The sequence below is a fragment of the Nicotiana sylvestris genome, chromosome 11 (assembly GCF_000393655.2).
Source record: "Nicotiana sylvestris chromosome 11, ASM39365v2, whole genome shotgun sequence".
NCBI lineage: Eukaryota > Viridiplantae > Streptophyta > Magnoliopsida > Solanales > Solanaceae > Nicotiana > Nicotiana sylvestris.
The window spans coordinates 12,482,275-12,544,878 of record NC_091067.1 but is presented as its reverse complement, the minus strand read 5'-3'; the positions used below and the strand labels follow the sequence as shown (position 1 = coordinate 12,544,878).

The window sequence follows — 62,604 nt, the reverse complement described above, 5'->3', positions numbered from 1 at the left end:
TTCCTTCATCGCATTAACATCCAATTCTTCCACCTCTTTTGACGGATCAACAATACTTGCCTCCAATTCTTGGTTGGCCATATTCTGCCTATCTTTTGATCAAGTATTGTATGAGTGAGTTGCCAGAATGTCAGTCAACTAACCATCTGCCTGAACTCAATATATCAACAACAACCTTGTTAGTGATTAGGGCTTTAACAAATTGGTAACTACACATTTTGGGGAATGAATACACCTAAGAAGTTAACCGTTTCTATTATGCATTTGATCGGCTGCTTGCGGCATACCGAATTTTCTTCTCTTTTTTTCTTTTCATGTTTTCACTCTTGCCCTTGCTCTCTCTTTGTTTTTATTTTCTCATTTCCCTCTTGTTTTGCTATTGCTTCTTTCTCTTGATTTTTTTATTCTTCTTCTTTTTCCTTGTTTTTCCTCTCTCTTTTCGTTTTTTTTTTTTTTTGGTTATGGTCGAATCCTATAGAGATTACCTATGTATCATGACCCCGCATGAATTAGACCGAGCGTAGTTTTGGAAGATAAGTGTGAAAGTAAATATTTCCTGGGATTTTCAATTTTCATAAAAGTAAATGCTTTGATTACAAAGACTCCAAACTAACAGACTCCAAGAGAAACAAACAGACGCGTATGAAGAGACGAAATACAGACTCCAAAAATAAACTATCATACTTCAACAAAAGAAAATACAGACTCAAACATAGTTGACAGACTTCCGCAAAAGGAAAATACAAACTCAACACAACTGACAGACTCAAATGAGAAATCATGAATACATTAATGCTCCTGGTGCCCGCATGACATCATTCGGTCTCGCCACGGGCCTATAAGCAAGATCCTTTTGAAGTCGATCCATGTCACTCGTTATCTGTTTAACAAATGTCATCACTACCGCGAAGAAGGTGGTGCGAGTCATATCCTCACAGGCTTGGCACTTCACAATAATGTAATCGGCGATGGTTCTAATTCTTTCTCTTATGACACCTTTTTCTTGCAACAAACGCCCGATCTGCTGGGTCCTGGCTTCCAAAGTTTGCTCAGTCGCATGATTTTGCTCCTGAAGTTGTTGCAAATCTATTTCTAATTGTGCCAATGCTGTATAACAATGTTCCCTTTCAACCTTGAAGTCTTTCGCCTATTTGATCATTTTGTTTTCCGTGGCGATGACCCTTTTCTTTAATCCCGCGACCTCATTGTCGTACTTCTCTTTCAACTGCTTAACCAAGCGTGCTCATTCATCTGCGTTTTTAACCAATTGCTTTCGAACCCTGGCTAGTTCACTTTCTGCCTTGTTCAAATCAAAACTATAGTCACTTACTTTCTACCTCAGGTTATTTATAAGTTTTTCATCTTTGGCACATCGGGCGAGGTTCTCTACCGCTATTTTCATTTTCTGAATTTGGGTTCGAAGGGCCTCATTTTCTTTGGCTAGCCTTTTCTTTTCACATTCGTCCGCCGCTGCATGCAAGCTATTCTCGAATTGAAGTTCTTTGACTTGTTTTTCCAACCTTCCTATTATGGCCCTGTACTCATTCTCCTTAGTCAACCAAGCCCATTGTTCATGTGACGCCTCGACAAATTCCTGAAGATGGGGTCTTTTAGCCGGCCTCCCAAACTCAATTTCTCTCATATACCAAGCAAGGTACCCTGGTGAAACCTCACCTTTGGATGAATCACGTACACAAGTATTGGCTGTTAAGTATTGGCATTCGCTCCAAATTTGGCGGACTGCTGCTTCATGAAACTGACCGTTAGGCCCGATCTCGACTACTTGGGCACTAAGATCTTCATCTCTCGGAACTATCTGGCATCTCCCCAGCTACCTCAAAACCCGATATGGAGCATAAGGCTTGATACTCTTGAGTCGCATCAAGAGGAAATGAGGCCCGGTGGCTGGCATGTATATGACCTCATCCACAGACAGCCATCCAAATGTCCACTCTATTTGGTTTGCAGTGATGGAGCGGAGGTGCGCTACCCACTCTGTCACCCCCTTCGGCAGGCTAATCCCATTAACCCTTGTGTAAAATTCTTCTACACATGTTTTCTCTGTCGACCCATAGCTCATAAATTGAGGACGGTGGCATAAGTGTTCTATCATCCACATCTGCAACAACACGTTGCACCCCTCGAAAAAGTCTCCTCCGGCTTTACAGGATGTGAGAACGCGAAAGATTTCAGCTACTATCATGGGTGCGAGGGTGCTATTGGCCTGAGTAAGCAAAGTGCTGACAACTCCGGCTACTTGTATGTCAATATTCCCATTTTTTCTAGGAAACACCAAAAGTCCCAAAAAGACCAACATAAATGCGAAAGACATGTGTTCTTCCCACTTAAGGCGGTTTCCTTTGCTGTAGATTTTATTTTCTGGCTTGTTGAACCCTCCTACATGACCATATCTGTTGTATATAAACTGCAGAGTACAAAAACCAGCTGCCAAGTCTGGGTTGTGGACCCCCTTGCTTATTTTCAAAAGGTCTAAGAACTTGTGTACGGCTACGGCCCTTGGACCAATCAGGTACTGGTGTCTCAGGGGAACTTTGGGATTCCCAATATATCTGGCTATTTCTTCCAATGTTGGGGTAAGTTCGAAATCTAAGAAATAAAATACGTTGTGGGCCGGGTCCCAAAATGTAACCAACGCCTTTATGATGTCTCCCCTAGGATTAATCTTCAGCAACCCAGTGAGGCCTCCCAAGTATAGATTGACCGTATCTTGTCCCGATTTACCCAGATCATCCCACCACATATGCAACTCCAAAGGGATCTTGTTCACGATTGTTATTGGCAAATTTTGGCTTGTGCTCATTCTGCACATTTTTTAGGGCGGTTAAGCAAATATTACGATTCAATTGACTCAAAAACAAATTGACACTTTTTTTTCAAATTAAATAAAATCCGATTTTGCAAATACGGCCTTTCAGCACCTCGGAGACGAGGATTTTAAGGCTGTGTTGGCTAACCAGTGAAAACCTTGAAAAATGGCCATATGCGGTTGTTCTTACAAAAGCAGCCTTCCGACGTCTTTTTAGGGACATTCGGCTATTTTTGACAAGAATGACATCACCCTAATTATTTTCAAATAAAAGTACAATTTTGTTTCTTTTGGGCTATTTTTGCAAAAAGAAGTTGGACTCAATGAGGATTGCCTACGTATCTCACACCCTATGAGAATCAAACTGGCGTAGTTCGGACAAATTTGTCAAAATAAAACCAACAATTTTTCCTTTTTAAAACACAAAAATTTTCCCTCTTTTTTTTTTCTTTTCTTTGAAAACTACAAAATTATTTTTTTTCTTCAAAATTTTGGTAGAGTTTCGGTTTGTTTGGGACATTGATTTTTTAAAACAGGCGCTTATCCCTCTCAACCATCTAAGTTTTCCTTGTAAGCCGGTCAACATGCAAATCTGAAGCAAATAAATACGCAAGTAGCAAGTAAGATGTATCATAATGGTCTTTACATTTCGGGTACACCTGTCCGAGACAGACCCAACCCCTGTGTTGAGTCTCCAAAATCAAATGCACATGATGCAAACAAACGTGCCTACTAGGGATCCAGCATGAGGCTTTGTTATACTAGGTTTAAAACCTGGGTTTATTGTTCTAGACCTGGCTTACCCGAGCGGACAACTCGAGCCTAGGAGGGGGCTACGTACCGGGAACCAAAAGGCCATCTGACTTAGTAACTTGTCTGAGCCTCTTTCTTATTTCAAGGTATGACACTAACAGAATAGGGAGTCACGGCCAGCGTGCACATCCCCGAAGATGAGAAGAGAAGGGTTTCGTAGTAGTTTATATACAGTTCAGATAATATCAAAGCGGTAAAAGCAACATTTAGCACATTAGGCCCAAATATGTAATAAAATCATATAACAGATAAAACCAAATATAATAATTCATCTAAGCTCAAATTCTTGAACCCTGAACCAGAGATTCTGGGTTCGGTCCCCAGCAGAGTCGCCAGAGCTGTCACACCTCCTTTTTTACCTACACCCTCGAGAAGGGTGTATAAAGGAGTTTTTTTCAACTTAAAGTGACAATCGAAACTGGATTATTTTTATTAAAAATTCAGAGTCGCAACTTGGGATAGTCTAAGGTGTCCCAAGTCACCGGTTTAAAATCCCGAGTTGAGAAAAGGTTGACTCTGTTTAACAGTTCGCGAACCAGAAATCCGGGTAAGGAATTCTGGTAACTCGGGAGAAGGTGTTAGGCATTTACGAGTTCCGTGGTTCTAGCACGGTCGCTCAACTGCCATATTCAGCTTAATTATCTGATTTTAAATAATTATGAACCTATGTGAAAATTTTAACTTTATGCCGCTTTGAATTACTTTTAAGGAAGATTGCAGTGTCATTTAAAATACGTCTTGAACCACGTCACATAAATGCACCCGCGGCTCTCGACATATTTTATCTAATGTTGTTGAGATTTGGATTTGGGTCACATAAATGTGCACCCGAGTTTAGGAAGGTAATTTATTAAAATAACGCGCCTAAAGCAATTATGAATGTGCAACTTTGCGAGAGCCATAGAAATTTGCTAAATGGCGCACCTCGAATTCTAAGGATCAAAACGAAGTTAGTTAAAATAAGGGCCATGCAATTGTCACTTTTGTCAAGCATGGCGCACCTCAATCTATTCTAATTAAAGCGTCTATAAACTCGTACATGTGGGCCATAAGTTATTCTTGTTTAAGATGGCGCACTCTCACTAACCAAACCAACTAAATGAAATTTGAAGAAAACTATTGGCTACTTTTAAGTCAATGCTCAAACCCAACTTATTAAATATAAGGCTATCTGTACTTCATCTTTCAAAGCTTGGGCCTAAATTGAGGCCCAAGTATCAACTGCAAAGAAGAAGTCAAGAATGCAAGAGCATATAACCCCAATGGCCCATGTCTTCTGGTTTAGGCCATGCAGTCAAAACAAATGTTAGTTCCCTTACTGGACTTACTTAAGCCCCGATTTCAGACAAAAGCAATTGCTGGCATAAACATTATCAAAATGCAAATCTAATCGAGACACGCTATTGTATTAACGATTCCATCTCTAAATTCCAATATGCAAGTACAAGTCAACTGGCATGAACTTGCAATTTTATCCCAGCCTGCATTTTTGGGTCAAATTTACTAAGTGAAAGGCCTTACGATAACAATGCTGATACCGTAATTGACGAAATGATCATGGTTGCATTTTAAATTTTCTTAAACTAACTTCCTACAAACAAACATATGGGATTGGAACTGACATAGACCAAAAAACTACTTTAACTAAATACAATACCATGACGCCTTTCAGAGTGCAAAGCAGAGTCATGGACATCACTCAATACAACAAACCTTGATTTCAAACCAAGACAACTATCAGACACCTTCAAACAGTTTCCCCTTACAAAAATGTTTAACAGTTCGTTCATACAAATAGGATTCAAACACTATCACAGTGCCCCCATACTCTGAAATTACACATTTAATTTAAACAACTAAACCATTCTAAGCTACTATCATGAGTAAACAAACCAACATGAACCGGAAACTGGATTGCCACAAAACTGAAGCATTTAATTGCACATAATGGTAGTAACCAACAGTAATTACATCAAAAATTCAATATTTCCATTTAAGCTTTAACTTGAATTTTCAAATCTTCATACATGCTAGTCAATATTCAGTTCCATGGCAAGTTTTTGAGGGCATACCTGAATATTGCCAAAAGGAAAAGGGGTGAAAGCACGAAACAACAACAGCAGCAGAACTCAGCAACAAGAAATGAACCAGAAAACCAATTTTGAAACCCAGCAATAAGGTACAATAGCCCAGAAACTAACTTCAGTCGAATAATAAACCAGAAATCTTTCAACCAATCTCGATCTCAAACCATTTCACACCCAAATAAAGCATATGTTGCTTCAGCAAATTGAGGATCCCGAAATTTAAGCAGGAAAAGCTCTATGAAACAGTGTTCTCCTCCAGTTGTTTTTAGCCGTTTTTGTTTTTCTGGGGATTTCTTATCTCTTCAGCTCTTGGGTCTGCCTTGAATGGCAAGTTTTGGATGCCTTTATAGGCAAGCTACTAGGGCAGACTCCAAGAGTCAATTCTTACACTTCAACTCTTTTTACATTTTCATTTTTGCTCAGGAAACCTTAGTTTAAAAATCAGATTTACCAATTAGCCCCCACCCCAGCTTCCTAGAAGTTTCCCCAGTCAGTTACAAAGAGATTCCCAAACCTAGACTACCCAAATTACCCCTTAATGACCCTGTTATTACCTGAAGGAACCGGATAGAGCATGGGTCGATTCGACCCAATTGAATTAATTCAGGTTTGGCCCAAACCAGTAAATCAAAGATCAGAGGCATAAACCCAAACCCAAAAAAGTTGACTTGATTGAAACAAATGCTCATAACAGAGACGAGTCTGAACAACTTCAAAAACAGAAATCAAGTACTGGGCTAAAATTAAAGAAATTACCAGATAAAAACCAACCTCATTAATCAAGCTAAGTGACCTAATATTTTAAAATAACATGCATAATAAACAACCCATAAACGAGCACAAAAGACCTAACAGGACAAAAAATAATAGAAGAAACGAAGGATTAGAGAAGGAAAAGAACCGAGGAGAAGAAAAAAGACATACCCAAGAGGACTCGGACAAAAGGGCCTAAGGAACAACCTTCAACTCATCAATTCCAGCCTGATTCGAAGTTAATCGTAGGTTCTTAATATCAAGAACACACGAGTAACATCGATTTAGGCCTAAAATTTTTTAACCCTCGCCGATTCTGACCTTTGGACTTTTAGGGTTGTCCCTTCAAATCAAATTCGAGGAGCTTCACTAATATTCCAAGGAAACTGAGTGGATTTCTGGAATGAGAGTGAGACGGGGGTTCAGGGGTGTTATATTGGCGCCGCTGGGCTAAGGCGGTGGGAATTAGGGCGGCGTCGCTAGGGTTTATCACGGATAAGGGGGCTCTGAGAGGTGAGAGAGGTACGATGAGTGAGGGGTAGGGGGGCTGTTCAGACATTTAAATACTCAAACGACCCCACTTCCCAATCGTTGGATGAGCTGGGGATGGATGGCCAGGATTAATTCGACACTGGTGAACTCAAAACACGTAGTAACACCCCCATACTACGTCGTTTGGTCAGGCTGGCTTAGACTGGGTGCAGTAACAGGTTTGGGCCGGGTATTAACGGAATACTTTTGCGCCGGGGGGGGGGGGGAATTCAATTGATAAGCCCAAAATTCAAATTCTTTTGTTTCAAAACCTTTTTTTTTTTTTTTTTCAATTTCAAGTTTTATTTTTCTTTCAAAAATTAAAAATAAAACATAAATTAAATCACAAACCAAATTATCCTATCAAATTAAATTAACTAACTCTAAATAATTACCACAACTAATTAAAAACCAAATTCAGGGAAAGATTACCAAAATTCGAGATTAAAATTTAAAAGTGCAAAATAAACTATTTTTTTGTGATTTTTCCCATTTTTATAAAACAACTAATTTATTAATTAATCCTAAAATGTAGAATTAAATCCTAAATGCAAATGCAACATATTTTTTTGTATTTTTCACTAATTAAAATGCACAAACAAAAGACAAACAATTAACAGAAAATGCCACGAAAATCCACAAAATTGCAAACACTGAAAGAAATTTTTTGTTTTGAATTTATGAGAGTAATTCATATAGGGCAAAAATCACGTGCTCACAACAATCATATCGAACATAAATAGATATTTAAAATAATTTATAACATAAGTGAGCCATAAAAAGATAGGTTTGATCCAAAGAACTTAATATTTTCATCCGTATGGGATGAGAAAAATAAACATCAGACATGAGTTATACTTTTGCAAATAACAGAAACAACTATTCCACATATAAAATGAAAGGAACAAACCCAGCTATAAAATAAAAGAAGATAAAAGCGGTATAAGAAGAAAAAGAGAAAAAGAGAAGAAAGAAAACGTGGAAATTTTTTGCGGCAGTCTCTCTCACCCCACCAAGTCAAAGTTGGCGGGCTGCAAATGTGAAAGAAGATTTTGGCGCGCAATTTGCGGTGCTGTCTTCTTCGTATTCACATTCGTAGAAAATTTTCTTTCAGCAGACACGCCTATAAATAGGCATCCCTTCCTCAATTGTAAATTATCCCTCAACTTCTTCAATCTCTTCAATTAATAAATAGCTATTCTTTGTGTGGCCGTACAGTAGACAAAAATTGCCAAACCACGTAAATCTTGTCTTGTGCAATTTATTGTTTTTTTCTTTTAAATATTTTTTCACTTCTATTAATGTGACACGCTTCCCAACAACTGTTATAAGAGCATAGATAGTGTAATTTTGGTAGAAAAGTATGGTACTTGTGCAGGTACTATTCACAAGAATAGTGCGACACTACTAATCATCATTACTAACACTATTCACAATAGTGAAGTACTATTCATTAATAGTGATAGTATTGTTCACCAATAGTGATTGTTGTCTACCTATCCGGTTAGGATATGTTTTCTTAAATGGAATAGTATTCGTTGTTACTATTCACAGACACTATTTACATAATTTTTTTTTTGTGAAAAATGGCAACGGAAGAAGGGAAGGTTAAGATTGACATGTTCAATGACAAAGATTTTGAATTTTGGAAAATGCAAATAGAGGATTATTTGTACCAGAAAAAATTACACTTATATCTGACTGAGATAAAACCAGATAATATGGCCAAACGGATTGAGATCTATTAGATCGCCAAGCTCTTGATGTGATTCGTTTGACGCCAACACGAAATGTGGCGTTTAACATCATTAACGAGAAGACCACTGCAGGTCTGATGAAGCCATTATCAAATATGTACGAGAAGCCATCTACTTCAAATAAAGTCTATTTGATGCGTCGATTGTTCAACTTAAAGATGACAGAAGGTGGATCTGTCACGAAACATATCAATGAGTTTAATATAATATTAACTCAGTTGAGTTCTGTTAATATAACATTTGATGACGAAGTCAGTGCATTGATTCTACTATCATCTCTACTAGAGAGTTGGTCTGCAATGGTAACTGCAGTTAGCAGTTCACTGGGAAATGCCAAACTCAAATTGAATGATATTAGAGACTTGGTTCTAAGCGAAGATATTCGCCGAAGAGAATCAATTGATTCCCCAGGATCTACTTTTCATACCGAAAGCAGGGGGAGAAGCAACCAAAGAGGACAAAGTCATGGTCGTGGCAAATCAAAGTCAAGGAGAAGAGGGCAATCAAAAATCGCAAGGACATTACTTGTTGGAATTGCGATAAAAAGGGTCACTACAATAGTCAATGTAGAGAACCAAAGAAGAAGGAAGAAAATTCAGCAAATGTAATTGCTGAACAAGTCTGTTGATGCACTAATTTGTTGTGCAGACAGTCCAGTCGAATCTTGGATTCTAGACTCAGGTGCATCCTTTCACTCTATATCATGCAAAGAATTATTGCTTAATTATATTGCTAGAAAATTCTGGAAGGTTTATCTAGCAGACGACGAACCTTTGGACATTGTCGGGAAAGATGAAGTTCATAAAAATACTTCACAAGGCACGCTATGGAAATTACAAAGTCCGACATGTTCCTAGCCTAAACAAAATCTAATATCTATAGGTCAGATTGACAGTGAAGGATATACAACAACATTCGGTAACGGATCGTGGAAGATAACCAAAGGAAATTTGGTTGTGGCATGAGGCTTCAAGAAGGGAACACTGTATGCAACTGCAATACAGAGAAATACTATAGCAATAGTTGATCAAGGTCGTGATACAACATTCTGGCACCGGAGGCTCGGGCATATGAGTGAGAAGGGAATGAAGTTGTTGGCATCCAAAGAAAAGTTGTCAAACCTAAAGCATGTTGAATTAGGTTTGTGCGAAGATTGCATTTACGGGAAACAAAAGAGAGTTAGTTTTTCAAAGGAGGGAAGGACACCAAAGAAAGAGAAGCTGGAACAAGTGCATACAGATGTGTGGGGACCGACTCTTATAACTTCTCTGGGAGACTCACGCTATTATGTCACCTTCATTGATGATTCCACAAGAAAGGTATGAGTTTGTTTTCTAAAAAATAAATCTGAAATAGTTGAGTTAGAAGAAATCTCAGAAAATGAAGTGGCTAGAGAGATTGCAACTGATTATGAAATTGAAGATGAAGAACCAAAAGCCGAATTTGGATCAGAACCAGAACCGGAACCAGAGATAGAATCATATGCAAAACAAAATCTGGAGTCAGGACTTGAATCAAATTCGGGATTAGTTACTCTTGAACATACATTAAGGAAATTTAAAAGAGTCATGAATGCTCCAGATAGCTTAACTTTCTCTCTCTCTCCACTATTTACTTCTGACTGATGCTGGAGAACCAGAACATTTTGTTGAAGTAATGCAGGTGATAAACACTGATAAATGGAAGCTAGCCATGAAAGAAGAGATGAATTCTCTTCAAGAGAATAAAATATGGATACTTACAGAGTTACCAAAGGAAAGTAGGCATTGCAGAATAAGTGGGTGTACAGAGTCAAGGAAGAGCAGGATGGTAAGAAAAGATACAAAGCATGATTAGTAGTAAAAGGCTTTCAGCAGAAGGAAGGAATTGACTACACCGAGATCTTCTCTCTTGTAGTTAAATTAACTACTATCAGGTTGGTGCTAAGTATCGTAGCTGTAGAAAATTTGCATTCGGAGAAGCTAAATGTTAAAACTGCTTTCTTGCATGGTGACCTTGAAGAAGACATCTACGTGAAGAAACCTGAAGGTTTTCAAGTTTTTGGTAAAGAAAACATTGTGTGTAAGTTGAAGAAGAGTTTGTATGGTTTGAAACAAGCTCCCTGACAATGGTACAAGAAATTTGATGGATTCATGCATAACAATGGTTTCGCGCGATGTGAGATGGACCATTGCTGTTATATCAAAAATCTTGATGAATCCTATATCATTTTACTGTTGTACGTTGATGTTATGCTAATTACAGGATCTAGCATAAAAGAGATCACCATGGTTAAGCAACAACTGGCGGAGGAGTTAGAAATGAAAGACTTAGGACCAGCTAAGCAAATGTATGGGATGGGGATTAACAGAAACATGTCTGAAGGAACCTTAAAATTGTCTCAAGAAAAATACACACAAAAGGTACTAAGCAGGTTCAACTTTTATGATGCAAAGACCAGAAGCACTCCACTCGGAAGCCATCTTAATCTGTCGAAGGACCAATCATCTAAGACAGATGAAGAAAGGAAGTACATGTCCAAAGTTCCATATGCTTCAGTAGTATGAAGTTTGATGTATGCTATGGTTTGCACCACACCTGACATAGCCCATGCAGTTGGAGTTGTCAGTAGATACATGCCAGATTCAGGAAATGAGCATTGGAAAGGTGTAAAATGGATATTGCGATATCTCAAAGGCACCTCAGGTATGACACTTTGTTTTAAAAGGAGCAATATTATCTTACAAGGTTTTGTTGATGCAAATTTAGGCGGCGATATGGATAGTCGCAAAAGTACCACCTGCTACGCATTCACCTTAGGTGGTAGTGCTGTTAGTTGGATGTCCAGACGTCAGAAAAGTGTTGCTCTATCTACCATAGAAGCAGAGTACATGACAATCTCAGAAGTTGAAAAAGAGATGATCTGGCTCAAGAACTTTCTTAAAGAGCTAGGTAAAGAGCAGGACAATTGTGAGCTTTTCAGCGATAGCCAGAGTGCAATTCATCTTGCCAAGAATCCAATATTTCATGCAAGATCAAATCACATCCAGTTGAGGTATCATCATATCCGAGAGTTGATAAGTGAAGGAACTCTTTCCCTGCAGAAGATACCAGAATCGAAGAACCCGTCAGACATGTTGATCAAAGTTATCAGTGTTGACAAACTGAGGCTATGCATCACCTCAGTTAGCCTTCAAGATTGATAATGTGAAGGCGCCACCAGAGAATAGTAAATCGTTTTTTTTAATTTTCTTTCTTGATGTATATGGGTTTGAGTGGGAGATTGAAAGGAACAAATCCAGCTGTAAAATAAAAGAAAGAAGAGAAAAGCTGTAAAAGAAGACAAAGAGAAAAGGAGAAGAAAGAAAGCGTGAAATTTTTTTGCGGCAGCCTCTCTCACCCCACCAAGTCAAAGTTGGCGGGCTGCAAATGTAAAAGAAGAATTTGGCGTGCAATTTGCGGTGCCGTCTTCTTCATATTCACATTTGTTGAAAATTTTCTTTCAGCAGACGCTCTGCTTATAAATTGGCATCCCCTTCCTTAATTGTAAATTATCCCTCAACTTCTTCTTTCTCTTCAATTAATAAAGAGTTATTCTTTGTGTGGCCGTAAATTAGATAAAAATTGCCGAATTACGTAAATCTTGTCTTGTGCAATTTATTACTTTTCTATTTTAAATATTTTCACCTTCTATTAGCCTGACACGTTTTCCAACATGAAGAACCAAAACCAAACAACACAAAAAAAAAAAAGAAGAAGAAATATAGAAGAGAGAACATTCACATACTGAAAGTGCACCACTTCGTTAGTGCTCCATGTGAAAGACAGAGAATCATTTTTAGTCTTAAGTCCAAAGATAGTGTACTATATGCTTTTTTTATTTATTTATAACCGTGGTATCCTAGCCAGCTTGCGTGCACCTGATTAATTCTACGGGATACCTGCCACCGACTACCAGCAACAGACACCAAGTAATTCTATCCACTAAGGCTTGGATTGATTGAAGAAATCACCTAGTGTTTTTTGCCTCCGCTAGGATTTAACCCTTCTCACCCACTTCATTTACCACTAGACCACATCCGTAGGTGCTATTTTTGCCTTTTTCTCTTATATGTTCCACTTGTAATGTAAAGTCTTTTTCTTCTTTTTTCTTTGTGGAGAACTGGGATTTCCAGAACTTTTACCATTATAATATATGATTCTACCAAAGAAGGCATGCAGTAGTATCAGTATATACGAAGATGCAGATTACCACCATGTGGTCATTTTTTATTCTTCTTATTGGCCTGCTTCTTAAAGAAACAGCACAAGTTTCAGGCTTTCAGCTATAAGAATAAGATCACTACCAGCACTAATATCTTCATCAAAGCCTGGCTGCCCAGAAAGATGCGGCAACTTAACCATTCCTTATCCATTTGGGATAGGAAAAGGGCGTTACTTCGATGAACAATTCGAAGTGAGGTGCAATAACAACACTGCTTTTAGTCGTGGTCTTAATGATAGATCTGTGAAACACATATCCATGGACACCATCACGATTGTTATTCCTTTCAGTCCTTACCCCTACAACAAATCATCTGGAAAGAACATTTACGGTGATGAATACAGCACGGGAAAATACATCAATGAGTATTTCAGTGTTTCCATCAAGAATAATTTAGTAGCCATTGGGTGTGATATTTATGCTTATATCAAAGATTTAGACAACAGTAGTAGACGCCAAGACAATATTGTAAGTGGATGTGCTTCTTTCTGCGACAGTGGTGGAGCTAAAGGTAAGTAAACGGTTTATATGAATTTCTTTCATCAGAAAATTATATTGTGCAAGTAGGGTAAAATTACACTTTTTTGGGTATATATATTATAAATTGTTGAATTCCCTTAACATAAGGGAATTATCTAAGGTGGTAGCAAAAGTGGTTCAAAAAGTGTTTTTACGTTATAGGTTCACTGCTCTATGACTCCAGTAATGCTTCATATTCAGCTTCATCAACTTATTGCACTGGGAATCACGGTTGTTGTCTGTCTGCTTTTTCAAGAATGCCAAGAATTCTCTTTGCCTCCATACAAACAATGAACACGGAGAAAACATCATGGACATCTAGCAATTGCACCTATTTATTAGTTGTGGAAAAAGGCATTGCTGAATCTGAATTCACTCAATTACTTGGTAAGTGCAAAAAAGATGATTATTATAACGTCGGGCAGGCGGTGAACTGGGTAATTGGCAATGTTAGTTGCGACAAAGCCACCAGAACGCCAAAATATGCATGCGGAAAGAACAGTAGGTGCGTTGATGACACTACTAGACCTACTGAGGGATATCGATGCAATTGCTCTCCTGGTTATCAAGGCAACCCTTACCTCCCTAATGGATGCCAAGGTACTAATTCCCGTGTCCATCTTTATCTGGATCTAACTTATATATTACCCCCGCCATTTTAATTTATGTGTCTTTATTTTTAATCTATTTCAAAGAGAACGTCGCATTTCTATTTGAGATAGATCCATGATATGAACTTTATGGGTTCGAATTTAAGATTCTACGGCATGTCATCTAGTTTACTGGGTCTAAGATTTATTTTTTGTATTCATTTAGTGCGCTTTTCACACATACAGGTTCTAAGCCAAAGCTACTAGGTTTAGACAAACTCGTAGCTAAGTAACTAGATCCTGGTTTTAGTAAAGTTTTTAATTCCAGTATATATATTTATACCCCTTAATAACACTCCTTCATAGGAATGTAATAGAATGTGTAAGACCACATGATTCAAGGGATACTTTTGGCATGATATATACACCTTTTGTTTAAAACAACGACATTCAAAAGTATTCCTTATACTTTTAAACTTCTTGGTCAATCAAACTAAGACACATAAATGATATCAAGTATTGTTTTAGCACGTAACATGTCGTATTTTTCAGGTAACTAATCTCGCTCTTTATGGATAATTACTTACAGTTATCTTTTAGGTGACCTAAAAGTGTAAAAAGTTCTACACTGTAAGTGTACAGAAGTTAAACTCTTTTTTATTTCACTAATTGAAAGAAACATAAAACTACTACCAAGGCTTGTACTCCAATGGTACCAGTGAGAATTTATCATATAATATCTGAGGGTTCAATTCTCACTATCGTCTTACCTCCTTTCCCTTCCCTTATCCCCTTGAGTAAAAACAAGCATAAAATTAGACCATTGATCAAGCTTGTTGATAACGAGATCAAAGAACTTTGAGCCATTCATTGTGTTGTATCTCTTTCTTATTTTTCTTTGACTTGATGTTAATTTCCACAGACATCAAAGAGTGTGCAAGTCAACAAGGGAAGCATTCATATCCCAATGATGCTCGCTGCATAAATACTCCTGGCAGTTTCCTTTGTGACCCAAATGATGTGAAACTTATGCTGACTATACAACTCTTCTTAGGTATTGTATAACTCTCTTCTTTGTCCTTTTTTTTGTTCTTATTTTTCTTTTTGTTAAGTAATTTATGCTTTCCGTAACTTTTTGTTTGAGACATATTACTCCTTGAACTGTTATACCTGACTAAGAACTTTATACTTACATTTGTTCTAGCTAACTGCTCTTTAAGAATATTAGAAGCTCATTTATCTTAATCTAAGTTTTAAAATTACAAAAGGGCCTGGAAAATTATGGAAGAAAATAGGAGGAGCACTAGTTCAGGGTGTTCTAAAAATGGATTTATGTTTCTTTTGTATGAAATTGGTTTTCTCACAAGCAGATGTTGTAGCAGCAGTTACTTTTGTAATCTTGATAGCAGTTTGTCTTTGGCTATGCAAAAGGCTTCAGAAGAGGGAAGAAAAGAAAGCTAAACAAAAGTTTTTCAAGAGGAACGGTGGATTGCTTTTGCGACAACGTATTCCCTTTAGTGAAGAAAGTAGTGGTGGCTCTTTGTTAAAGCTCTTTTTCAAAGAGGAGTTGGAGAAAGCAACAGACAATTTCAATGAAAGTCGAATACTTGGAAAAGGAGGGGCTAGTACTGTCTACAAAGGAATGTTATCAGATGGAAGCATTTTAGCTGTGAAGAAGTCCAATAAAATGGATGAAGATCAAATTGAACAGTTTATAAATGAGATACTTATTCTCTCCCAGATAAATCACAGATACATTGTCAAGGTACTGCTTTAGAATTTAAATTAGGCTCTTGCTACAAATTATGGAAGAAGAGAATAACATTATGCAAAGGATAAAAAATTTATAAGGCACAAGGAGGCTGTAAAATGGAGAGATAAACGTAAAACACACTAATAACATTGGAAATACTCCACTCTAACAAGACAACACACTAGACTTGACATATATATAGCCTACTACAACAACTTTTAAACACCAATTTACATAAACTATAATTAATGAACAATCTAAAATTACTCAATAGACACACTTTAAACACATAGGATAACTCAAACGACAAATGAACCCAGCATTTAATCACACTTTTACTCCCTCTGTTCCATTTTTTGTGGCACTATTTCCTTATTAGTTTGTTCAAAAAGGAATGGCATCTTTCTATATTTGAAAATCTAAGTTAAAGTTCTCATTTTACCTTAATAGCATGCCTTTATAATCTCATGGCATGTTTAAGACAGTAGATTCCAAAAGTCTTTCTTTTGTTATTAAACTGTGTCCAAACAAAATACGCCACATAAATTAAAAAGGAGTGAGTAATATTTAAATTTACTATTTTTGATAGGTACTTGGCTGTTGTTTAGAAATTGACGTTCCTTTATTGGTTTATGAATACATCTCTAATGGAACCTTGTCATCCCATATTCATCGAAACCGTAGTCACAATTCTGATCCTACTGTCTCAAAACCATCAACAATAATACTATCGTGGGACCATCGCTTGCGAATTGCTGCGGAAGTAGCAGGGGCCATTTCTTACATGCACTCATGTGCTTCTACTCCTATTCTTCACAGAGATATCAAATCAAGCAACATATTATTAGACGATGCTTTTAGAGCAGTGGTTTTTGAGTTTGGACTTTCGAGATTATTGTCTGTTGACAAGACTCATTTAACAACACTAGTAGGTGGTACATTTGGTTACATGGATCCACAATATTTTCGATCTGGTCAACTTAATGACAAATGTGATGTCTATGCATTTGGTGTAGTTCTTGCAGAGCTTCTGACAAGCCAAAGAGTTGTCTCTTCAAACATAATAGAAGATCCAGGTTTGGTCAAACGCTTTACATTATTATTGAAACAAAATCTCATTTTTGAGATTTTAGACACTGAAATTATAAAAGACCTTGAGGATGAAAAAGTGATTCTTGCTGTGGCTAAGCTTGCCAAGAGATGCTTAAATTATAATGCACTGCACAGAGAAGGCCAGGCATGAAGGAGGTGGCAGCTGAGCTTGATCAACTAAGAAAAAGGGGGCAAGATATACCTCATGATGAGTGTTGTCAAGATAACATTTCTCCAAGAAGTGAAAGTTCGTATAGTTGTAAATCTGATTGTACAGAAGAAGATAATCAGAACTTAGTGTCTCATGATTAACTGAACTATGATTGAAAGGAAAGTTTAAAATTTCTACAACTACAAGTTCTATTTCATGTAATGTTGAAGTAATGTCATTGAGACATAATTAAATGAATATTAGGCAATGACTTGCCATAATATTAAGTTGTTGACTTGTTGTAACTACGATGAAGATAATTGTTATGATTTTCTTTTATTATCGTTTATTATATTTTTGGCACCTAGCTACTTTAATAGAAACAAAAGAAGGTTGCTTGCAATGGTTTGCCTGCGTCGACCTCCAGATGCACCGGTACATAGGTATGAAAGCATGGTGAGCGATGGTGCTAAAAGGGGGATAAGGTAGACCTAAAATCACATGGAAGAAAATGGTTTGGAAATACCTACAATTTCTTGGAATCCATGCAAACTAAAGATTAGGCACAATGGAAGAAAAAAATTTATATAGGTGATATCAACTAATTAGGAATATATTTGTCATGTTAGTACATTTATGTATGTATTAACACGTGTAATCGTTTTATGAAATGATTATTAGGTGATAATACTGAGGAAGCTCCATACTAATATGTAGGTGAAGGATTCTAGAAACTAACTTGTCGACGGACGACAAGAAGAATTAGGATTTTGACTACATATGGGGTTTCAGAAGTAGAAGCTTATGTAGGTGTTTTTCCACCGCTTGAACGCTAAGGGTGTGGAAGTTTAAGACTGGCTAGTATATACTGTCCCACATAATTTGTTAATATGGTTTTTTGGTTTATTATCTTCTGCCCTTTAACTCTGCGTATACGTAGAGTATAACCAGTGTCAATTCAGCTTACCTTAAGATATAATAAATTGTACGCGAAAGGATACAGATAGTTCATGTATCCGATCTCAACTAGTTTGAGACTGACGTGTAATTGATTTCTGATTCATTACAAATTGTTATGAAGTCAGAGAACTATTATATATCTGTACTTACCCAACTCTTAAACATATATTATAGTGTTAAGTGATTATGAATTTAGATGTTTATGTTCTACATGGAGATCATGTTAGGTTCAGCCGTAGAACAAGGTTCCATTTCAGATTTCAGACAATGGCAGTTTATACTGGAAGTTTCGGTTAACCCGAAACAGCTAAAGGATAGATATTCTCAATTGGACAATGAACAACTCAAATACGGTCCAAAGAAAGTGCAATCCTGCAGTCAAAGTGAGCTATTTTAACCATCTTGAATCAATATGACAGGTGAAAAATACTTCACAGAGCTAAATAATTCATTCAGGCACTTAAGCAAACACCTTATGGGAAACCATTTTTCTTTGGACAACCTTAGGGAGCTGGATCCCCCTTCCCCCACCCCCCAAAACCAATGGGGCTTTCTCGTCAGCAAGTGGCAATGAAATCACCCCCCCCCCCCCACACACACACACAAAAAAAAAAAAAAGATTCAGAAATAACCAATATAAAAATCACAATTTCAGACTTCAAGCCACGAAGAATATTCAATTTTAAACTCAGGAAAACTATCAAAAAAGTGAATGTTGGGATGAAATAACAGAGACAAATGTGAAGAAATTTCATACCTGGAATTTAGAGATTCAAAATCAAAGGACGAAGAAGAAAGTTACAGGCTCCGTGAAAATTGTGCTCCTACGTCTGGACTGAAAATCCGACCATTCAAACTAGCTATTGCCAAAATTCTGTAGTGGTCCCGCCAAAAATTCAAATAACGGTTACCTACTAGTAATTCCTTGTGAATATTCAATAATGAATATTCATTAGGGGTCGTTTGGTTGCCGGTTAGAGTTATGCAGGTATTAGTTATACATGTATGAGTTATGCTGGTATTAGTTATACAAACATTAGTTATGCAGAAATAAGTAATGCATGTATTAGTTATGCAGGGATTGAGTTATGTTGGGATTAGTTATGCATAGATTAGTTCTACGGGGATTAGTTATGCGGTAGTTATATAAGGATTAGTAATATAAATGTAATGTGAGTTTTATTTATTATTAGCTTATTTTATTTTATTAAAATTGTTAGTATAGTTTAAATATATCTTGTTAAACAAAAAAATACAAGTTTGAATAAAGGGTATTCTTGTCATTTTGTATTTTAATACGAGTATACTAATACATGTATAAGTTATTCCACCTTCTATCCTGCATAAATAATATATAGATTCCCTCATAACTTATACGTGTATTAGTTATGTGGAAAAGAAAAACATGAACCGGACATTGTATTAGCAATGCTATATTTTATGTGGAAGAGGAAAAAACAACCAAACATTATATAACTTATGCTAGCTTCTATGTGGAGATTATTTTTTCCCCTTCTTTTAACCAAATAATGTATAAAGCTATCCTAATTTTAATACATGGATAACTCCTCTCTAACCGGCTACCAAACGACCCTCAACTGCTTTTGGTAAATTTATGTAGCGAGCTTTGATCGAGTGATTTGTTTTTTCTGCCATATTTGGATTTTTTTGTTAGGGCTCGTTTGGTTAGGAAACAAGTTATTCCAGGATTAATTATCCTGGATTATCTCGGGATTGTTATTCCACCTTTCTATAGGGTTAACAAAAATGCTACAATCTCGGTATAACTAATCTCAAGATTAGTTATAACACGAATTTATCCCAACCAAATATGGGATAAACTAATCTCAGATTTAATTCCGAAATTAATTATCTATTATCCCTCGTACCAAACGAGCCCTTAGAATGATAAGATATAGTAATCGATTTTACTATAGATTTCTTATCCTTTTCTTGGAGTTTGTGGACCACTATAAATTGAGGATCATACAGTAATATAGGAGCATCCACAATGTATTGCTTCAGTTTTTAAGAGTCTTGGTTAAGATGAGATTTTTCTCCTAATATTTTAGTACTATCTTTTATATTAATAATTTTTTTTCCGTGAATGTAGGTTAGTTTATTGAACCCCATTTTAATATTCTCTTTTTAGTACAATTTTCGTGAATGTAGGTTTGGCCTCATTTGTTTGCATTTAATGGAGGTATGAATCTTAATCATTCAGATCTCAGACATTAAGTGCATTTGTTTTTAAAGTCCGAATCTTAATTATTCTGATCTTAGTCATTAAGTATGTTTGTTTTTTTACTTCACAACCACGTAATGGGTCGGAATAGGTCTATATGATTAAGATCTATAACAGATTAAAGACTTAATTTCATTAAGATGCTATCATCCATATTCATTATTAACTGCCGACATCGCCTTCCATTATCAAATACCACCATGCCGCCACCACCACCCCCACACTACCATCATTCTCAATCATAGTTGTCACCATTATCGGCTATCACCACCCACCATCTCCAACACTCCCACCACCACCATTCTCAGCCACAATCAACACTTATCCACCTCAACTACCACAACTAACCACCCCATCACCATCAACAACCACAACCGGCATTGCCCATCATTATAACCTACCGCCACTCACCACCACCTTCCTCAATCACAACTACCACCACCACCCGTCATTATTAACTATCACCACCCACCACCACTATCCTCAATCATAATCTCCATCACTACCAATTACCACTAGCTACTACCCTGAACCACCACCATCAATCAAAACTACCACCAATCAACGCATCTAGTCGGTATTCACCCGTTAGCCATCACCATCAACAACTATCATATATTAAAAAATCATATATTTTATTGATAGAATATTAGATTAATTAGTATTTTGTTCGAATTTTATGTTTATTAATTTTCAAATAAAGATAAATTTTATATATTCAGATGTTAAAAATCAAACAGTCTTAATCATTTAGTATTCGGATCTTAATACTCATTTTAATATTCAAATATGTATTCAGATTCAAACATTTTAATCTTAAAAATAAAACAAATGAGGCCTTAGTTGACTTCCTTTCCTCCCTCACTTGTAGGGGCGGCTCGACATACTTGGGGCCTAAAGTGCAACGACAATTAGAGACTCAAATTTTTTATAATCAATTTTTTAGTAATTATTTTTCAATTGATAATATAGCTAACCAATTTAATCATCTGTGAGACATTATTGATCTTATTTAAGATTTTATCTATTTTATTTTGAATTTTTTCTTTCTTTTTGTTGAGGCAATTATTAGTATTTAAAAAAGAATCAAGTCTATTTTATCTATTTTATTTTGAAAAATTTCTTTCTTTTCGTTGAGGCAATTATTAGGTATTTAAAAAAGAATCAAGTCTTTTTATGTAATTAAGTGTATGGATTAGAATATTATTTGTGTCACGACCCCAATCACGGTCATGATGGCGCCCAACACACTGCTAGGCAAGCCCGACCATTCAACAACATTATCCCAAATTCTTATTTAGATTATAGATAAATATCACAGAGAATTTACTAAGTCATTTCATTCAAGTGTATAATTAATAATAAAATCTGCGGAAGTTCGATTAAAATACCACACCATAGCCCAACAGAATACGGTGTCACGAATATGAGCCTCTAATACAGAATATCCACCTATTACAAGTCTGTCTAGGAAAAATACGGAATAAAAGATAGAGATAGATGGGAGAGATCAAGGCTGCGAACGCCATGCAGCTACCTCGATATTCCCGGATACTGTGCTCAGCTAAACAAATCCTCACTCAGCCTGTAGTGTACTGGATCTGCACACAAGGTGCAGGGAGTAATGTGAGTACTCCGACCCAGTGAGTAATAAACAGAAATAAAGGCTGAGAATAAGAAATCCTGGAAAAATACAAAGTAAACTATGACTGGCAGTTTAGAACAACAATTAGTGAAGCAACAAGTCAATTAAATCAGAGTACCAATTACTCAGACAGGTATAACAGATAAAAACAAATGCATGAGTGCAATGCAATGCATATGATGGTACACTTTATGTATGAGTGCAATGTAATGCATATGATGGTACTCTCTAGTACCCACTGCGGCGTGCAACCGGAGCCATCCATTTTATTTATCGTCGACGACGCTCACTGGGGGTGTGTACAGATTCCGGAGGGGCTCCTACAGCCCAAGCGCAATATCAAGCCATCTCGTGGCATCAAATCTAGGCCCTCGGCCTCATATCAATCTCAGTATAATCACCCAGGCTCTCGGCCTCAATATCAATGTAATCAACCAGGCTCTCGGCCTCAATATCAATGTAATCAACCAGGCTCTCGGCCTCAATATCAATATAACACTGCTGCGGCGCGCAGCCCGATCCATGCTCAGTCCAGAAATCATCATAAGCCCCTTGGGAATTTGTAAAACAGTAGTTCTCAGCCCGAAATATCATTTAAAAATATCATTTAAGTTTTCAAATCTTAGAAAGATGGCTGAGTTTGCAAAACAGTATTTAAAAACCTTGGAATGAGATCAAATGATATGCATGTATGCGTAAACAGTGATGTCAATCCCTGAAGGATTCAAATAATTGGCAAGAAGCCCAAATGTAACAGTTAAATCCAAGTAAGGATGATTCTCAATTTAGTTCAAGTAGAAAACACGGTAAAAACATCTCTCGGGACGGACCAAGTCACAATCCCCAATGGTGCTCTACCCCACGCCCGTTATCCGGCGTGCAAGTCACCTCAATATAGCGTTACGATGTGAAATTCCGGGGTTTCAAACCTTCAGGACATCATTTACATCAATTACTCACCTTGAACCGGCTACTTCTTTAGCTCGCGACGCCTTTGCCCCTCGAATTGGCCTCCACGTGCGTCGAATCTATCCAAAATCAGAACGAATATGTCATAATATGATAAGGGAACAAAGCCCAATCAAAACAATCGAAAAATACCAAAATTCTCGAAATTAGCAAAAACCCGAGCAAAATACTACTCCACAATGCCTTTTCCTCTCAAATCGACCTCTGAATGCCTCGAATCTAGCCACAATAATTCGATTCAATCAATAAAAATTATAGGAATTAATTCCATATGGAATTCTACACTTTCCATTAAAAATCCGAAATTGCACTCAAAATTTGCCTTTGGGCCCCGCGTCTCGGAATCCGACGAAACTTATAAAATCCGACAACCCATTCCGATACGAGTTCAATCATACCAAAATTATCAAATTCCGACAACAACTCGACCTCCAAATCTTAAGTTTTCATTTTTGGAAGATTTTGCAAAAATCTTGATTTCTTCCATTTAAATCGGAATTAAACGATGAAAATAACCATGGATTTATGTAATATAAACACTTTCGAGTATAGGACACTCACTTAAGTTGAAATCGTGAAGAACACCTCAAAATCGCCCAAGAACCGAGCTCCAAAAATCCCAAAATGAAAATGAAGAAATCAGCATTTTTGGTCCTTAAGTTTCTGTCCGCCCGTCACTAAAAGTCCCGTTTCGTAACTAAAAGTCGTCACTAAAAGTCCACCAGAGACAGCTTTACCAGCCATATTCAATCGATCATAACTTTTTGGACAAATGTCCGAATGACAAATGGTTTAACGTTCTGGAAACTAGAATACAAGGGCTACAACTTTCATATTTGATACATTTTCTGATTCCATATATATTTCGAGATATAAGCTTCCATATTAGCCTCCTCGCATCAGAAATTTCTGGGAAATTTCAAACAGCTTTATTATCCCTTATTCAATCGATTATAACTTTCTGTACAAATATCCAAATAATGAATGGTTTATATTTATGGAAACTAGAATATAAGGGCTACAAACTTCATGTTTTATACATTTTCTGATTCCATATATATTTTGAGATATAAGCTTCCAAATTAGCCTCCTCGCATCAGAAATTTCTGGGAAATTTCAAAACAGCTTTACTAACCCTTATTCAATCAATTATAACTTTCTGTACAAATATCCAAATGATGAATGGTTTATATTTCTGGAAACTTGAACGCAAAAGCTACAACTTTCATGTTTTATACATTTTCCTATTCCTTATAGATTACGAGATATAAGCTTCCAAATTATGCTCCTCGCATCAAAATTTTCGAACCTTACTGTCAAAAATCCAGCAAGTTAAATTGGCCTAAAAATGGCCCGAAACCATTCCGAAACTCACCCGAGCCCCTCGGGACTCTAACCAAATATTCCAACATGTCTTAAAACATCATCCAAACTTGATCCAATAATCAAAACACCTCAACTAACACTAAAATCATCGAATTACATTGAATTCAAGCCTAAGTTTTTTAAAACTTCCAAAACACACATTCGATAAAAAATCCAACCAAACCACGCCCGAATGACCTGAAATTTTGCACACACATCACAAATGATATAACGAAGCTACAACAACTCTCGGAATTCCATTCCGACCGTCAGATCAAAATCTCACCTATCAACCGTAATTCGCCAAAATACTAACTTCGCCAATTCAAGCCTAATTCTACACCGGACCTCCAAAATTACTTCCGATCATACTCCTAAGTCACAAATCATCCCCCGAAGCTAACCGATCCGAGCCCTTTAACACATAAGTCTACGTCCAGTTGACTTTTCCAAAACAAACCTTCCTTAAAGAGACTAAGTGTCTCATTTCCTACTAAAACCAATCCAAATCAACTCGTTCACACCCAACACTGATAATGAAGCATAAAGAAATAGGAAACGGGGAAAACAGGGCGGTAACTCACGAGACGACGGGTCGGGTCGTCACAGTTTGCTACTTGTATTGCTTTCCAAAACACTTTTAATTCAAAATATAAGTCTACGGCATCAATATTAGAGTGACTATTTTGCTTTAATGGCTGGAATGTAAAAATCAAAATGAAGATTATATCAAGTTTAAGAAAATCATCAAAATATGTTTACTTTACTCGGGAGGACTTTTCCATTCCTCAATAGTTACATCAATTTCACAATGATAAACTTTTATTATAAAATGCTTAAGCTTTTTAAAGGAAAAAATTAACACATAACATATTCCTTTAAAACCAAGGCCCCTAAAAATTGGGGGCCTAAGACATATCCTTACTTGCCTAGCCCTCCGGCCGGCCCTGCTCACTTGCTTACCAAATAATAAAGAACGTACATTAATGGATAACTAACAAGATATTTTAAGTAAATACTATGTACAAGTGCTCAAAATTAAACAAATATTATGTAAGCAAATGAAGCTATAGCCATGGAGGACCATCCAAAGGAGGTAGTAGTTGATGATGATGAGCTGTTGCTTCTTCGCGCAACACGAGCTAATGGGACGAATGTGGTAGTTGTAGTTCTACTACCGCCACCACCAGAACCACTACTAGTCTTGGTTCCACGACTAACCCCGCCAAAGCTTGCACCACGAGCAACGGTAGGTGTTAGGAGGATGCACATGATGATAGAAAGCACAAGCATAACCTTCATAATGTTCTTCATAATTTTTTTGTTCAGATAAGACTTGTTATACTATTTAGCCGGATTTAATGATATGTACTGACAGTGTAAAAAATACTGTAAAAAGCTAAAAATCTTGACACTATATCAAGATTCTCTTTGAGAGTTCTTTGATCTTGTTATTGTCTTTCTTTGGATGTAAGAGAAAAGTTTGGATATGAAGAAAGCACCAATTAAGCTTGTCTATTTATAGTGTGGCCTGAACACGGAAAGTCCACAATTGGAATAGCCACCGGTCATTTTCTCATTAAGTAGAAAGGCGCGCAATTTGGTTATATGAATAAATAAAAGGCAATCTGGTTAGAGAGGAGCAAGGAATTTTCTTTTACACGGTCTGAAAAATTCGCTAAAGGTCCAACTTGAAGACTAGGAAAAGAATATTTTTCTGTTATATATTACATGTTTTTACCAAACTCAACACTTAATATGATATAATATTTGTATGGCAATAAAATCTCTTACACTTACGATCTTAAAAGCTATAAAAATTTCTCAGGTAAAATGAGGGTTTAAAGTTAATTATTTTCAATATAAAAATAGTATCAATCTTTTTGAAATGCAGTAATAAGAAAATAATGCTAAATAAATTGGGACGGAGGGAGCATCATCCAAAAATTTGTTTAAAAATTAAGCGTTGAGAAATTTTATATGACCTGGTTAAAAGTAGTCTGAAAAAGCGTTCAATAATTAGAAAAATAAAGCGTTGACCACTTCCAAAGGTTTCAAAGTTCGAATTAATGATTTCCTGCTTATATATTGTTTCTAATTAAGGATATTGCTTTTGACTGGCGTTCTATATTGAAAGTCAATAGTGATGTCGGACGAAGCTTATCCTAATTTTACAAGTGGTCTTTGAAGTATTTTTGCATGCACGATTTGCATTGAGTAGTTAGGATGCAATAAAAAATATATAAGATACCAATATAAACATGCCGTTATTAAGAAAGAGTTATTGATCCGTTATAAAATGGTTTGATCAATCAATAAATAAGCGGGTTATTGATCCGCTTAAAAATTATTTGGGGTGAGATGGAATGGGTCAAGAGGACTAAAATTTGCGTCATAGTTCAACCTCCTCAACTCTTACCAAACTTTAATTAATGTGTGTTACTTATGAATTGTTTGATTATCATATAAAGCTTTTTTTTTTGTTATGGTCATATATAACAACCAAAAAAAATATTTTAAAGATATTTTAACAAAGTTACTTATTGATCAATTTGAGCTAAAAAACAGCCAAATTTAGATGGGTTGAGATGAATTGGGTTAATATGGACTGAGTTCAACGAATGAGCGAGTCAATGATCAGCCCAACCTTGGAAGAGTTGGATGGGTTAAATGAGTTTGAAGTAGGCAAAATCGGCCAAAACATTTGTTGAATAGATATACTGTGTTACTTGTTATCTCAGATTTGTAACAATAGCCATTTTCCATGCAAAAACTATGTTGTTGTACCAAATTTGTATGCTGCTATAGATGCACCAATTTGTATCAATTTTGTGCGATATTTGTATTTTAATTTGTATGCTATTGTACCATATATTCTTCTTTTCTTGCTCGATTTGCTAAAGGAAAAAATAGCCGAAGATGATTTCCAAACCGACTCATGTTGCACTGATTTGTGTTGTTTGAATTGAAAACTTGGGGTGGAGAAATTTCAAGTTCCGCCATTAAGAGCGTCATTGGTTCTCTTTTAGAAATCGAATTTCATCCAAGATTTGGAATTTGTATGAGAGATCAAACGGGTAATATAGTTTCTTGTTGGAAATATAATACGAAGTTTAATTGTATGTTTGGAGGCGATTGAATCTAATTTGCTAGGCTTGGAGTAAAAAATTTCGAAGTCAATTTCTACGAAGAAGATGACTGTGGTCTTTTGATTTGGCTACTAATTGTACAAATTAAGTACTAGGGTTCGATTTTAGAGTTGTAGCATCTTTTGGTAACAAGAGGGATTAGGGGAATATAAGAGAGACGACAGAGAACAGGGAGAGAGAAGAGGAGAGATGAGCAAAAGGGAGAGAGAGGAGAGAGACCGAATCTTAGATGTAACATACATAATTTGTAGAAAAAAACATAGCAAGTGTTTTGGTATATAGCAAATTTCAGATACTTCAAGTAAATAACTTCGTAATTTAGTATGTCTATGAAAAGAGCCCTTCTGAATTTCAAATAACTGGTCTAATATTAAAAATGTGGTCAACTTCTTAATATAATGACACAAAAGTAAGGGTGTGCATAGGCGGTAGTGGTGGTAAAATGGATTAAAAATAGAGTTATCCATCTATATTATCCACTAAAAATAGATTGGATAATGAACTTTTTAAAAATTGGTCAAATATGGATAAGAACCATATTATATACTTAGAAAATGAATAACCAATGAGTTTAACTTTTACATTTGTAAAGCGAAAATGGCCAAAACTACCCCTAACCTATTCGCTTAGGTTTAATAATATCTTTTGTCCACCTATTTTTGGAAAAATTGTCCCTAACGTCAACTTTCCGACCCACTCATATCCTGGAAACTAACGGCCCAATTTTGATTAAGATACTTTTTTTATTACTTATTATGTGTTAAGTTCCTATTAAAACCTCATCCCACATCCACTTATTTGCCCACTCCATGACCAAAAATCTCCATACTCGACCCATGACCTGCTTTTAAAAATGCCCTAACTTTACTTTTCAACTTCTCCTCTTCCATCCCTGACCTCCCACTCTGTATTTTCTCTAATCATTCTCCTCCTTGGCCAAAGTACAATAACTCACCATTGTCGACAGAGGACCACCGTTGGTTTCAACTTTTAGATCCTTACCCTTCAATACCCACAAATCTCCCTTCCCCACTAAGATTTTTTTCATATTTTTTCGGCTTCAATTTAATTTGTAAATTAATATTTTTTTGTTAAATGAGTGAAATCACTTATTCTTTGGAATTAAATTAATGGTTCATTTTAAAATTTTTATGGTTTAATAAGTTATCTTTTTGAATAAGTTATATTTGTTGTGCCATCATGTAGCTTTTTGGAGTTAATTGAAATCATGTGAGCAAATTAGCTTCACAGTTCGTTTGCAGTGATTTAGTTGGGTAATTGTCGGCGTGATTAAGTTGGGAAAGATAAACAGGGAAAGGGATAGGGTACCAAATAATAAATTAATAGGAAGAAAAATATGAAAAATTGATAAATGAAAGCAAAAAATGATTGGATCATGAGTCAGGTATAGAATCAGAGTGTTTGAGGGGCTAAAAAGGATTTAACGGGTTGGATCAACTATCCAAGACTGTCAAATACAGAATCAAAGGTCTCCCTGGTTCCGGCGGGACCAACACAGGTGGGTTTGACAAGTATCCCTTTATCTTATCAAATGCCTCCTGACATTCGTCTGTCCACTTGCATGCAGTATCTTTCTTTAACAGTTTGAAAATAGGCTCACAAGTTGTCGTGAGTTGAGCGATAAACCGGCTGATGTAGTTCAATCTCCCCAACAGACTCATCACCTCGGTCTTGTTCTTTGGAGGTGGCAATTCCTAGATAGTTTTGATTTTTGATGGATCTAATTCAATACCTCGTCGGCTGACTATGAATCCCAACAACTTTCCCGACGGAACATCAAACGCGCATTTTGCAGGATTGAGCTTGAGGTTGTACCTGCGAAGCCTTTGGAAGAATTTTCTCAGATCTCTGACATGATTAAACTGCTTTCTAGACTTGACAATTACATCATCCACATAAATTTCGATCTCCCTATGTATCATGTCGTGGAATATGGTCGTCATTGCCCTCATGTAGGTTGCCCCAGCATTTTTCAAACCAAATGGCATGACCCGATAGCAGTACGTTCCCCATGGCGTGATGAATGTTGTCTTTTCTACGTCTTCTTCATCCATTAAGATCTGGTGGTAGCCCGCATAATAATCCACAAAAGAACCAATCTCATGATTGGCACAATTATCGATCAATATATGGATGTTCGACAGTGGGAAGTTATCCTTGGGACTCGCCTTGTTGAGGTTTCGATAATCAACACCCACCCTGGTCTTGCCATCCTTTTTCGGCACATGCACTACATTGGCTAACCAAGTGGGATACCGAATAACCCGAATGACCTTTGCATCGAATTGCTTGGTGACCTCTTCCTTGATCTTTACACTCATATCAGTTTTAAATTTCCTTAGCTTCTGCTTGACAGGAGGGAATGCCGGCTCAGTGGGCAATTTGTGAACAACCAAGTCAATGCTTAGACCGGGCATATCATCATAGGACCACGCAAAATATCTTTATACTCGAACAATGCTGTAATTATCTCCTCTCTGAGTTGTGGTTCAAGATGGACACTTATTTTAGTTTCCCGAACATTATCTTGTTCCCCTAAATTGATTGCTTCTGTATCACTCAGGTTAGGCTTGGGTGTTTCTTCAAAATGGCTTAATTCTTTACTGATCTCTTCAAAGGCTTCATCCTCGTCATATTCCGATTCAACATCACACTCTATTTCTTGAATTACTATTTCAGAATTAGATTGGCTTTTAAGATTGGGCCGGAGATTCCTCATGCATGTCATATCATTGAAGCCAGCATAAAAAGAACTGTACAAGGAAGAAAAAAAACAAAAACAAAACTATCAGGAAGGGAGAAAAAGGAAAATTGCATTTCATTGAAATTAGAGATAACAAGGCTTATACATCCAAACGGACGGAACATAGAATCTGAACTACAACCCTGGGATAATCCAGGTAAACTGAAAGAAAATCAAAGCAAACTACCAAAACTCCTTCCTGGTGGGGAGAGGAGTAGCTTTCCAATTGTTAATCTTTGTACTGGGCTCAACAAACTGCACACCCGCCTTGCTAGAACCCTCTCCAACTTCCACCGTGTTCACTTCGTCGAATATCCTCTCGAACTTTTCCATCAAATCTCCATCCTTATCAACTACCAAACTGGGGATCGTCGTCACTGGGCGTTTTCTAGTACCAGGCCTGATAAATGATCTGGAAAGACGCGGGACTGGCTTCGGAAGGGCCCATGCTTTCTGTTTCATTTTTCTGGCTCTTCTCACGTCTGCGACTGTGGGCTTGAACCCCAGACCAAATGTATCCAAGTTCTTAGTAAGAGAAACCGGATGTACGATACCTTGCAGAGATGCACCCAAACCCTTGTCAGGTACAAAACCATTTTTCAACATTTCAATGGCTACAATGACTGATGCACCAGCTACCCTTGGAGTCGGCACACTTCCCTTCAGGAATTTTCTCTACCGATACCATGTCGAAAACCTGATAAACTCATGGCCCCTTGTCGTCTTCAAACTCTATGAACAGAACAATGACATCACTGGGAACACACAAATTGTCTTTGACATGCACAACAATTTCCTGTCTATCCCATTCAAACTTAACCATTTGATGCAGAGTGGACGGGACCACTTTGGAAGCATGAATCCAGGGTCGACCTAACAATAGATTGTAAGAAATAGCCACAACGAGCACCTGGAATTCCATAGTAAATTCAACTGCCCCTATTGTAAGCTCGAGCACTATGTCCCCGACTGAATCTTTTCCTCCACCGTCGAATCCCCGAACGTAGATATTGTTCTTGTGAATTCTTTCATCATCCACCTTCAACTTGTTCATAGTGGAAAGAGGGCAAATATTTGCACTGGAGCCGTTGTCAACCAGTACCCGAGTAACCACAGAATCTTTACATTTCACCATCAGATAGAGGGCTCTATTGTGCTCAGTACCCTCTACGGGCAACTCATCATCAGAAAAAGTGACTCTGTTTACCTCAAATATCTTGTTAGCTATCTTTTCCAAGTGGTTTGCTACGATTTTGTCAGGAACGTGAGCTTCGTTCAATATCTTCATCAAAACCCGACTGTGCTCGTCTGAATGGATCAATAACGACAATAGCATGATCTAAGCCGGTGTCTTCCTTAACTGCTCCACAATGGAATAGCCCTGTACTTTCATCTTTCTCAGAAATTCCTCTACTTCTTCCTCGGTCACAGTTTTTTTCACCAACACTGGGTTATCTTTGGAGATCTTAGCTTTTCTCAACTCTTCGGGGCAAAGCATCTCCCCGATCGAGTCAAACCGTGGGTCTCACACACTTCTTCTTTAACCTCTTTCCCCTTGAAAGTCACTGTCACTCGTTCATAATTCCATGGGACTGCCTTGTTGTTGACTATCGGTAATTGAGTTACCGGTTTGATAATGACAGGATCTGTGTGGTCGCCCTTCACAATTACCACAGGCTTGTTCGTCACTCCTGGCATAACCACTTTTGCTCTTTCATGTTTTTCTGCAACGTCACTTGAGGACCCCTTCTTGACCTTCATAGATGGTTCATTATTTGCCCCGTTCAACTTGATTACAGACTTCTCACTTGTTGACTTTTCAAACGGCTTGGCTTCACTAGCCCGAATCGTTATGACGGTTTGCGAAGGCTTCTTAGGCTCCCCTCTCTTATGCACAATCTCAATCATATTTGTCTCATGATGGACCGACAACGGGTTCTGGTTGATGTTGGGTGCCTCCAGGGCTTGGACCTCAATCTGATTAGTATTAATGAGCTCTTGAATAGCTGTTTTCAATTTCCAGCATTTCTCTGTGTCATGACCAAGGGTCCCTGAACAATACTCACAACTTACCGAGCGGTCAAGATTTCTGGGAGGGGGATTTGGCAGTTTAACCTCGATCGGATTCAACATACCCAACTGTCTCAATCTGTGGAATAGACTAGTATATGATTCTCCTAATGGAGTGAAAGTCTTTTGCTTCTGCAACCTCTCATTCTTAAAGGCTTGATTTGGCCGAAAACCTATTCCAGGGGGATTTCTGTAGGCTCTTGGGGGGTATAGGTATTTTGTGGAGCTGGGTATGTACTTTGTGGAGCTGACGCACGCCATTGTGCGTGAGCAGAAGGTTGGGTATAGGTTTGTACGTGATAGACGGAAAAATAGGGATCTGGCGGTGGGTAGTAGTGTTGTGGTAAGCTATATGGAGTGTTGGGGTAAGTTTGGTGATAGGGTTGAGGCGGATTGTAGTAACATGGAAGGTTCCTGGATCTGACCCAAGCTACCGACTCAATTGTCGCAACGTCCTCTTTCTTCTTCTTCCTGAGTACACCTCTAGTACCATTTTGAATGGCCTGAGTGGTCTCTTTGATTGCTGAATAAATCATGATCTTGTTGGACTTGAGTCCTTCCTCAACCATGCCTCCCATTTTTACAACCTCATTAAAGTACTTGCCTACTGCTAATACCAAGTGACCAAAATAAGTGGGTTTCAAAGCCTGCAAGATATAATTAACCATCTCACTTTCTTTCATCGGAGGGTCAACCCTCACTGCTTGCTCTCTCCACCGGAATCCATATTCCCTGAAACTCTCACCAGGCTTCTTCTCAATCTTTGTTAATGACAGACGATTTGGGATAATTTCAAGATTGTACTGAAAATGGCAAGCAAAGGCTTGGGCCAAATCGTCCCATGTGTACCACTTGCTACGATATTGTCTGGTATACCATTCCAATGCCGATCCACTCAAACTTTGGCTGAAATATACCATCAGCAATTCATCTCTTCCGCCTGCTCCTCTCATCTTGCTACAAAATCATCTTAAGTGTGCTATTGAGTCGCCATGCCCGTCGTACAGATCAAACTTAGGCATCTTGAACCCTGCTTGTAACGGAACATCTGGAAACAAACATAAATCTTTATAGGCCACACTTACTTGACCCCTCAACCCCGTCATATCTCTGAATGATTGTTCTAAGCTTTTGACCTTTCTGATCATCTCCTCATATTCGGGATTTTTAGGTGGCTTCTCGGTCTCTGTCGTGAGATCAAGATGAGGGGTGTAAGAACATGGTTCCAGGACTTTGAAAGTGGGTTCAGGGGGATAATTCTGGTTGTCGTGAGTTTGGAACAGAGGTTCACTGGAAGATCGGTGTAATGCAGCAGGTGGAGGTGCCACAAAAACGGGAGTGACTGGTGGAGGAGGATATAGGACTTGTATGGGTGATGGAGCTTGGGAAGTATGGGAAGTGGTGCCATAGCATTGTTTGTAGAGGGGAAAGGCTGGAGATGAGTTCGCAGTGGGAGACTCCTGAGGTTGGGCCGATAGTGGGATGTAAGCTGGGTTGGCGGGATAAACTGGTGCTGGATGACCCTTTGTCCAGGCCTGGTACATTTCAGCCATTTGCTGCTTTAACTTATACATCTCTTCCTTCATCGCATTAACATCCAATTCTTCCACCTCTTTTGACGGATCAACAATACTTGCCTCCAATTCTTGGTTGGCCATATTCTGCCTGTCTTTTGATCGGGTATTGTATGAGTGAGTTGCCAGAATGCCAGTCAACTAACCACCTGCCTGAACTCAATATATCAACAACAACCTTGTTAGTGATTAGGGCTTTAACAAATTGGTAACCGCACATTTTGGGGAATGAATGCACCTAAGCAGTTAACCGTTTCTATTATGCATTTGATCGGCTGCTTGCGGCATCCCTACTTTTCTTCTCTTTCTTTTCTTTTCATGTTTTTACTTTTGCCCTTGCTTTCTCTTTGTTTTTATTTTCTCATTTCCCTCTTGTTTTGCTATTGCTTCTTTGTCAAATCCTATAGAGATTGCCTACGTATCATGACTCCGCATGAATCAGACCGAGCGTAGTTTTGGGAGATAAGTGTGAAAGTAAACATTTCCTGGGATTTTCAATTTTCATAAAAGCAAATGCTTTGATTTCAAAGACTCCAAACTAACAGACTCCAAGAGAAACTAACAGACGCGGATGAAGAGATGAAATACAGATTCCAAAAATAAACTATCATACTCCAACAAAAGAAAATACAGACTCGAACATAGTTGACAGACTCCCGCAAAAGGAAAATACAAACTCAACACAACTGACAGACTCTAACGGAAAAGGAAATACAGACTCAAATGAGAAATCATGAATACATTAATGCTCCTGGTGCCCGCGGGACATCATTCGGTCTCGCCACGGGCCTATAAGCAAGATCGCTTTGAAGTCGATCCATGTCACTCGTTATCTGTTTAACAAATGTCATAACTACCGCGAAGAAGGTGGTACGAGTCATATCCTCAAAGGCTTGGCACTTCACAACAATGTAATCGGCGATGGTTCTAATTCTTTCTCTTATGACACCTTTTTCTTGCAACAAACACCCGATCTGCTAGGTCCTGGCTTCCAAAGTTTGCTCGGTCGCATGATTCTGCTCCTGAAGTTGTTGCAAATCTATTTCTAATTGTGCCAATGCTGTATAACAATGTTCCCTTTCAACCTTGAAGTCTTTCACCTATTTGATCATTTTGTTTTCCGTGGCGATGACCCTTTTCTTTAATCCCGCGACCTCATTGTTGTACTTCTCTTTCAACTGCTTAACCAGGCATGCTCGTTCATCTGCGTTTTTAGCCAATTGCTTTCGATCCCTGGCTAGTTCACTTTCTGCCTTGTTCAAATCAAAACTATAGTCACTTACTTTCTGCCTCAGGTTATTTATGAGTTTTTCATCTTTGGCACTTCGGGCGGGGTTTTCTGCAGCTATTTTCATTTTCTGAATTTGGGTTCGAAGGGCCTCATTTTCTTTGGCTAGCCTTTTCTTTTCACCTTCGTCCGCCGCTGCTTGCAAGCTATTCTCAAATTAAATTTCTTTGACTTGTTTTTTCAACTTTCCTATTGTGGCCCTGTACTCATTCTCCTTAGTCAAACAAGCCCATTGTTCCTATGACGCCTCGACGAATTCCTGAAGATGGGGTCTTTTAGCCGGCCTCCCAAACTCAATTTCTCTCTTATACCAAGCAAGGTACCCTGGTGAAACCTCACTTTTGGATCGATCACGTACACAAGTATTGGCTGTTAAGTATTGACATTCGCTCTAAATTTGGCGGACTGTTGCTTCATGAAACTGACCGTTAGGCCCGATCTCGACTACTTGGGCACTAAGATCTTCATCTCTCAAAACTATCTGGCATCTCCCCAGCTGCCTCAAAACCCGATATGAAGCATAAGGCTGGATACTCATGAGTCCCATCAAGAGGAAATGAGGCCCGGTGGCTGGCATGTATATGACCTCATCCACAAACAGCCATCCAAATGTCCACTCTATTTGGTTTGCAGTGATGGAGCGGAGACGCGCTACCCACTCTGTCACCCCCTCCGGCAGGCTGATCCCGTTAACCCTTGTGTAAAATTCTTCTACGCATGTTTTCTCTGTCGACCCATAGCTCATAAATTGAGGACGATGGCATAAGTGTTCGATCATCCACATCTGCAACAACACGTTGCACCCCTCGAAAAAGTCTCATCCGGCTTTACAGGATGTGAGAACGCGGAAGATTTCAGCTACTATCATGGGTGCGAGGGTGCTATTGGTCTGAGTAAGCAAAGTGCTGACAACTCCGGCTACTCGTATGTCAATATTCCCATCTTTTCTAGGAAACACCAAAAGTCCCAAAAAGACCAACAAAAATGCGAAACACATGTGTTCTTCCCACTTAAGGCGGTTTTCTTTGTTTATTTTCCGGCTTGTTGAACCCTCCTACATGACCATATCTGTTGAATATAAACTGCAGAGTTCAAAAACCAGCTGCCAAGTCAGAGTTGTGGACCCCCCTGCTTATTTTCAAAAGGTCTAAGAACTTGTGTACGGCTACGGCCCTTGGAGCAATCAGGTACTGGTATCTCAGGGGAACTTTGGGATTCCCAATATATCTGGCTATTTCTTCCAATGTTGGGGTAAGTTCGAAATCTGAGAAATAAAATACGTTGTGGGTCGGGTCCCAAAATGTAACCAACAGAAAATGCCACGAAAATCCACAGAACTACAAACACTGAAAGAAATTTTTTGTTTTGAATTTATGGGAGTAGTTCATATAGGGCAAAAATCACGTGCTCACAACAATCATATCGAACATAAATAGATATTTAAAATAATTTATACATAAGTGAGCCATAAAAAGATATGTTTGATCCAAAGAACTTAATATTTTCATCCGTATGGGATGAGAAAAATAAATATCAGACATGAGTTTCACTTTTGCAAATAACAGAAACAACTATTCCACATATAAAATGAAAGGAACAAACCCAGCTATAAAATAAAAGAAGATAAAAGCGGTATAAGAAGACAAAGAGAAAAAGAGAAGAAAGAAAACGTGGAAAAATTTTGCGGCAGTCTCTCTTACCCCACCAAGTCAAAGTTGGCGGGCTGCAAATGTGAAAGACGATTTTGGCGCGCAATTTGCGGTGCTGTCTTCTTCGTATTCACATTCGTAGAAAATTTTCTTTCAGCAGACACGCCTATAAATAGGCATCCCTTCCTCAATTGTAAATGATCCCTCAACTTCTTCATTCTCTTCAATTAATAAAGAGTTATTCTTTGTGTGGCCGTGGAGTAGACAAAAATTGCCGAACCATGTAAATCTTGTCTTGTGCAATTTATTGCTTCTCTTTTAAATATTTTTTTCCTTCTATTAGTGTGACACGCTTCCCAACAACTGTTATAAGAGCATAGATAATGTAATTCTGGTAGAAAAGTATGGTACTTGTGCAGGGACTATTCACAAGAATAGTGCGACACTATTAATCATCATTACTAATATTCACAATAGTGAAGTACTATTCATTAATAGGGATAATATTGTTCACCAATAGTGATTGTTGTCTACCTATACGGTTAGGATATGTTTTCTTAAATGGAATAGTATTCGTCGTTACTATTCATAGACATTATTCACATAATTTTTTTTTTTGTGAAAAATGGCAACGGAAGAAGGGAAGGTTAAGATTGACAAGTTCAATGACAAAGATTTTGAATTTTGGAAAATGTAAATAGAGGATTATTTGTACCAGAAAAAATTACAATTATATCTGACTGAGATAAAACCAGATAATATTGCCAATGCAGATTGGGATCTATTAGATCGCCAAGCTCTTGATGTGATTAGTTTGACGCTAACACGAAATGTGGCGTTTAACATCATTAACGAGAAGACCACTGCAGGTCTGATAAAGCCATTATCAAATATGTACGAGAAGCCATCTACTTCAAATAAAGTCTATTTGATGCGTCGATTGTTTCACTTAAAGATGACAGAAGATGGATCTGTCACGAAACATATCAATGAGTTTAGTATAATATTAACTCAGTTGAGTTCTGTTAATATAACATTTGATGACGAAGTCAGGGCATTGATTCTACTATCATCTCTACTAGAGAGTTGGTCTGCAATGGTAACTGCAGTTAGCAGTTCACCGGGAAATACCAAACTCAAATTGAATGATATTAGAGACTTGGTTCTAAGCGAAGATATTCGCCGAAAAGAATCAATTGATTCCCCAGGATCTACTTTTCATACCGAAAGCAGGGGGAGAAGCAACCAAAGAGGACAAAGTCATGGTCGTGGCAAATCAAAGTCAAGGAGAAGAGGGCAATCAAAAATCGCAAGGACATTACTTGTTGGAATTGCGATAAAAAGGGTCACTACAATAGTCAATGTAGAGAACCAAAGAAGAAGGAAGAAAATTCAGCAAATGTAATTGTTGAACAAGTCGTTGATGCACTAATTTATTGTGCAGACAGTCCAGTCGAATCTTGGATTCTAGACTCAGGTGCATCCTTTCACTCTATATCATGCAAAGAATTATTGCTTAATTATATTGCTGGAAAATTCTGGAAGGTTTATCTAGCAGACGACGAACCTTTGGACATTGTCGGGAAAGATGAAGTTCATAAAAATACTTCACAAGGTACGCTATGGAAATTACAAAATGTCCGACATGTTCCTAGCCTAAAAAAAATCTAATATCTATGGGTCAGATTGACAGTGAAGGATATACAACAACATTCTGTAACGGATCGTGGAAGATAACCAAAGGAAATTTGGTTGTGGCATGAGGCTTCAAGAAGGGAACACTGTATGCAACTGCAATACAGAGAAATACTATAGCAATAGTTGATCATGGTCGTGATACAACTTTCTGGCACCGGAGGCTCGGGCATATGAGTGAGAAGGGAATGAAGTTGTTGTCATCCAAAGAAAAGTTGTCAAACCTAAAGCATGTTGAATTAGGTTTGTGCGAAGATTGCATTTACGGGAAACAAAAGAGAGTTAGTTTCTCAAAGGCGGGAAGGACACCAAAGAAAGAGAAGCTGAAACTAGTGCATACAGATGTGTGGGGACCAGCTCTTATAACTTCTCTAGGAGGCTCACGCTATTATGTCACCTTCATTGATGATTCCACAAGAAAGGTATGAGTTTATTTTCTAAAAAATAAATCTGAAATAGTTGAGTTAGAAGAAATCTCAGAAAATGAAGTGGCTAGAGAGATTGCAACTGATTATGAAATTGAAGATGAATAACCAAAAGCCGAATTTGGATCAGAACCAGAACCGTAACCAGAGATAGAATCAGATGCAAGGAAATTTGGGATTAGTTACTCTTGAACATACATTAAGGAAATTTAAAAGAGTCATGAATGCTCCAGATAGGTTAACTTTCTCTCTCTCCACTATTTACTTCTGACTGATGCTGGAGAACCAGAACATTTTGTTGAAGTAATGCAGGTGATAAACACTGATAAATGGAAGCTAGCCATGAAAGGAGAGATGAATTCTCTTCAAGAGAATAAAATATGGATACTTACAGAGTTACCAAAGGAAAGTAGGCATTGCAGAATAAGTGGATGTACAGAGTCAAGGAAGAGCATGATGGTAAGAAAAGATACAAAGCATGATTAGTAGTAAAAGGCTTTCAGCAGAAGGAAGGAATTGACTACACCGAGATCTTCTCTCTTGTAGTTAAATTAACTACTATCAGGTTGGTGCTAAGTATCATAGCTACAGAAAATTTGCATTCGGAGAAGCTAGATGTTAAAACTGCTTTCTTGCATGGTGACCTTGAAGAAGACATCTACGTGAAGAAACCTGAAGGTTTTCAAGTTTTTGGTAAAGAAAACATTGTGTATAAGTTGAAGAAGAGTTTATATGGTTTGAAACAAGCTCCCTAACAATGGTACAAGAAATTTGATGGATTCATGCATAACAATGGTTTCACGCGATGTGAGATGGACCATTGCTGTTATATCAAAAATCTTGATGAATCCTATATCATTTTACTGTTGTACGTTGATGATATGCTAATTACAGGATCTAGCATAAAAGAGATCACCATGGTTAAGCAACAACTGACGGAGGAGTTTGAAATGAAAGACTTAGGACCAGCTAAGCAAATGTTTGGGATGAGGATTAACAGAAACAGGTCTGAAGGAACCTTAAAATTGTCTCAAGAAAAATACATACAAATGGTACTAAGCAGGTTCAACTTTTATGATGCAAAGACCAGAAGCACTCCACTCGGAAGCCATCTTAGTCTGTCGAAGGACCAATCATCTAAGACAGATGAAGAAAGGAAGTACATGTCCAAAGTTCCATATGCATCAGTAGTATGAAGTTTGATGTATGCTATGGTTTGCACCACACCTGACATAGCCCATGCAGTTGGAGTTGTCAGTAGATACGTGCCAAATTCAGGAAAGGAGCATTGGAAAGGTGTAAAATGGATATTGCGATATCACAAAGGCACCTCAGGCATGGCACTTTGTTTTAAAAGGAGCAATATTATCTTACAAGGTTTTGTTGATGCAAATTTAGGCGGCGATATGGATAGTCGCAAAAGTACCACCTGCTACGCATTCACCTTAGGTGGTAGTGTTGTTAGATGGATGTCCAGACGTCAGAAAAGTGTTGCTCTATCTACCACAGAAGCAGAGTACATGGCAATCTCAGAAGTTGAAAAAGAGATGATCTGGCTCAAGAACTTTCTTAAAGAGCTAGGTAAAGAGCAGGACAATTGTGAGCTTTTCAGCGATAGCCAGAGTGCAATTCATCTTGCCAAGAATCCAATATTTCATGCAAGATCAAATCACATCCAATTGAGGTATCATCATATCCGAGAGTTGATAAGTGAAGGAACTCTTTCCCTGCAGAAGATACCAGAATCGAAGAACCCGTCAGACATGTTGATCAAAGTTATCAGTGTTGACAAACTGAGGTTGTGCACCTCAGTTAGCCTTCAAGATTGATAATGTGAAGGCGCCACCAGAGAATAACAAATCTTTTTTTTTTTAATTTTCTTTCTTGAAGTATATGGGTTTGAGGGGGAGATTGAAAGGAACCAATCCAGCTGTAAAATAAAAGAAAGAAGAGAAAAGCTGTAAAAGAAGACAAAGAGAAAAGGAGAAGAAAGAAAACGTGAATTTTTTTTGCGGCAGCCTCTCTTACCCCACCAAGTCAAAGTTGGCAGGCTGCAAATGTAAAAGAAGAATTTGGCGTGCAATTTGCGGTGTCGTCTTCTTCGTATTCACATTTGCTGAAAATTTTCTTTCAGCAGACGCTCTGCTTATAAATAGGCATCCCCTTCCTTAATTGTAAATTATCCCTCAACTTCTTCTTTCTCTTCAATTAATAAAGAGCTATTCTTTGTGTGGCCGTAAATTAGATAAAAATTGTTGAATCACGTAAATCTTGTCTTGTGGAGTACTGGGATTTCCAGAACTTTTACCATTATAATATATGATTCTACCAAAGAAGGCATGCAGTAGTATCAGTATATACGAAGATGCAGATTACCACCATGTGGTCATTTTTTATTCTTCTTACTGGCCTGCTTCTTAAAGAAACAGCACAAGTTTCAGGCTTTCAGCTATAAGAATAAGATCACTACCAGCACTAATATCTTCATCAAAGCCTGGCTGCCCAGAAAGATGCGGCAACTTAACCATTCCTTATCCATTTGGGATAGGAAAAGGGTGTTACTTCGATGAACAATTCGAAGTGAGGTGCAATAACAACACTGCTTTTAGTCGTGGTCTTAATGACAGATCTGTGAAACGCATATCCATGGACACCATCACGATTGTTATTCCTTTCAGTCCTTACCCCTACAACAAATCATCTGGAAAGAACATTTACGGTGATGAATACAGCACGTGAAAATACATCAATGAGTATTTCAGTGTTTCCATCAAGAATAATTTAGTAGCCATTGGGTGTGATATTTATGCTTATATCAAAGATTTAGACAACAGTAGTAGACGCCAAGACAATATTGTAAGTGGATGTGCTTCTTTCTGTGACAGTGGTGGAGCTAAAGGTAAGTAAACGGTTTATATGAATTTCTTTCATCAGAAAATTATATTGTGCAAGTAGGGTAAAATTATACTTTTTTGGGTATATATATTATAAATTGTTGAATTCCCTTAACATAAGGGAATTATCTAAGGTGGTAGCAAAAGTGGTTCAAAAAGTATTTTTACGTTACAGGTTCACTGCTCTATGACTCCAATAATGCTTCATATTCAGCTTCATCAACTTATTGCACTGGGAATCACGGTTGTTGTCTGTCTGTCTGCTTTTTCAAGAATGCCAAGAATTCTCTTTGCCTCCATACAAACAATGAACACGGAGAAAACATCATGGACATCTAGCAATTGCACCTATTTATTAGTTGTGGAAAAAGGCATTGCTGAATCTGAATTCACTCAATTACTTGGTAAGTGCAAAAAAGATGATTATTATAACATCAGGCAGGCGGTGAACTGGGTAATTGGCAATGTTAGTTGCGACAAAGCCACCAGAACGCCAGAATATGCATGCGGAAAGAACAGTAGGTGCGTTGATGACACTACTAGACCTACTGAGGGATATCGATGCAATTGCTCTCCTGGTCATCAAGGCAACCCTTACCTCCCTAATGGATGCCAATGTACTAATTCTCGTGTCCATCTTTATCTGGATCTAACTTATATATTACCCCCGCCATTTTAATTTATGTGTCTTTCTTTTTAATCTATTTCAAAGATAACGTCGCATTTCTATTTGAGATAGATCCATGATATGAACTTTATGGGTTTGAATTTAAGATTCTACAGCATGTCATCTAGTTTACTGGGTTTAAGATTTATTATTTGTATTCATTTAGTGCGCTTTTCACACATACAGGTTCTAAGCCAAAGCTACTAGGTTTAGACAAACTCGTAGCTAAGTAACTAGATCCTGGTTTCTATGTTTAGTAAAGTTTTTAATTCCAGTATATATATTTATAACCCTTAATAACACTCCTTCATAGGAATGTAATAGCATGTGTAAGATCACAAGATTCAAGGGATACTTTTGGCATGATATATACACCTTTTGTTTAAAACAACGACATTCAAAAGTATTCCTTATACTTTTAGACTTCTTGGTCAATCAAACTAAGACACATAAATGATATCAAGTATTGTTTTAGCACGTAACATGTCGTATTTTTCAGGTAACTAATCTCGCTCTTTATGGATAATTACTTACAGTTATCTTTTAGGTGACCTAAAAGTGTAAAAAGTTCTACACTGTCTGTGTACAGAAGTTAAACTCTTTTTTATTTCACTAATTGAAAGAAACATAAAACTACTACCAAGGCTTGTACTGCAATTGTACCAGTGAGAATTTATCATATAATAGCTGAGGGTTCAATTCTCACTATCGTCTTACCTCCTTTCCCTTCCCTTATCCCCTTGAGTAAAAACAAGCATAAAATTAGACCATTGATCAAGCTTGTTGATAATGAGATCAAAGAACTTTGAGCCATTCATTGTTTGTATCTCTTTCTTATTTTTCTTTGACTTGATGTTAATTTCCACAGACATCAACGAGTGTGCAAGTCAAAAAGGGAAACATTCATGTCCCAATGATGCTCGCTGCATAAATACTCCTGGCAGTTTCCTTTGTGACCCAAATGATGTGAAACTTATGCTGACTATACAACTCTTCTTAGGTATTGTATAACTCTCTTCTTTGTCCTTTTTTTTGTTCTTATTTTTCTTTTTGTTAAGTAAATTATGCTTTCCGTAACTTTTTGTTTGAGACATATTACTCCTTGAACTGTTATACCTGACTAAGAACTTTATACTTACATTTCTTCTAGCTAACTGCTCTTTAAGAATATTAGAAGCTCATTTATCTTAATCTAAGTTTTAAAATAACAAAAGGGCCTGGAAAATTATGGAAAATAGGAGGAGCACTAGTTCAGGGTGTTCTAAAAATGGATTTATGTTTCTTTTGTATGAAATTGGTTTTCTCACAAGCAGGTGTTGTAGCAGCAGTTACTTTTGTAATCTTGATAGCAGTTTGTCTTTGGCTATGCAAAAGGCTTCAGAAGAGGGAAGAAAAGAAAGCTAAACAAAAGTTTTTCAAGAGGAACGGTGGATTGCTTTTGCGACAACGTATTCCCTTTAGTGAAGAAAGTAGTGGTGGCTCTTTGTTAAAGCTCTTTTTCAAAGAGGAGTTGGAGAAAGCAACAGACAATTTCAATGAAAGTCGAATTCTTGGAAAAGGAGGGGCTAGTACTGTCTACAAAGGAATGTTATCATATGGAAGCATTTTAGCTGTGAAGAAGTCCAATAAAATGGATGAAGATCAAATTGAACAATTTATAAATGAGATACTTATTCTCTCCCAGATAAATCACAGATACATTGTCAAGGTACTGCTTTAGAATTTAAATTAGGCTCTTGCTACAAATTATGGAAGAAGAGAATAACATTATGCAAAGGATAAAAAATTTATAAGGCACAAGGAGGCTGTAAAATGGAGAGATAAACGTAAAACACACAAATAACATTGGAAATACTCCACTCTAACAAGACAACACACTAGACTTGATATATATATAGTACTACAACAACTTTTAAACACCAATTTACATAAACTATAATTAATGAACAATCTAAAATTACTCAATAGACACACTTTAAACACATAGGATAACTCAAAAGACAAATGAACCCAGCATTTAATCACACTTTTACTCCCTCTGTTCCATTTTTTGTGGCACTATTTCCTTATTAGTTTGTTCAAAAAGGAATGGCATCTTTCTATATTTGAAAATCTAAGTTAAAGTTCTCATTTTACCTTAATAGCATGCCTTTATAATCTCATGGCAAGTTTAAGACAGTAGATTCCAAAAGTCTTTCTTTTGTTATTAAACTGTGTCCAAACAAAATACGCCACATAAATTAAAAAGGAGTGAGTAATATTTAAATTTACTATTTTTGATAGGTACTTGGCTGTTGTTTAGAAATTGACATTCCTTTATTGGTTTATGAATACATCTCTAATGGAACCTTGTCATCCCATATTCATCGAAACCGCAGTCACAATTCTGATCCTACTGTCTCAAAACCATCAACAATAATACTATCGTGGGACCATCGCTTGCGAATTGCTGCGGAAGTAGCAGGGGCCCTTTCTTACATGCACTCATGTGCTTCTACTCCTATTCTTCACAGAGATATCAAATCAAGCAACATATTATTAGACGATGCTTTTAGAGCAGTGGTTTTTGAGTTTGGACTTTCGAGATTATTGTCTGTTGACAAGACTCATTTAACAACACTAGTAGGTGGTACATTTGGTTACATGGCTCCACAATATTTTTGATCTGGTCAACTTAATGACAAATGTGATGTCTATGCATTTGGTGTAGTTCTTGCAGAGCTTCTGACAAGCCAAAGAGTTGTCTCTTCAAACATAATAGAAGATCCAGGTTTGGTCAAACGCTTTACATTATTATTGAAACAAAATCTCATTTTTGAGATTTTAGACACTGAAATTATAAAAGACCTTGAGGATGAAAAAGTGATTCTTGCTGTGGCTAAGCTTGCCAAGAGATGCTTAAATTATAATGCACTGCACGGAGAAGGCCAGGCATGAAGGAGGTGGCAGCTGAGCTTGATCAACTAAGAAAAAGGGGGCAAGATATACCTCATGATGAGTGTTGTCAAGATAACATTTCTCCAAGAAGTGAAAGTTCATATAGTTGTAAATCTGATTGTACAGAAGAAGATAATCAGAATTTAGTGTCTCATGATTAACTGAACTATGATTGAAAGGAAAGTTTAAAATTTCTACAACTACAAGTTCTATTTCATGTAAATGTTGAAGTAATGTCATTGAGACATAATTAAATGAATATTAGGCAATGACTTGCCATAATATTAAGTTGTTGACTTGTTGTAACTACGATGAAGATAATTGTTATGATTTTCTTTTATTATCGTTTATTATATTTTTGGCACCTAGCTACTTTAATAGAAACAAAAGAAGGTCGCTTGAAATGGTTTGCCTGCGTCGACCTCCAGATGCACCGGTACATAGGTATGAAAGCATGGTGAGCGATGGTGCTAAAAGGGGGATAAGGTAGACCTAAAATCACATGGAAGAAAATGGTTTGGAAATACCTACAATTTCTTGGAATCCATGCAAACTAAAGATTAGGCACAATGGAAGAAAAAAATTTATATAGGTGATATCAACTAATTAGGAATATATTTGTCATGTCAGTACATTTATGTATGTATTAACACGTGTAATCGTTTTATGAAATGATTATTAGGTGATAATACTGAGGAAGCTCCATACTAATATGTAGGTGAAGGATTCTAGAAACTAACTTGTCGACAGACGACAAGAAGAATTAGGATTTTGACTACATATGGGGTTTCAGAAGTAGAAGCTTATGTAGGTGTTTTTCCACCGCTTGAACGCTAAGGGTGTGGAAGTTTAAGACTGGCTAGTATATACTGTCCCACATAATTTGTTAATATGGTTTTTTGGTTTATTATCTTCTGCCCTTTTAACTCTGCGTATGCGTAGAGTATAACCAGTGTCAATTCAGCTTACCTTAAGATATAATAAATTGTACGCGAAAGGATACAGATAGTTCATGTATCCGATCTCAACTAGTTTGAGACTGACGTGTAATTGATTTCTGATTCATTACAAATTGTTATGAAGTCAGAGAACTATTATATATCTGTACTACCCCAACTCTTAAACATATATTATAGTGTTAAGTGATTATGAATTTAGATGTTTATGTTCTACATGGAGATCATGTTAGGTTCAGCCGTAGAACAAGGTTCCATTTCAGATTTCAGACAATGGCAGTTTATACTGGAAGTTTCGGTTAACCCGAAACAGCTAAAGGATAGATATTCTCAATTGGACAATGAACAACTCAAATACGGTCCAAAGAAAGTGCAATCCTGCAGTCAAAGTGAGCTATTTTAACCATCTTGAATCAATATGACAGGTGAAAAATACTTCACAGAGCTAAATAATTCATTCAGGCACTTAAGCAAACACCTTATGGGCAACCATTTTTCTTTGGACAACCTTAGGGAGCTGGATCCCCCTTCCCCCACCCCCCAAAACCAATGGGGCTTTCTCGTCAGCAAGTGGCAATGAAATCACCCCCCCCCCCCCCCCCCCTCACACACACACACAAAAAAAAAAGATTCAGAAATAACCAATATAAAAATCACAATTTCAGACTTCAAGCCACGAAGAATATTCAATTTTAAACTCAGGAAAACTATCAAAAAAGTGAATGTTGGGATGAAATAACAGAGACAAATGTGAAGAAATTTCATACCTGGAATTTAGAGATTCAAAATCAAAGGACGAAGAAGAAAGTTACAGGCTCCGTGAAAATTGTGCTCCTACTTCTGGACTGAAAATCCGACCATTCAAACTAGCTATTGCCAAAATTCTGTAGTGGTCCCGCCAAAAATTCAAATAACGGTTACCTACTAGTAATTCCTTGTGAATATTCAATAATGAATATTCATTAGGGGTCGTTTGGTTGCCGGTTAGAGTTATGCAGAAATAAGTAATGCATGTATTAGTTATGCAGGGATTGAGTTATGTTGGGATTAGCTATGCATAGATTAGTTCTACGGGGATTAGTTATGCGGAAGTTATATAAGGATTAGTAATATAAATGTAATGTGAGTTTTATTTATTATTAGCTTATTTTATTTTATTAAAATTGTTAGTATAGTTTAAATATATCTTGTTAAACAAAAAAATACAAGTTTGAATAAAGGGTATTCTTGTCATTTTGTGTTTTAATACGGGTATTACTAATACATGTATAAGTTATTCCACCTTCTATTCTGCATAAATAATATATAGATTCCCTCATAACTTATACGTGTATTAGTTATGTAGAAAAGAAAAACATGAACCAGACATTGTATTAGCAATGCTATATTTTATGTGGAAAAGAGGAAAAAACAACCAAACATTATATAACTTATGCTAGCTTTTATGTGGAGATTATTTTTTTCCCTTCTTTTAACCAAACAATGTATAAAGCTATCCTAGTTTTAATACATGGATAACTCCTCTCTAACCGGCTATCAAACGACCCTCAACTGCTTTTGGTAAATTTATGTAGCGAGCTTTGATCGAGTGATTTGTTTTTTCTGCCATATTTGGATTTTATTGTTAGGGCTCGTTTGGTTAGGAAACAAGTTATTCCAGGATTAATCATCCTGGATTGTCTCGGGATTGTTATTCCACCTTTCCATAGGGTTAACAAAAATGCCACAATCCCGGTATAACTAATCTCAAGATTAGTTATAACATGAATTTATCCCAACCAAATATTGGATAAACTAATCTCAAATTTAATTCCGAAATTAATTGTCTATTATCCCTCGTACCAAACGGGCCCTTAGAATGATAAGATATAGTAATTGATTTTACTATAGGTTTCTTATCCTTTTCTTGGAGTTTGTTGACCACTATAAATTGAGGATCATACAGTAATATAGGAGCATCCACAATGTATTGCTTCAGTTTTTAAGAGTCTTGGTTAAGATGAGATTTCTCTCTTAATATTTTAGTACTCTCTTTTATATTAATAATTTTTTTTCCGTGAATGTAGGTTAGTTTATTGAACCCCATTTTAATATTCTCTTTTTAGTACAATTTTCGTGAATGTAGGTTTGGCCTCATTTGTTTGCACTTAATGGAGGTCTGAATCTTAATCATTCAGATCTCAGACATAAAGTGTATTTGTTTTTAAAGTTCGAATCTTAATTATTCAGATCTTAGTCATTAAGTATGTTTGTTTTTTTACTTCACAACCACGTAATGGGTCTGAATAGGTCTATATGATTAAGATCTATAACAGATTAGAGACTTAATATCATTAAGATGCTATCATCCGTATTCATTATTAACTGCCGACATCGCCTACCATTATCAAATACCACCATATCGCCACCACCACCACCACACTACCATCATTCTCAATCATAGTTGTCACCATTATCGGCTATCACCACCCACCATTTCCACCACTCCCACCACCACCATTCTCAGTCACAATCAACACTTATCCACCTCAACTACCACAACTAACCACCCCATCACCATCAACAACCACAACCGGCATTGCCCACCATTATAACCTACCGCCACTCACCACCACCTTCCTCAATCACAACTACCACCACTACCCGCCATTATTAACTATCACCACCCACCACCACTATCCTCAATCATAATCTCCATCACTATCAATCACCACTAGCTACTACCCTGAACCACCACCATCAATCAAAACTACCACCAATCAACGCATCTAGTCGGTATTCACCCGTTAGCCATCACCATCAACAACTATCATATATTAGAAAATCATATATTTTATTGATAGAATATTAGATTAAGTATTTTATTTGAATTTTATGTTTATTAATTTTCAAATAAAGATAAATTTTATATATTCAGATGTTAAAAATCAAACAGTCTTAATCATTTAGTATTCAGATCTTAATACTCATCTTAATATTCAAATGTATTCAGATTAAGATGTCTTAATCTTAATACACATCTTGATGTTCAGATGTGTATTCAGATTCAAACATCTTAATCTTAAAAATAAAACAAATGAGGCCTTAGTTGACTTCCTTTCCTCCCTCACTTGTATGGGCGGCTCGACATACTTGGGGCCTAAAGTGCAACGACAATTAGAGACTGAAATTTTTTATAATCAATTTTTTAGTAATTATTTTTCAATTGATAATATAGCTGACCAATTTAATTATCCGTGAGATATTATTGATCTTATTTAAGATTTTATCTATTTTATTTTGAAATTTTTCTTTCTTTTTGTTGAGGCAATTATTAGGTATTTAAAAAAGAATCAAGTCTATTTTATCTATTTTATTTTGAAAAATTTCTTTCTTTTCGTTGAGGCAATTATTAGGTATTTAAAAAAGAATCAAGTCTTTTTATGTAATTAAGTGTATGGATTAGAATATTATTTGTGTTACGACCCCAACCCCGGTCATGCTGGCGCCCAACACACTGCTAGGCAAGCCCGACCATTCAACAACATTATCCCAAATTCTTATTCAGATTATAGATAAATATCAGAGAGAATTTACTAACTCATTTCATTCAAGTGTATAATTAATAATAAAATCTGCGGAAGTTCGATTAAAATACCACACCATAGCCCAACAGAATACGGTGTCACGAATATGAGCCTCTAATACAGAATATCCACCTATTACAAGTCTGTCTAGGAAAAATACGGAATAACTGATAGAGATAGATGGGAGAAATCAAGGCTACGAACGTCATGCAGCTACCTCGATACTCCCGGATACTGCTGCTCAGCTAAACAAATCCTCACTCAGCCTGTAGTGTACCTGGATCTGCACACAAGGTGCATGGAATAATGTGAGTACTCCGACCCAGTGAGTAATAAACATAAATAAAGGCTGAGAATAAGAAATCCTGGAAATATACAAAGTAAACTATGACTGGCAGTTTAGAACAACAATTAGTGAAGCAACAAGTCAATTAAATCAGAGTACCAATTACTTAGACATGTATAACAGATAAAAACAAATGCATGAGTGCAATGCAATGCATATGATGGTACACTCTATGCATGAGTGCAATGTAATGCATATGATGGTACTCTTTAGTACCCACTGCGGCGTGCAGCCCGAGCCATCCATTTTATTTATCGTCGACGACGCTCACTGGGGTGTGTGCAGACTCCGGAGGGGCTCCTACAGCCCAAGCGCAATATCAAGCCATCTCGTGGCATCAAATCTAGGCCCTCGGCCTCATATCAATCTCAGTATAATCACCCAGGCTCTCGGCCTCAATATCAATGTAATCAACCAGGCCCTCGGCCTCAATATCAATGTAATCAACTAGGCTCTCAGCCTCAATATCAATATAACACTGTTGTGGCACGCAGCCCGATCCATGCTCAGTCCAGAAATCATCATAAGCCCCTTGGGCATTTGTAAAACAATAGTTCTCAGCCCGAAATATCATTTAAAAATACCATTTAAGTTTTCAAATCTTAGAAAGATGGCTGAGTTTACAAAACAGTATTTAAAAACCTTGGACTGAGATCAAAGGATATGCATGTATGCGAAAACAGTGATGTCAATCCCTGAAGGATTCAAATAAATGGCAAGAAGCCCAAATGTAACAGTTAAATCCAAGTAAGGATGATTCTCAATTTAGTTCAAGTAGAAAACACGGTAAAAACGTCTCTCGGGACGGACCAAGTCACAATCCCCAATGGTCCTCTACCCCATGCCCGTTATCCGGCATCCAAGTCACCTCAATATAGCGTTACGATGTGAAATTCTGGGGTTTCAAACCCTCAGGACATCATTTACATTAATTACTCACCTCGAACCGACTACTTCTTTAGCTCGCGACGCCTTTGACCCTCGAATTGGCCTCCACGTGCATCGAATCTATCCAAAATCAGAACGAATATGTCATAATATGATAAGGGAACAAAGCCCAATCAAAACAATCGGAAAACACCAAAATTCTCGAAATTAGCAAAAACCCGAGCAAAATACTACTCCACAACGCCTTTTCCTCTCAAATCGACCTCTGAATGCCTCGAATCTAGCCACAATAATTCGATTCAATCAATAAAAATTATAGGAATTAATTCCATATGGAATTCTACACTTTCCATTAAAAATTCGAAATTGCACTCAAAATTTGCCCGTGGGGCCCGCATCTCAGAATCCGGTGAAACTTATAAAATCCGATAACCCATTCCGATACGAGTTCAACCATACCAAAATTATCAAATTCCGACAACAACTCGACCTTCAAATCTTAATTTTTCATTTTTTGGAAGATTTTGCAAAAATCTTGATTTCTTCCATTTAAATCCGAATTAAATGATGAAAATAACCATGGATTTATGTAATATAAACACTTTCGAGTATAAGACACTTACTTGAGTTGAAATCGTGAAGAACACCTCAAAATCTACCAAGAACCGAGCTCCAAAAATCCCAAAACGAAAATGAAGAAATCAGCATTTTTGGTCTTTAAGTTTCTGTCCGCCCGTCACTAAAAGTCCAGTTTCGTCACTAAAAGTCGTCACTAAAAGTTCACCAGAGACAGCTTTACCAACCATATTCAATCGATCATAACTTTCTGGACAAAGGTCCGAATGATAGATGGTTTAAAGTTCTGGACACTAGAATACAAGGGTTACAACTTTCATGTTTTATACATTTTCGCATCAGAAATTTCTGGGAAATTTCAAAAGAGCTTTACTATCCCTTATTCAATCGATTATAACTTTCGGAACAAATATCCAAATGATGAATAGTTTATATTTCGGAAACTAGAATATAAGGGCTACAACATTCATGTTTTATACATTTTCCGATTCCATATATATTTTGCGATATAAGCTTCCAAATTAGCCTCCTCGCATCCGAAATTTCTGGAAAATTTTAAAACAACTTTACTAGCCCTTATTCAATCGATTATAACTTTCTGTACAAATATCGAAATGGTGAATGGTTTATATTTTTGGAAACTAGAATACAAGGGATACAACTTTCATGTTTTATACATTTTCCGATTCCTTATAGATTACGAGATATAAGCTTCCAAATTATGCTCCTCGCATCAAAACTTTCGAACCTTGCTGTCAAAAATCCAGCAAGTTAAATTGGCTTAAAAATGGCCGGAAACCATTCCGAAACTCACCCGAGCCCCTCGGGACTCTAACCAAATATGCCAACATGTCTTAAAACATCATCCAAACTTGATCCAATAATCAAAACACCTCAACTAACACTAAAATCATCGAAGTACATCGAATTCAAGCCTAAGTTCTTTTAAAACATCCAAAACACGCATTCGATCAAAAACCCAACCAAACCACGCCCGAATGACCTGAAATTTTGCACACACATCAAAAATGACATAACGAAGCTACAACAACCCTCAGAATTCCATTCCGACCCTCAGATCAAAATCTTACCTATCAACCGTAATTCGCCAAAATACTAACTTTGCCAATTCAAGCCTAATTCTACACCGGACCTCCAAAATTACTTCCGATCATACTCCTAAGTCACAAATCATCCCCCGAAGCTAACCGAATCATCGGGATTCAAATCCGAGCCCTCTAACACATAAGTCAACGTCCGGTTGACTTTTCCAAAACAAACTTTCCTTAAAGAGACTAAGTGTCTCATTTCCTACTAAAACCAATCCAAATCAACTCGTTACCCAACACTGATAATGAAGCATAAAGAAATAGGAAATGGGAAAAACGGGGCGGTAACTCACGAGACGACGGGTCGGGTCGTCACAATTTGCTACTTGTATTACTTTTCTTAACACTTTTAATTCGAAATATAAGTCTACGACATCAATATTAGAGTGACTATTTTGCTTTAATGGTTGGAATGTAAAAATCAAAATGAAGATTATATCAAGTTTAAGAAAATCATCAAAATATGTTTACTTTACTCGGGAGGACTTTTCCATTCCTCAATAGTTACATCAATTTCACAATGATAAACTTTTATTATAAAATGCTTAAGCCTTTTAAAGGAAAAAATTAACACATAACATATTCCTTATAAAACCAAGGCCCCTAAAAATTGGGGGCCTAAGACATATCCTTACTTGCCTAGCCCTCCGGCCGGCCTGCTCACTTGCTTACCAAATAATAAAGAACGTACATTAATGGATAACTAACAAGATATTTTAAGTAAATACTATGTACAAGTGCTCAAAATTAAACAAATATTATGTAAGCAAATGAAGCTATAGCCATGGAGGACCATCCAAAGGAGGTAGTCGTTGATGATGATGAGCTGTTGCTTCTTCGCGCAACACGAGCTAATGGGACGAATGTGGTAGTTGTAGTTCTACTACCGCCACCACCAGAACCACTACTAGTCTTGGTTCCACGACTAACCCCGCCAAAGCTTGCACCACGAGCAACGGTAGGTGTTAGGAGGATGCACATGATGATAGAAAGCACAAGCATAACCTTCATAATGTTCTTCATTATTTTTTTGTTCAGATAAGACTTGTTATACTATTTAGCCGGATTTATTGATATGTACTGACAGTGTAGAAAATACTGTAAAAAGCTAGAAATCTTGACACTATATCAAGATTCTCTTTGAGAGTTCTTTGATCTTGTTATTGTCTTTCTTTGGATGTAAGAGAAAAATTTGGATATGAAGAAAGCACCAATTAAGCTTGTCTATTTATAGTGTGGCCTGAACACGGAAAGTCCACAATTGGAATAGCCACCGGTCATTTTCTCATTAAGTAGAAAGGCGCGCAATTTGGTTATATGAATAAATAAAAGGCAATTTGGTTAGAGAGGAGCAAGGAATTTTCTTTTACACGGTCTGAAAAATTCGCTAAAGGTCCAACTTGAAGACTAGGAAAAGAATATTTTTCTGTTATATATTACATGTTTTTACCAAACTCAACACTTAATATGATATAATATTTGTATGACAATAAAATCTCTTACACTTACGATCTTAAAAGCTATAAAAATTTCTCAGGTAAAATGAGGGTTTAAAGTTAATTATTTTCAATATAAAAATAGTATCAATCTTTTTGAAATGCAGTAATAAGAAAATAATAGTAAATAAATTGGGACGGAGGGAGCATCATCCAAAAATTTGTTTAAAAATTAAGCGTTGAGAAATTTTATATGACCTGGTTAAAAGTAGTCTGAAAAAGCGTTCAATAATTAGAAAAATAAAGCGTTGACCACTTCCAAAGGTTTCAAAGTTCGAATTAATGATTTCCTGCTTATATATTGTTTCTAATTAAGGATATTGCTTTTGACTGGCGTTCTATATTGAAAGTCAATAGTGATGTCGGACGAAGCTTATCCTAATTTTACAAGTGGTCTTTGAAGTATTTTAGCATGCACGATTTGCATTGAGTAGTTAGGATGCAATAAAAAATATATAAGATACCAATATAAACATGCCGTTATTAAGAAAGAGTTTAAATATTAGGGATGTCAGATGAGCGAATTGGCTGATTTTGGATGGATCAAAATGGTTGGATCAATCAATAAATAAGCGGGTTATTGATCCGCTTAAAAATTATTTGGGGTGAGATGGAATGAGTCAAGAGGACTAAAATTTGCGTCATAGTCCAACCTCCTCAACTCTTACCAAACTTTAATTAATGTGTGTTACTTATGAATTGTTTGATTATCACATAAAGCTTTTTTTCTTTTGTTATGGTCATATATAACAACCAAAAAAAAATATTTTAACAAAGTTACTTATTGATCAATTTGAGCTAAAAATCAGCCAAATTTAGATGGGTTGAGATGAATTGGGTTAAGATGGACTGAGTTCAACGAATGAGCGGGTCAATGATCAGCCCAACCTTGGAAGGGTTGGATGGGTTAAATGAGTTTGAAGGAGGCAAAATCGGCCAAAACATTTGTTGAATAGATATACTGTGCTACTTGCTATCTCAGATTTGTAACAATAGCCATTTTCCATGCAAAAACTATGTTGTTGTACCAAATTTGTATGCTGCTATAGATGCACCATATTTGTATCAATTTTGTGCGATATTTGTATTTTAATTTGTATGCTATTGTACCATATATTCTTCTTTTCCTGTTCGATTTGCTAAAGGAAAAATTAGCCGAAGATGATTTCCAAATCGACTCATGTTGCACTGATTTGTGTTGTTTGAATTAAAAACTTGGGGTGGAGAAATTTCGAGTTCCGCCATTAAGAGCGTCATTGGTTCTCTTTTAGAAATCGAATTTCATCCAAGATTTAGAATTTGTGTGAGAGATCAAACGGGTAACATAGTTTCTTGTTGGAAATATAATATGAAGTTTAATTGTAAGTTTGGAGACGATTGAATCTAATTTGCTAAGGCTTGGAGTAAAAATTTTCGAAGTCAATTTCTACGAAGAAGATGACTGTGGTCTTTTGATTTGGCTACTAATTGTACAAATTAAGTACTAGGGTTCGATTTTAGAGCTGTAGCATCTTTTGGTAGTAAGAGGGATTAGGGGAATATAAGAGAGACGATAGAGAACAGAGAGAGAAGAGGAGAGATGAGCAAAAGGGAGGGAGAGGAGAGAGACCGAATCTTAGATGTAACATACATAATTCGTAAAAAAAAACATAGCAAGTGTTTTAGTATATAGCAAATTTCAGATACTTCAAGTAAATAACTTCGTAATTTAGTATGTCTATGAAAAGAGCCCTTCTGAATTTCAAATAACTGGTCTAATATTAAAAATGTGGCCAACTTCTTAATATAATGACACAAAAGTAAGGGTGTGCATAGGTGGTAGTGGTGGAAAAATGGATTAAAAATAGAGTTATCCATCTATATTATCCACTAAAAATAAGTTGGATAATGAACTTTTTAAAAATTGGTCAAATATGGATAAGAACCATATTATATACTTAGAAAATGAATAACCAATGAGTTTAACTTTTACATTTGTAAAGCGGAAATGGCCAAAACTACCCCTAACCTATTCGCTTAGGTTTAAAAATATCTTTCATCCACCTATTTTTGGAAAAATTGCCCCTAATGTTAACTTTCCGACCCACTCATATCCTGGAAACTAACGGCCCTATTTTGATTAAGATACTTTTTTTATTACTTATTATGTGTTAAGTTCCTATTAAAACCTCATCCCACATCCACTTATTAGCCCACTCCATGACCAAAAATATCCATACCCGACCCATGACCTGCTTTTAAAAATGCCCTAACTTCACTTTTCAACTTCTCCTCTTCCATCCCTGACCTCCCACTCTGTATTTTCTCTAATCATTCTCCTCCTTGGCCAAAGTACAATAACTCACCATTGCCGACAGAGGACCACAGTTGGTTTCAACTTTTAGATCCTCACCCTTCAATACCCACAGATCTCCCTTCCCCACTAAGATTTTTTTCATATTTTTTCGGCTTCAATTTAATTTGTAAATTAACATTTTTTTTGTTAAATGAGTGAAATCACTTATTCTTTGGAATTAAATTAATGGTTCATTTTAAAAATTTTATGGTTTAATAAGTTATCTTTTTGAGTAAGTTATATTTGTTGTGCCATCATGTAGCTTTTTGGAGTTAATTGAAATCATGTGAGCAAATTAGCTTCACAGTTCGTTGGCAGTGATTTGGTTGGGTAATTGTCGGCGTGATTAAGTTGGGAAAGATAAACAGGGAAAGGGATATGGTACCAAATAATAAATTAATAGGAAGAAAAATATGAAAAATTGATAAATGAAAGCAAAAAATGATTGGATCATGAGTCATGTATAGAATCGAGTGTTTGAGGGGCTAAAAAGGATTTAACGGGTTGGATCAACTAAGATGGATCGTGGGTGGGTTATTTACGGATCAGATCTGGGTTATAGTAGAATTTTTAATTTTGACCAATAAGCAATTGCCACGTCATATATAATAAAATATTTTTTATTCAACAAAGGTCCATGAAAAATAAGGGCATGAATGGGCCAGATTTTTAACGGTAAGGACAATTTTTACAAAGTAGGTAGACGAAGGGTATTTTAAACCTAAGCGAATAGGTAAGGGACAGTTTTGGCCCTTTTTCATTTGTAAAGATTCAAATTGGGGGTTCCTCAAGCTTGGAAGAATCATATTCAAAAACCATGGATAATACGGTTACCTATATTATCGGCCGGTTAACCCATTTTCTATACGTATTAAAAATGTTCGGATCGGATAATCTATTTTTACATTTCCTATTTTTAACTCGCCCATATTCATCCCGACCCGCTCGTTCGCCACCCATAATAATAAGTAGATTGGAATTATATATGTAGAAGAGACTTTGAAGTGTTTAAGGTGTATCCAAACATAACCCAAGATCTCCTTATAACCCAATATTGAACATTCAAGAAAATATACTGGACACTAATTCTATGCAAATCACTTCATTAAAAACATGACTTCTTCCTCCCTCACTTGCTTAACAAATTAAATAATAAAGAACGTACACTATATTATTTTAAGTAAACATATACGAGTGCTCAAAAGTAAACAAATGTAAGATAAGCAAATAAAGCCATAGCCATGGAGGACCATCCAAAGGAGGTAGTTGATGATGATGAGCTGTTGCTTCTTCGGGCAGCACGAGCTGCTGGGACCAATGTGGTAGTTGCACCAGAACCACTACTAGCTTTGGTTCCCCGACTGACCCCGCCAAAGCTAGCTCGACGAGCAACGGTAGGTGTTAGAAGGAGGCACATGATGATAGAAAGCACAAGCACAACCTTCATAATGTTCTTCATAATAAATCTTTTCAGATAAGGCTTGTTATACTATCTAGTCGGATTTAAGAATATATACTGACAGTCTAAAAAATACTATGAAAAGCTAGAAATCTTGACACTATATCAAGATTCTCTTTGAGAGTTCTTTGTTCTTGTTATTGTGTTTCTTTGGGTGTAAGAGAAAAGTTTGGATATGAAGAAACAACAATTAAGCTTGTGTATTTATAGTGTGGCCTGAATAGGGAAAGTCCATTATTGGAATAAATAGCCACCGGTCATTTTTCTCATAAAGTAGAAAGGCAATTTGGTTATATTGTGAATAAAGAATAAAAGGATTTGGTTAGAGAGGAGCCAGGAACTTTCTTTGACACGGTCTGAAGAATTCGCTGAAGGCCCAACTTTAGGACTAGGAAAAGTCAACTGGAAATCGGAAAACAATATATACACGGAGTGTTATTAATATTATGACATTATATTTATAAATATTAATTTATTTTATCAAATATGCATTTCATGATTTTCTTACAAGTTTTTAGTTTTTATAATTAAATAAACTACGTATTATTAATTTAAAAAATATATATCAATTATAAATATATGATTACTAATTATTCAAGAAAAAATATGCATCTTAAATACCAAGTTTTATACCATTTATACTTATAAAAAATTATTTATACCAAGTTTTATACCATTTATACTTATAAAAAATTATTTATAGGCATATATTTATTATATTAACTTTTAAGTTTTAATAATTACTTCATTTAAAAGTTAATCGACCTGTGTAATTACACACTACTAGAAAGTGGCAGAATTCCGACAGCCAAAACGGTCGAAAATAACGAATTTTCGACTACTTTCCGACCAAAATTGGTCGTTAAGAAAATAGTTGGTCGGAAAAAAATTTCCGACCGAATCCTCAGTGATTTCCGACCGAAGTAGTTGGAACGTTCAAAAAGGTTAGACGACCAAATATTTTCAAATTTTCGACCAAAGTGGTCAGAATTTACCGACCGAATCAGTCGTAATAATATAAATAAAAATAAATATTTATTTAAACTTAAATAATAAAAATATAAAATTATTCGACCAAATTAGTTGGAAATTAATAATTAAAAAAAAATTATTTAATTTCTGACGGAATCCGCTGAAAACTGTTAAATATTAATTATTTTTTTAAATTTCCGACCGATTCGGTCGGAAATCTGGGTTTTTTTTTTGGAAAAATCTGGGCAGCTGCCCGACTGTTTTCATCAGAAATCAGACGGAATTTTCTATAAAACTGGGCAGAATTCTGCTCAATTTTGAGCTACATCACCTGTCAAACTATTACAATACAATAACGCTAACAATCAATAAACAAATTTAATATCTAAACTAACAATACCAATCATTAACACAATCTAAACTAACAAATTCATTAAACCTAACAATTTCGGGCATAAAACATCCAAATATTAGCCCACATTCAAGTTTAATTACAAAACATAAAGTTGTCTCTTACAATCAAGTTTATCAATTAACCAAAACATTACACATAAACTACTACACATCAGATTCAATTTATTCATCATCATCATCAGATATATCATGCCCATGTTTTCTCATGAATTTTTGCATCTTAACAAATATTCCGAATTGAGAGTTCAACTGTGTTACTGTAACGACCCGGCCGATCGTTTTAAGAATTTACGACTCGATCCCTTATTAACTGCTTTTCCATATTTATTTATGCTATTTTGATTTGCCGAGATGATTCGTTTTGAGTTTCGGAGTGTTTTGGAATACTTAGTCCCTAAATTAGATTTTAAGCTTTAGAATTTGGACCGTAGTCGGAGCAATGTGGAGACGACCTCGGAATGGAATTTCGTCGGTTCTGTTAGCTCCGCTGGGTGATTTCGGGCTTAGGGGTGTGTTCGGATTGTGTTTTGGAGGTCCGTAGCTTATTTAGGCGTGATTGATCGAAATCGGAATTTGAAAGTTTTGGAATCCTTAGGCTTGAATCCGAGGGTGATTTGGTGTTCCGAGGGTTGGTATAAGTTTGAATAGTATTATGTGGCTTGTTGGCATGCTTGGTTGAGGTCCCGGGGGCCTCGGGTGGGTTTATGGTGCTTAACAGAAGTTGAATTGGACATAGGAAAATCTGAAGCCTTGCTGAACCTGTCAAAATCGCACCTGCATGTATCGGACCGCAGGTGCGGCACCGCATCTGCGTGTAAGAGGTCGTAGGTGCGAAAGTTGGGCTTTATAATGAAAAGTCGCAGGTGCGGTCCCGTGGTCGCCGTTGATACCCAATTTTTTCTCATATATTTTTAATATATATATACTTTCAAAATAGCACATATGTAGTTATAAGCATGCATAAATATTTTTATAAATTTTCTATAATTTTTAAAAGCTCCAAATAGATTTATTCCTTCTCTTTTTATTTATAAAATTTCCAATAATTATCTTTCAAATTATTTTTGCGGTGATATAGCCATCTAAATTCTTTATTTATGCCAAAATAGTGTTTAAACATTTTTAGTGCATTTTTTATAATTTCATTTACATTTGTAGGCTAAATTGCATATCTTTACAATAATAGCCCATGTTAACGTATAAATACATTATTGATGTATAAAATGATCTTTTATATTTTTAAAATGTTAAAAAACTATTTTAAATCATTTTAGTTCATGAAATTTTTTTTTGAAATCATTTATTATTTTTATAAATTATATAACTATTAAAAGTGGCTATTTAAAATCTAGCCTATTTTATTTTCAATTTCTGCCCCAATCTAACCCAATTACCAGCCCAAACCCAGCAACCCGATCCGGCCCCCAAAACCTTTTAATCCCGGATGTTGATCATAGAGATCACTGGCCACAAACGACCCTTCCTAAAATAAACTAACATATACCCCGCCAAACCCTAATCATTTCCCTCTTCTCACCGCCGTCATCTATTCCTCTCATCTCTCAAAAGCTCTCAACCTAACCCTAATCAAACCTCACTGAACCTCGTCCATGGCCATCTCCGATGACTTCTCGCCACCTTCCAAGCCTCCAATGGCCTCCCCCACGTTAATCTTGCCATCTCCAAGGCCCTCAAGGGACCAGGGCTAGTTGGCTTGCATCTATGGTTCCTCTCTCGCCTGTTTTAGGCCATTCCAGTGTGATTCCGAGTAAGATTGTCCCATATTGACTACGATCTATGAATTTCTAAGCATGTTTCTTCACCTCTATGTTGTTTTCTTTGAAGCCCTAATTTCTTTTCTAAACCTCTTAGATCTGTATAGATCTAATATGATTTGGTTTTGTTTCATGTGAGTTTTACAATAGCCTTGAGATTCTTTACAAGAATCGTGTGATTTTTAAGTGATTTTCATCTTTTTCTAAATTAGGGTTTCCGGAATTTCTTTTTACAAATTGTTTAATGATTTTTTGTGTTTAATCTTCTGCTTCTCATATGTTTTGACTTATTTTGTAAGTCTGCTACAACCTTAGCTTGCTTGTACTGAAAGCCCTAAATTTTTGGGATTCTTCGTTTTGTTTCTGAGTACTGATACATCTGATTATGTTCCTGCTTTGGGTTCTTCTGATTTCTCGTGATTTTCTTGTCCTAATATGCTTCTACTGAATTTCTTAGTTCAATCCTTTAACTGATTCTATATGCTTGTGTTCATCCTGACTATTCATGTTTTACCCTATTTTATATGCTAAACATGCTGACTCTTTCATGACTTTCTCTTTGATTGAACCCTTGATTATTCTGAATCCCTACTTTCCTGGTTTAATTTGAATACTTTCCCTTAAGCTTTCGATTCTTACCTCTCTACTCGATTTGATTGAATTGTCTGCCTTAATTAATTTTCCCTTGCCTTGTTTGTATTTTACTGATTCTTACTGATTGTTTCCTTAATTAAACTTATGCTCATTTACCCCTAATTACCTACTCTATACCCAAACCTTACATGATTCTTTTCCTTAAATACTTTTACCGTTGATTCAATTGTCCCTTGATTAAGGGAAGGACTTGCTGATTCACATGTGACTTCCCGATTTGCTACTTAATTGATCTCTTACCTTATTTGTTAAGTTTTGATTTACTATATAAACCCCCTCTTATTTTAAGTTCTGAACGACATAGTTCTAAAAACACTACTCTTTACACTCTAAAGTTTTCTTTCTCTTCTGCTACTTGTGATACTCACTGATCTAGCTGACTGAAAGCCAAGGCTAGATATTGGAACTTTATTTGCTTTATATTCTGTACCCTTTTCTTCAACTGGTATGTCTCTAGTTAAGTTTTGAAATTCAAACCCTATATGTTTCATTACTGCACTAGTTCTTCAGTTATGAATTCAACTTGTGTTCCTGTGTACTTCTTTGCTCAGCATGTCTAAATTCTGTCTTGATCAATGCATGCTTTATATTCTGCACTTTTTCATGCTTACTTCTTCACCTAGCATGTCCAAACTGTATGTTCAAT

General features: G+C 36.6%; 2 protein-coding genes across 8 annotated transcripts; both read left to right on the top strand.

Moving 5' to 3' along the window:
- The first annotated feature begins 12,909 nt into the window (after positions 1 to 12,909).
- LOC104235026 (putative wall-associated receptor kinase-like 16) lies at positions 12,910 to 17,408 on the top strand. 4 transcript variants are annotated; one of them, XM_070163069.1, is made up of 5 exons: positions 12,910 to 13,522; positions 13,693 to 14,130; positions 15,043 to 15,174; positions 15,530 to 15,885; positions 16,463 to 17,408. In XM_070163069.1, exons 1-5 carry the CDS (start codon positions 13,270 to 13,272, stop codon positions 17,114 to 17,116), a joined length of 1,833 nt encoding a protein of 610 aa, XP_070019170.1. In that variant the 5' UTR covers positions 12,910 to 13,269; the 3' UTR covers positions 17,117 to 17,408. The 4 variants fall into 4 exon arrangements, with proteins under 4 accessions (XP_070019170.1, XP_070019169.1, XP_070019172.1 ...); XM_070163068.1 differs by having other exon boundaries at positions 15,491 to 15,885; XM_070163071.1 differs by having other exon boundaries at positions 15,491 to 15,885; positions 16,890 to 17,003.
- Positions 17,409 to 41,995: 24,587 nt separating this feature from the next.
- LOC104219079 (putative wall-associated receptor kinase-like 11) lies at positions 41,996 to 45,752 on the top strand. Of its 4 annotated transcripts, none has more exons than XM_070162679.1 (4): positions 41,996 to 42,425; positions 43,344 to 43,475; positions 43,828 to 44,183; positions 44,759 to 45,752. In XM_070162679.1, the coding sequence occupies exons 1-4, from the start codon at positions 41,996 to 41,998 to the stop codon at positions 45,137 to 45,139; spliced, it is 1,299 nt and encodes a 432-aa protein (XP_070018780.1). In that variant the 3' UTR covers positions 45,140 to 45,752. The 4 variants fall into 4 exon arrangements, with proteins under 4 accessions (XP_070018780.1, XP_070018781.1, XP_070018779.1 ...); XM_070162680.1 differs by having other exon boundaries at positions 43,789 to 44,183; positions 45,186 to 45,752; XM_070162678.1 differs by having other exon boundaries at positions 43,789 to 44,183.
- Positions 45,753 to 62,604: the final 16,852 nt, after the last annotated feature.

Excerpts from the sequence above, each read along its gene's own strand:
- LOC104235026 (XM_070163068.1), top strand. The coding sequence starts at position 13,270 with ATGGACACCATCACGATTGTTATTCCTTTCAGTCCTTACCCCTACAAC. Across the intron at positions 13,523-13,692 it reads CGACAGTGGTGGAGCTAAAG|GTTCACTGCTCTATGACTCC; the intron begins GTAAGTAAACGG and ends TTTACGTTATAG. Across the intron at positions 15,175-15,490 it reads GACTATACAACTCTTCTTAG|ATGTTGTAGCAGCAGTTACT; the intron begins GTATTGTATAAC and ends TCTCACAAGCAG.
- LOC104219079 (XM_070162678.1), top strand. The coding sequence starts at position 41,996 with ATGACTCCAATAATGCTTCATATTCAGCTTCATCAACTTATTGCACTG. Across the intron at positions 42,426-43,343 it reads CCTCCCTAATGGATGCCAAT|ACATCAACGAGTGTGCAAGT; the intron begins GTACTAATTCTC and ends TAATTTCCACAG. Across the intron at positions 44,184-44,758 it reads ATCACAGATACATTGTCAAG|GTACTTGGCTGTTGTTTAGA; the intron begins GTACTGCTTTAG and ends TATTTTTGATAG.